We start from the raw sequence: 72089 nt of genomic DNA on the forward strand, positions 1-72089 counted from the left end.
AAGTTAGTAGATTTAATTTTCATTTGATATACAATCAACAGAAGAATAGATATTTAAATCAGGTGGAATATATGCTTCTGATAATTACCTTCAACATTCCGGCCCCAAAATCATTTAATGAATTCTGGTATTTTTGACTTTCCACAAGTTTACTCCAGCATACATGGCATAAAAATCTTCCTTTTCTTATTTACCCACTGGGATCATCACTTGAATACCCGATACTTGCGTTAGCATTTCCCGTGCACATAATTTCGTGTTTGGAAATTTGTTTTCCAAAGAATATTTAAAATAACCTTTGTCATTATTTTTTTTTTCTAAATGGTTCATTGCAATTTGCGCAGCTTGACTCCATTTTAATTTGATTTACCCGGATGTAGACTTGCAGTCCTTGCAACCAGCACGTGATTTTTACCAAACATGGACGCCTTGAGAAGTAAGTTCGAAGAAATCAAGTCTAATTTTGACATTAATTTTGAAGCAAAAGAAGAACAGTTGCAATGTGTGTCATCAGTATTGGAAGGTCTCAATGTTCTTTGTTTCCTGTCGACGGGATTCGGAAAGACTTTATGTATGGCCATGCCAACGTTGTTAAAACAAAGCTCAGATGAGAAGTCGGTTTCTTTAATTATATCGCCGCTTAAAGCGCTGATGGATGATCAAATTAAGAATTTCAGCAAGTGGAATTTGTCTGCTGTCCGATTAGAGTTCGATATGAGTACTCAAGTCGTACAAGGTTAATAATAATTTTAATAATGAAAATAAAACCGAACTAATTTTCAATGTTAATTTTATAAATTCACGTAAATAAAAATAATAGATAATTTTATTTTAGATGTGAAAAGTGGGAAATACTATTTAGTCCTGTCTTCTCCTGAGATGGCATTAAAACCTTTTTGGAAAGACATTTTTTAAGCGACGTGTGGCAGAAAAATCTTATATTGCTGTGTATAGACGAAGCCCATTGCATTTCCGAGTGGGGAGAAGAATTTAGGAAAGAATACAGAGAAATTCACGAGTTGCGCAGTATTTTTCCAAACACACCATTACTGGCACTCACTGCCACATCAACCTCGACAGTGAAAAACGATATTGTAAAATATTTACAACTTGATGAGGACACTGTCACGATATTCAGACCACCTGACAGACCAAACATTTTTATTGATTTTGTTAAGTCAAAAACAAATGATTTGGGGGAAAAGTTAAACTGGCTTGTAGAACACATTAAAAAGAATGGGGTAAATTCAAAGAAAACAATTATTTATTGCAGGTCTATCGATATCGATAAGGTATCTGACACATTTCGCATGCTGAAAGAAAAATTAGGTGAGAATTGTTATGATAGGGGTATTAAGGACTCGGAGCATCTACTGGTAGAGATGTTTCATAAATGCACTCATGATGAAACAGAGTCGCATAATCAAAAATTTTACAGAACAAGCCGAAACCATAAGATGCTTAGTGGCCACAGTAGTCCTCGGAATGGGTGTTCAGATCAACGATGTTGATTTGATTATACACATTGGGTGCCCCAAATCTGTTGTCTCATAGTGGCAGGAAGCAGGTAAGTGTGCCCGTGACGGAAGATCTGGGCATTCCATTGTCATCTATGACAATTTTACTCTATCTCAAAAAAAAAAAAAATACTTCTAAAGAAATTGCAGATATTGTTAAAAATGAGGAAAAAATGTGTTTGAGGAATCAAATTCTAAACTGTTTTAACTGTTTAACTCTGAGAAAAAAAAACAACGAAATAGTCAATGTTTTCTGTGAAAGATGCAGTCATCAGATTTGTCTATGTGCTGCATGCCGCTGCTGCTCCATATGTGTTCTAAAATGTCCTTGCTACAGCAGAACTAAATACGATGTTACTTTGTTCTTAACTTTTCTCTCCCCCCCCCCCCTGTTGACATTTAAATGTTTTAAAAACTTGTTAATAAAGGTAGAGTTGTGTTATTTATTTTTTATTATTATTATTTTTAAATTTATATCTTCCCATCAAATCAATATGCATGGTAGAGCATATTTTTTATAGCGAAAACTTGTATGTCAACTTATGCTTAATTTCGTTTTGTCGAAATTTCTACATTCCATTCCTATTATTAAATATATGACCTTCACCTCAGTGTTTTGATTTCTGCTTCGATTTTAAAATTTGTGGATTTATCGTTAATATGAGATATTTACATTATGCAAATGTCAAGTTTTATTGTATTTAATGTAAAAACAACACTCGTAAGTGACAAAGCCTGGGTTTATCATCAAACAACGAATTCCCAGTTTCGCTGTTTCAGCGGCAAGTTTTTACAATGGATGCTAGAGGTTACGCGGCTCCAAGTCAAAAGTATCTCGCCGTGAACCTCTAACATGGAGTAGTTGCTCACAAGCTGTAGGTACATTGCATCACTCAGCATGCTCAGTCAGTGTTTGTATCACATCATGGGAAACAGAAATAAATCTCTGAGTACCTTCCTAATCTTTAATTTTGCTTTAAAAGGATAAACTTATCAAAAGTTTACTCAAAAATATACATGGAAAAAAAAACATATTCAACATACCACTATCTGTTTTTGTCCGACTACTCCAAGTTGGAAGTTTTCCTTTTTCTCCCGCAATTCCTCTATTTTTGTCTGTTTCAATCTTTCTGACCTCTTTTGCTAGAGAGCTCTTGCAAGGGAGGTAATCCAATCGTTTTTCAACAGTGTTTTACAACATTTCATTCAGATATTTTTCTTATAGTCTTTAGTGTCTACCCAATTTTATTTATTTAATTTTTGCACAGAGTATTCTCCTTCTACAGATAAATGTAGAATTTTCTAAAGTTGTCTGGATTTTGCAAAAAACATAGCCAGGGTTTTGAACTAACTTGTAATCCTTGATAGACATGTGGGCTACTAAACCTTGCAATTCTGGAGCCCACATCAAAATTTATTCGCCCACAGATTATCACACCTTCTTTTGAGTATAAAAACAACCCGATTTTCGGGGTTTTTTTTATCATGTGCTTCGTGTTTCTTTTCTATCCGTTGTAACATTATGCACGACTTAGCTAAATTTGAAGTGGAACTCTTCTGTATATGAAGATTGATGTGATCATTTAATATCATATATAGAGCACATGGCACGTTTTCATTCACAAATAACAACAGTACTTTTTAGCTCACCTGAGCTGAAAGCTCAAGTGAGCTTTTCTGATCACCCGTTGTCCGTCGTCCGTCTGTCCGTCCTCCGTAAATTTTTCACATTTTCAACTTTCAACAAGAACCACTGGGCCAATTTTAACCAAACTTGGTACAAAGTATCCTTGGGTAAAGGAGAGTTTAAATTGTTAAAATAAAGTGCCAAATACCCTTACAAGGGGAGATAATCAAGAAAAGACAAAAATAGGATGGGGTCGTTAAAAAATCTTCTTCTCAAGAACCACTGGGACAAAGAAGCTGAAACTTATGTGGAAGCATCCTGGGATAGGGTAGATTCTTAATTGTTAAAATCATGACCCCCTGGGGTAGGGCGGGGCCACAATAGGGAATCCAAATATTATATTGATATATATAGGAAAAATCTTGAAAAATCTTCTCAAGAACCACGGGGCCAGAAAAGCTGAAACTTATGTGGAAGCATCCTGGGGTAGTGTAGATTCTAAATTGTTCAAATCATGATCCCTGGGGGTAGGGCGGGGCCACAATAGAGAATCCAATCTTTACATTGAAATATTTAAGAAAAATCTTTAAAAATTTTCTTCGCAAGAACCACTGAGCCAGGAAAGCTGAAACTTATGTGGAAGCATCCTGGGGTAGTGAAGATTCTAAATTATTCAAATCATGACCCCCGGGGGTAGGGCGGGGCCACATTAGGGAATTCAAGTTTTACATTGAAATATGTAAGAAAAATCTTTAAAAATCTTCTTCTCAAGAAGAACTGGGCCAGAAAAACTGAAACTTATGTGGAATCATCCTCAAGTAGTGTAGAATCTAAATCAAATCATGACCCCCGGGGTAGGGCGGAGCCACAATAGAGAATCCAATCTTTACATTGAAATATATAGGAAACATCTTTAAAAATCTTCTTCTTAAAAACCACTGGGTCAGAAAAGCTGAAACTTATGTGTGGAAGCATCCTGGGGTAGTGTAGATTTTAAATTGTTCAAATCATGACCCTCGGGGTAGGGCGGGGCCACAATAGGTATTACAAGGGGAAAATCTGGTAAAGAACAGCATGGCCAAAGTTGCTCAGGTGAGCGATGTGGCCGATGGGCCTCTGTTGGTTTCTTGGGCACATTGACCCGTCGATGCCACATTGTGCCCGACACAAACACTTAGACGCTTTATGTATAAGTACTTCTTACGGGTAATTATAAAGCACTTTACTGATTACGAAATTTTTCAAGAGAAAAATACAAAGCATTCGGACAAAATTGAAAAACAAATATTTATTATCGTAAATTTTCTAATCGCATGTGGGCAACTTGAACGTAATTTTAAGTCGCCCACATGGAACATTAGTCGCAAATTGCGAGTGGGCGACTGTTAATTTGAAACCCTGATAGCTCTTCATGCAATATAATTCTATAGGAAAATTTAATAAAAATCAATTACAAAATATTTTTTTCTTATAAAACAGCAAAATGTATTTCAAAGCACTTTCTGACCCACATTATAAAATTACACATGGAGTGTGGATGTAAAATACATGAATTATAACAGGATAAGGCAGTCCAAGTATTTCTGTAATAAAATATAGCAAATGCCCTGGTTGCCATGGAAACAAGAAGTCATATGCCTGGGTAGGTATATTTTTTGAAAGACTATTCATATGCATCATGTTCACAAAATCTGAGCTAGAAATAATTTTTTTCCCACATTCCATGTTTATATAGCATGAAGCTCAATGCTTATTGACATGCTCTCTTAAATACCCTTGAACAAAGCACACAGAAATAAGTGCGCAAAAACATTACGCTTAACATTTTTAAATATTGTGAAAACGAAAAGAAATTTAATTCTTTGTAAAAAACTTTTAAGGATTGCTCCTTCCATCAGGTCAAACTAATTAAAAAATATTAATCTACAAGTCAGAAGCTGTATATACCCAATAGGTAAGTAATGCATAAGTCCAAGCACGTTACATGAACGTTACTCATACGCGGTCCACTGGATTATGTGTATGGAATGAATAACTTTAAACTAAATAATGGAAACGTACATGTACTCCTAAAAAGTAACGCTTACTTAATATGCTTGGAACTTATTCAAAGTTTGCCCCACGATCTTAGAACTTGCATGTTTAATCCTATGAAGAATACACTGAAAATATTCAAAACTTACAGATAGAGTATCCCGAGGTACGACGTTATACATACAAATTTATGCTAATACGTTATCAGGAGTTCTTGTTTTGGTTATGTGAGTTAGTTAAACACCAAAAGTCGTGAAAGTATCTCCATATTGATATTTCAATTAAATGTTCCAGTGTGGTTGATATGTTTTTCACACATCGGTACATGTTGTCTAAAACGTGAAAGGACACTGGAATCTATCGATTTTATTATACGAGTACTTGTATACATATACTGTTTAATTAGTTGATCTTCCACCAAGAGAAAATATTCTCCTTGGGCGATAGTCATAGGAGCATAAGACAAAAGAGACACGGACGTCGATGAATTAATACAGGTAAGAATAACTATTGCGTCTGAGATAATCCAAATAAATATTGTGTATATTTTTTTTTTTGAAACAAGGCTATATCAACAGCAATTTCATATATATATATATATATATATATATATATATATATATATATATAATTAGAGAAAAGAACTTGCAGATTTAAACATCATGATGGATTTTTATAATAAGCATAGATTTCACTCCGGATCGACGTATTTTTTATGAGTGTTATGGCAGCGCACTTTGAAAAAATACGCACTTTGGAAACATTTTTTTTTTCAAAGTGCGTTTATATTGGAACAAAATCAACGCACTTTGAAAAAAAAATTCAGATTGCGTTAAATTTTGGACAAAATGAACGCACTTATTTTCTTTCAATATGTTTTAACATTTTTGTGTACAACATTTTTTAACCTGAATAAAAATAATGAACTTTGAAAAAAAATATGTATAGAACAAAAAATCTGGACTCAGATTTTAGCAATAAACAGCATTATTTTGTTATATTTCTTCCTAAAATCCGATGAATTGTTCTACCCTCATCAAGAATGAGGAAAACACAGGTAAAAAGCCCGTCAGCACAATTCTTTATTTTTTCTACACAAATATATGTATTTACATACAAACTGGTATAACATTGATCAATTTTCAACAAATTTGAGTTAAAGTAAAATAGACGTAAACACTGAGCTTTTCTGAAAGAGAAAATAATGCACCCTATTATATTACAAAAGAGGCCGGGGGCCAAGTCGCTGATCTAAGCAACAATAGCCAACTTACTAATACCTTGGCAAATGTTGAACCTTCATGGGATTTTGAGAAACTACTGATCATGTTACATGTAACTAGATGGCACGTTGGTTGTCCGTTTTATATTCCACCGAGCTGCATAACCTTTATTCAAAATACATCTACAATGGTTCTTCAGAAAAAAAGCATTTACAAGGTAATTAAGACAAGCTATTTGACATGTTTAGCCTTTTGATAAAAATTACAGATTTAGAAGTAATCTGACTGCATAACCATTCTTTGTAATATTTTTTTGAGAAAAAGTTATTAGTGAAAGACGTAAAAATTTCAGTTTAGTGAGTAATGGGGCCTTGTAACGGTAATATTGTCGTTTTGTACATATTGTCGTCGGCGACAATATGTACCTACCCTCACTGCACGTATTGTCGTCCATCGGTACATATTGTCGCCGGCGACAATATGTACCGAGACGAGCCTTATTTTCCTCCTGCATAATGGACGACAAAATGTACAGTCAAGCACAAGCACATATTGTCGTCGGCGACAATAAGTACAGTCAAGGTCGGCATATATTGTCGTCGATATATTGTTTTGCTGAATATTTACTTGAGAAAAGAAGGAGAGATTGACAAACACACATACGCACGGAGGGAGACAGACAGCATTACTCACAATACTGTAGGGAGAAAACTTTTTGGTCAGATAATTGTGTCCAGGAATTATGTACATCACTATGACATAAAGATACCGTAATTCTTGACTTATGTGATAAATCAGCGGGTTTTTTTTTCTTGTAACATATACTTGGAGATTGAATACAGGTATATTTTTTTTGGTTCAGTATGGTAATGCTTATTTGGAAATTGTTTTTTTGCGTTATTCTTATATACGATCATGTGCCGATATAACATCATAAATATAATTTATTGTTAATAATAATATAAGAATAACGCACAAAAAATAACATTTTTAGATCGCCTGAACTGGAAGTTCAAGTGAGCTTTACTGATTATATTTTGCCTGATCGTCCGTCTGTCTGTAAACTATTCATAATTTTAGCTTCTTCTCAAGATGTACTGGGTTAATTTCAACCAAACTTGCCACACTTGCATCCGTGGATAAAGGGGATCCAAGTTTGTTCAAATGAAGAGCCATGCCCTCTTTCAAGGGAAGTAGTGAAGAATAAGTGAAAAGTTAGTGACTTCTAAAAATCTTCTCAACATCCACTGTGTCAGAAAAGTTTAAAATTGTGTGAAAGCTTCTTTAAAAATGTAGATTCGGTTTTATTCAGATTATGTCCCTTGCGGGATAAGTGTGGCTACAATAGATGGTCTAAGTTTTTCGTAGAAAATTAGTAAAAAAATCTTTCAAAATCTTCTTTTCAAGAACTACCGGGTTAGAAGAGATGATACTTATGTGAAAGCTTCATAGCGTACGTTCAATTTTGAGGTGCTGGCACAAAAAAGATCCCTCACTGCTCAATGATCCTGAGTGCCAAGTATAGGTCTAAATTTACAGTCCTCCACCGGAAAGTGGTGACCTCTCAATATGAATGAAAAATTCTCGAGAGGGACATTTCAACAACAAACAAACGAACAAAAACAAAATCAATTCTGTTCAAGTCAAGACCCCAGGGGTAATGTGGGGCCATAATGGGTGATCAAAGTTCTACATTGGAATATATACAGAAAATCTTTAAAAATCTTCTCAAAAACCAAAGACAGATGTAGCCCCCCCCCCCCACCCCACTGATGGACAACAATTTGAGGGAAGGTACACATTGTCGTCGGCGAACAGGACGACAAAATGCACCGTCACAATCATGCTGCCTAAAATAGCATACGAGACACGTCAGTGTGATTCTCACACCTATTACATTCACAAAACTACCAAAAAACAACAAAAGACATCTTTAAACAGCAATATCTGTGGGGCGACAATATGTACAGTGAGGGTGAGGCACATAATGTCGCCAGCGACAATATGTACATATGTAACTTTTCAGTCGGCGATAATATGTACCGATGGACGACAATATGTGCAGTGATGGTAGGTACATATTGTCGCCGACGACAATATGTACGAAACGACAAAATGTACCGTCACAGGCCTTCTTTTACTATCAAGTAAATGGGTCGACTATTTTTTCATATTTGTTTACAACAGAGAGTTAAATGAATATGATAGAAAGATAGATTAGATATACAGATGAATATGAAAGATAGATTGATGGATATATATATATATAGAGAGAGAGAGAGTTTTCATGTTTTGTTACTTGATTTTACGGTTTTTCTTGTATATTTAATTTGAATTATTTAACCCAACTCTTATATTTCTCTACAGAGCTTCCCTGGGGACGCCATTGTGAAGAGGCATCGAATACAAAGCAACTGTTTATAGAACATTCTTCCAAAGCGGTATGGATAAAATAAAACCCAGAAACTGTTCATCAAATGAACACTTGAACTGTTCTTTTCATATTAATTACGATTATAATGCAATATTTATCCCAGCGATGATCGTTGGTATACTGGTTTTGCTGGTCAACGGGGGAGTATTAGTTATTTTAATCAAAGACAAAAATATTCGAAAAAATCCCTATCTGTTTTTAGTTCTCATATTATGTGTGAGTGATTTTACGGTCGGGCTTGGAATCATGTGCATTATCCCCAGTTTTTTCCAACCTTCTTTAATAAGGAGCAAGATCTTAACTGTTTTGCAACTGGTTTTGATGCTCAATGGCCTGTGTTTATCACTCTTACAGACCTTTTTAATAAGTTTACAAAGATATCTGGTTCTGTGTCAAGAAAAATGGAACTTGTACATTTTTCAAAACAACCGGAAGTATTATGTTTGTTTCGGTAGTTCAGTTGCTGTGGCAATTATAAACGTTGGCTTTGTTTCGCCTCCTCACAGGAATTTTGATATATTCAATGAAGGAACTCTATCCTATGTCTATCATGGACATTACCTGGCACACTCGATATACATAAGGTTTCTTTCTCTATCCCTTTTATCATTGACGCTCATCCTTTACTCTGTAACAGTTCGCTATGTTCTGAAAACTTACAACAAAGTCAATCCTATTGGTAATTACACGTCCACACATATGCATGTAAAGACCATTCAAGTTCAAATGAAGCAGTTTCCCACCACTTCCGGTGCAACGAACGACTGGAGGACAAACTATCAGGAAAAATCACAGTCCAGGAGTCCTCGCCATTTGCTCTCATTGAGACAAAGAAAAGTTGTCAGTACTTTGAAATTAGTTGGGTTATTAATTACACTTCTCGTAATTTTTAGAGGACCTTTAATTTTTGTAATATGGACCGAAAGCACGTCCCCATATGCCAATCGTGTAGTGATTTGTCTATGTATTTTAAGTTCTCTTGCAGGTCCATTTATATATTTGTGGAAACTGTATGATGTCAAGGGAATTATTAAATCAAGAATTTGTTTTGTTAGACGTTAAACACAATCATGAATGCTACTTGATTTTTTTACATACGATAATGTGCCTATACGTAGTGTCAATTAGTAAATCTGGTAGAAATTCCTTTAAATTGTAACAAAATTTGTTGATATAAACGATCTATTTTAATCACATTTTTGACATTTAGTTAGAATTTTTTGTATATATCGGTTATTGTTTGGACATTAAAACTGTTTGTTTGTTTGTATGTTGTTTAACGTCCCTCTCGAGAATTTTTCACTCATATGGAGACGCCACCACTTGCCGGTGGAAAGCTGCAAACTTTGACCTATGCTCGGCACTAAGGGCCATTGAGCAGTGAAGGATCTTTTTCGTGCCAGCACCTACTGCGTCACAGGACCTCGGTTTATACGGTCTCATCCGAAGGACCAGTCTCCACGTTCCACAGTGGGACTGGAACCCGCAACGTAAGGATCAACTCCTTACTCCGCGACTCTAGAGCAGACGCTCTTACCACTGCGCCACACGGGCGACGACAGTAAAAATGAGTTTTTCTCTCAATATTTACTTCAGAAGGAATTATTCAAACAAATAATCGATGCTTGGGTTGAAATATAATTTTGGACATATTTTGGTTGTAAATGATCAAAATATCAATTTCTGGTACATCAAGAAATTGAAAACTTCCTATGGTGCTCAAAATTTTTACCTTTTTTTGTATCACTTATGAATTTATTAGGGATTGCAGTCGAATAAGAATTGCTAATCGGTTGACCGCAAGACGTTCCGACCGATTAAAAGGTTAATCGTATCAAAAATTCTCGACTTATTTCATCATTGTAAGCTCTAATAAACAACACTATAAAGATGTTCTGTACAGTAATATTTTGCTTATATTTGATCATTATATTTTATTTCAAGTACCAGATGCATAAGAAAAATCAGTAGAAATATCCCGCACGATTATTCTACATTTTAAATTATTATACCTCTACTGATTTTATCCCTATATAAAATTAGATCGTTAGATATGACTAACTCCCTAGAAATCGATATGTATGGACTAATCCCCGTGCGTTATGGAGGGTAATCGTGTTCAAAAATCCAGACTTGTAAGTTTGTAAATCCAAACTTGTAAGTTTGTAAATCCAAACTTGTAAGTTTGTAAATCCAAACTTGTAATCATAGTCTACATATGTAAGTAGGTAATTCCGACATTCTAGCATGTAGTTCCGAACATACAACTGTATTGACTTTGAGTTTATACTATGAATGTGTGTATTTTTGATGTTGTAAACTTTGTTTTCCAGAATTTATATTTCCGTGCCCTGAATAAAACACACAGACAATTGACAATTCTACAAATGTAAAGTCTACATGATTTTGAGAAACTATGGAGGGGCATCAGTACCATATTTTTTCCCTTTTTTAATTCTAACTTCTTTTTCCAACTGAAATAAATTATTAAGATTGTTTTTCTTTTTTATTCAAACTTCCAATTTTATATTAATATTTTCATTTGAATTTGTTATTTAATTTTGATTCTAACTTTTTGTTTATATGTTCCAATAATTATATTTAACTTTTTAATTTTATTTCATTTGACGATGTGACATGAATCATTTCCCGCTTATCCACGGCTTGCGCGGATCTAGAGGGTTTCGGTCTCAACCGAAAAATTATTCAATTTGAATTTCAATGCCGAAGGAATAGTCACTACCAACACGTATGTTAAACGTCTTACATTTGCCGGCCGGCACTAGGAACTTAGGACAAGCGAACTCTTACCCTCCAACGGCCTACGAAGCTAGCGCCCAACCACTAGGCTACTGTGATCAGTGCCCCAGTTTATTAAGAACCAATGTAACTGTAATGATTTCATATTTAAAAAAAAAAACCCAACAGCCACTCAGTAGATGCAGATCCGTATCAATGTTTATCGAAGGGGGGGGGGGCTCCGAAAAATTGACGATGAAAAAAAAAATAAACTGTCCAAACTCCTCCTTCGCGATGTTTAGGATATCTTTAACTTTTTTAGTAACTTTTTTTTCAAAGAAAGAATTTGCCAGAGTTTAATGATACTGCAAAATAAGGGGGATGGGGGTGGGGGTGGTTGGGCATACAGCCTATAAATGAATTTTCTTATTAAAACAGCTGCAAAAGATTATTCTCTACACAAAAAAGTTGGGAGCCCAACCTTTCGATCCCTCCTACTTCGGACCAGAGATTTGTAAGTGAAAAATAAATTTCTCTGTCCTACTTTAAAAAAATAATGTGATGACAATATCAATTAATAGATACCTGATATTTGTGTACCATAAGCGGGCAATCAAAAATGGCGGTCATATTTATCATATTTGAAACATCTTGCACCAGGGCCATAAAACTTAGACGGGCTCATTTTTGATCACAGTCTCACATTTACCAAAGGAATTAATAGTATGTAGAAAAGAGAGACTGGGATCAAAAGTGAACTCATCTAAGTTTTATGGCCCCGAGCCAGGTCCGTCGGTAGCGAGTGGGGTGAGGGTGCCAGTATATATATACCAGTAAAAAAAAAGCAATTTCTGATTTTGCCCCCTCAATAATTTTGTCGGTAAACACATAAGAAAAGAAATAATGCTAATTCATCGTTGTGCCCCCTCAACAGGAAATTTTCCTTGGGGGGGGAGGGGGGGGCTTATCAACAAATTTTTGTTTTGTGCCCACTGCTATTCCCCCACCCAATGAAAATGCTTCCTACGGGCCTGAAAACGAGAGAAAACACACAAGAATGATATCATGTCGTTTTTAAAATGAAAAAAAAATATGTTCTAGGGAAATATTTCTACGTTTCGTACGTTTCGTAGCTAGACTGTTTGCCAAGATCTCTGTGTACCTGTACATAAAAGGCCGTAGCGCCCCTTCTCGTTTAAATTTTAAACGTTTATTCGGATTTCTTAGTTTTACTCTGTACGTTCAACTTTCTTAAACAAACTTTCGATTTTGCTTATAGTTACCAAAAAACCTATTTCGCGCACGCGCGTTTGTGTGTGTTGGGGGGGGGGGGGAGGGAGTCGTCAACTTAGCACAGATGAGCGTTTTCGAGGGGGGTCCAAGGTCACTTTTCGTTTAGTATAAACATTTAATAAGTCTGCAAATTTCAGGGAGAGGGGTGGGGGGACCGGATCCCCTTCTAGATCAAGAAGTAAGAATTAAAAGAAGAAATAAAAAATGAAGAATTTAATTTGAAAAACAAAAAGTTAAAATAAAAAAGAAAACAAGACCATTCAAAATAATTGTGGCACTGATGACCCTCCATTGGTTCTCATTATCAAAATTCGACAAACGTGTGGACTTTAAATTTGTAGAATTGTCAATTGTCTTTGTGTTTTATTCAGAGTGCGGAAATATAAATTCCGGAAAACAAAGTTTACAACATCAAAAATACACACATTCATAGTATAAACTCAAAGTCAACACAGTTGTATGTTCGGAACTACATGCTAGGATGTCGAAATTACCTACTTACATATGTAGACTATGAAACTGATACGATTACAAGTTTGGATTTACAAACTTACAAGTTTGGATTTACAAACTTACAAGTCTGGATTTTTGAACACGATTATCCTCCATAGTGCGTTAGTCAAGTTAGCCAATCCCTCCTTCGAAAGCTAATTCCCGGTTATCCGTGATCCACAAGATTTAACTTTTACATTGGTATGATATACCAGTGGACTAATCCCCGTGTGTTAGTTCATTGAGCTAGTCCTTGCTTTGAAATCACGCTATATGAATCCTCTAAATTTTACGTTTGTATCCGTAAAATAAAAGAGTTAAAGTATATCATTGCGGGAGTTAGCAAGATTCCAGTTCCCCTCAACCAGGACTATTTCCCTCGCCTTCGCCTCGGGAAATAGTCCTGGCCTTGGGGAACTGGAATCTTACTCCCTCGATGATATACTGTAACTGTAGACTATAATCGTAAGTAAGCCTGAACTTTCGCTTAATTTACAATGGTTATTTTATAGTACTATTAGAAAGATAATTGCAAAGGGTAGAAGAAGTAAGGTACCCATTATAATGATTCTACGGGGAATCTACGATCATTTGATTTAAACTATTAAAGAAACACGAGACGGACTGTGTAACAACGTGGTGTTTAAACAGCAATTAGGATCTCGAAAACTGACCAATTACACCCTCACTGTCAATCTGGAGAGCCTTAATTATTTATGAATCCGCTTCGATAGTTGAAAATGCAAATATTTCAGATATTTTCGTTTTAATATTTTTTTTCATCGAATTTTCAGGGAATTGTGTTCAAATTTACATTTGTATTATTTTTTCCGACTAACCGATTACAAATTTTTTAACCGACTACCATCGTTCCGACCGAGTAACCGGTTAAACCTGCCATACCTAGAATTTATACATTTTTTTTTTCACTTCAAGGAATTTATTATGAAGATTTGGACAAAGATTTTAAAATTTCTTCGACTAGACATGCTTTTTTCTTATGAAGGTTTTTCGTCACGACTGAAAACATTCTACTGATTCTCTTGGTAGAGTTTAATATTCTTTTTTTTTTCCTTTTGAGGCTTCATATCTTGCTTATTGCTTAGATGTCACACACAGAATTGGGGCCGATTGTGTAACGTCAAAATAGCGTTATGAAAACGCTCGAAGTTGACGTACAAGTGTTGGAATATACATTACATCTTTCATATTGCGAATAATTGGTTCTTTTAACGCGCCTCCAATGTTTTTAAACTCTCATCTTACACCCCTTAATTTTTTTTTCTTCTTTTTCGTCATAATTATTTTTTTGGTGGCAAATGTGCAGGAAATTCATTTATAACGTTATTTCATACATTATCTAAGCCCCAAAACGTTAAAAATTGATTGCTTAACAAATTAGACTAGACATCCAATTTTTGGCTCTGTTTTCTATTTAAAAAAAAAGTTTAACTCTCATATATTTTCTTAATATAAATTTTATTTATTTGCACACTTCAAAAATAAGATTTTATAAATAACAAGTCTTCCATTCAAAATGTTAAAGAACTCACATTTACGTTATACATGTACTTGTTGTAAAATACTTGATAAGCTTATTTTTGGCATTGATAAAAAACAGACAAAACATCAATCACTATACCAATCCCTCCACATACTTGCTTATAACTTTCAAAAGAAGCATGTGACTAGTTCTTGATTTGCACATTTCATTTATCCCTTTAAAAGAACTTGTTATTTAGTAAACATCTTTACCAAACATGTCTCTCTTTGTTACTTGTCAAAATCACAGCATATTACAGAATGCTTACTATTTTTACGAACAGTCGAAATCGGCGAGTATTGGAAATTTATTGATGAGTTTTGTACGACATCTTCACAGGACGTAAGAGAAGTTATGTCCAATTTGGCTGAAAAATCCATGCAGCCAAAACGAAAAAAAAATGACTAAAAACTACCAGCGCCCACATTGTGTTTCACGTTACGCAAATAAAACTAAAAGCCCAATACTGTGCGTGACGTCTTAACGGATTTTGCTCAAATTTCAGAGTTTGTAGACAGCTACGGATTGTGAGCACGTGATATTACATGTGAATTCTAAATTAAGAATTTTTTGGTTCGATTATTCTGGAAATGCGCCTATTGTAATATGGCGGACTGCACTTGTAAACAACGTACTCCGAAAAAAATCCTTGAAAAGTATAGTAACAGGAAAGCCCAGCAGTAAAGGTATATCGTGTAAACTAGAGCAAATGGAGAATATAACATGTCAACAAACAGGACAATAGCTACATATTAAGAAATTAAGAAACCTTGTAATTTTATTGCCATTTTAACCCTCCCCCCTTCCTCTTCTTTTTCCACGGGAAACATTGTTTTGTCAAGATTGGAGAGAAAATTATTTCATAATGTAAGAAGCATTTAATTTTGAGAAATATATAAAATACAACAATCATTTCTTGATATTATGTAAACCAGCCGCTACTTTTAAAGCATATAATGCAAGGTATATTTGAAGTCCTATTTTTGTGTTTTGATATGCCTCCTTTTCACTACAATAAAGGACATCCCCCCATTTTTTAAATTTTTTTTTAAAATGAGGGATGGATATTGCATAATATATGTCAAAAGAAAAATATTTCACCATTAAGTTTTTTTCATCAAATTCATTGTTTTTATGTATTTTTAGCGTGTGTAAAATCATGATAAATTGTCCATATTATGAAATTGCACTCACTCACTCCACTACAATCATTGCAAGGTAAAAAAAAATCAATCTAATATTTTTTAGCATGGTACATACAAATATATATCAAAAATTCAAAAATATTTGCCAGTCCATTTTTGTAATTTTCAACTAGATTGGGCCTCGGTTAAGGCCAGCGCGAAAACCGAAAGATGTCGACATTCTCAAAGACAGTATAGGACGTACAGTATATACAATAAATCATACAATCAGTGGGTGAGCTCTATGAAAAAAAAACGACTTTGGAGGATAAGACGCCTTGAATCGAACTATGAACGGCAATAAACCGATATGTCTACTTTTTTTACCACTTTTTCATGGTCTGAATATGTGGATGCTCTGGGATTCTTAATACAAGGTCGTATTTTTATTCCATGAGGGGGGTTTACATATTTCTAAGTGAGCATCAAAACGAAAATCGGTTTCAATGTTTAGAATATAATAAAACAAAAATTGCAACTCAAAGACAAATAGTGTGTTTATAGGGTCACATTAGTGCCCAATGTTCCACAGGAAAAAAAATCTATCTATGATACTTACACTACAACTTAACATTACTTTTTATAAGACAGACAAAAGGAAACGCCTCTTTCAGCTGACAGGACAATCATTGTGCTGTACTCTAACTATAGCCCCAACAAACAAAGTTTGGGGATCACACCATGTCCGTCCGTCTGTGCAATTGTGCCCGTGTCATAACTTTAAAAAGGAAATAATGGAAGCTCATCTTCACAGAAAGATTACTTCTGACCAGAGAGTAAGCTACGACCTTGACGTAACGTCATTTGGACAAGTTCAAATTCACTGGCAGAGAAAGTGTAAAAACGTTTACAGTTTATTTCTTTATAATCGCAAAACATTGGGAATTAATACTTCAATCAAAGATTGCATAGATTGCATATTCTTGAAGGATGTGTAATGATCTTGACCCAAGGTCCCTTTGTCAAGTTCAAGTTTACATTAGAAAATACAAATCTTGTCCTCGTCATATCTTGTAATGGAGAAACATTTAGATTCATACTTCAAACAAATACTGTAAACGTGGTTATTTTGACGAGTTGAAAAATTGACGATTTTTTGTTTACGGAAATTGACGAGTGTTAATTTTGACGAAATATTGAATCAAGAGTTATGTACATGTATATCTTTGATTTCACAAGATTAAAACAAAAATGAATACAAAGAACTCATAAAAAAAGGAGTTTCAAAACTAGTACTCAGAGTAATTTCGCCAGAAGCTAAGAGGACCAAAAACTTGATGGAAACATTGGCTTAGTTGACTTGAGAACGTCTACGATTAAGCCGCTCTGTGCGAGTTCACGATGTTATAAGCAAGGACCGCGACTTCCTCGGGAACTCATTTACAAGCGTTCTCATCAATAAAATTTATTTTTGCTTGTAAAGCAATCTACAGTGTAAAAGATTTGATTGTATTAATTGCTCTTTTGTATTTTGTTTTCAGTATACGAGACCGATTGCCTGAAGTGACAAAGTAGGTCAAACATGGCGTGATAATTACGCAAAGTTAGAATGTTGTGACCATGGGTAATAATAGTATATGACATACTCAATAGTTTTTAAAACTGTGATTACATGTTTTCATAACTATATACAAAAAACTTAAAAAGTAACTTTGATCTAGTTTTTATGGGGGAAGCCGAGAAAATTAAGCAGTAAAATATTGTCAAAATTAGTACGTCGTCAAAATTTCCATGTTTACAGTATTTCATGTTCTTTGAGGCTGTGTTAGCACCTTGATCCAAAGTCATTTGGACAAGTTTAAAGCTGAACACGATTCGTAAAAGTAATTTGTCCGCCGTATTCGATTGGTCTCTCGCTATCTCCGAGGATCCCTATATAAAGCCGCCGACTTAGTCACTGTTCAGTGTAATCAATCGTCATCGGTGTAGACGGACGTATGCTATACAGCAAAATAACCGTGTACTTTTTCTAATGCAGGAGTGTAAAATACCAAAGAAACTTACAACAGTTTCACAGGTCAGTGCAGTATACAAACAAACAGAAATATACGTACCTGCAATAAAATATAAGCAAAGGTAATGCAAGATAACCAGTACGAACACGGGTCACCATTCCACGCCGATACCCGTGACAATAAAGCAGTCAGGTGTAACAAATGCGAAAAGTATACCCCGGTACTGATATCGTAGATAGTAATATCGAAAATGGTGTATGCCTATTTACGAGTCGTGTTCAGATTTAAGGTTTCCTATATATCACGCAGCTCCGACGGAAGACCTCTCGTTGCTTTACAACGAGCTTTGCTCTAGTTTAAACATAATTTTAGTTGTTATTTTCATGATTTTTTGAAAGAAGTTTCTAAATGTGGAAGGGGTGGTGCCGACGGAAGAGGACCTGACACTGAAAGAGTGTTTCGGACACATTTGGGAAATGCCACTTGTCTGAGGTCCATCCCGGATTGTTCTAATTATAGCTATATCAATATCTGGACATGGTGTTTCATGCATTCTTAGATAATAAGTAAACATGTTTGCTTATTAAAAAACCAGTATTGACAATTTTCAGAAGTGTGTGCATTTGTTGGCTGGAGTTAGGGTGGACATTGTTTCTCTTCTTTTTTTTAAACAATATTTCATTATGCATAATCATAATAGGATTTGACAGCAGGCACTGCGTATATAAGTCTCTCCATAGTTTCTCTTCGACTGATGAAGCTTTGAAAATCCAAAGTTTTATGATTTTTTGGATATAATCAATGCTTAAGACAATGTTTTTTGTCAAGAAGAATTAGACTAAGTATTCTCTATATTGCAAACTCAAAAAACATGCATTAGCTCGTTTTATTGTGTCACTTTTTGCTCTATACAGCTCATAGATAGAACTGCAATTGCTATTCGTTAGAAGCAGGCGGGGCGTTCCGTCACGTCATTGCGCTGGAGGAGCTAATGCACGTGGCATGAGAAAAAAATGTTTTCAATAAGTGGAACAGAAACAATGCATGTCACATGGTCACTGTGTAAATGTCTTAGATTTGACAAAATTTAGGAATATACATTTATTTTTTATATCATCTTATATAAAAAAATTTCACGTAAGACTTGGAGAAACAATAACAAGTTGAATATTAAAAATGTTTTGATTTACTATAATGATAAACACATTCTTACTATAGTAAAATATTAGCATATACAGTTTCATAAATAATTTTTTTGGCTCTGTTTTGGAAGTAATGCAGTTATGCGAAACTAAATTAATCCATGAAAATTTGAAAATATCAATATTGTTAATTATTTTGAACAGTATTTATTTTCTGCTCTAAAATTGGACTTTTAGCATGATTACTTGTCGTTATCTCCACATTTCCTTGGCTGAGTACAGGCTTTTAACGCATTTGGATGACTTCGTATTTACATGCAAGAACAAAATGTACGTTTTATTTCCTTGGAAAAAAAAAGATACACGATACAACCAATTATGTCTAACCTATCGAGTTTCACCAAACTTATTCGGTCTGACCACTCAAATATCAGTTAACATCCACTCACGTCATTGCATCCCTGTACTTCCTTATTAAAACGTCGGAGATAAACATCTCTCCTTCTCTCTCTCTCTCTCTCTCAAAGTATTAAATATCTATAAAGAACACCTACATACGTATGGTGGCATTGAACTCCAGTTATATTTTACCAGTTAATATTTACTCTTCCAAATATTGTTTATTTAAGATTCTTTGCAAACTAGAAAAAGTTCATGTTCTTACGAACTACCACGGAATGAGTAAGAATATTTCCATTGTGATGAGATTGAATTAAAAAAAAGTGCAAACTTTTTTTTTCAAATATGATCGTTGAATGACAGAAATATGTGGCAAAATAAGGTAAATATAAGATATGAATTTAATTTTTGAGAATTCATGAGGTACCGGTACACGAACTACAAAACTTCACGCCTGCGTATTTATCATGAGGCGCTAACGCGTTTCATGAAATACGCAGACTTGAAGCTTCAAAGTTCTTGTCCTCATAAATTCTCAAAAATTAAATTCATCGCTTAAAAGTACGTTACATTTATCTGAATTAAAAAAAACAAAACAACCATATATGCACAAAATAATAAGTCAGTGCATTTAATCACACGTGATTATATATATATTTTTTTTTTATTTTAAGATAATCTTATCAATCAAAATCTATAAAAATAAATAAAAAAAAAAGAATTACATGTACACATTGTGAAATAGAAGTAACAAGCATTCTGAGAGTATTGCATTAGCAATACTAGTCCCCTTCCGGCAAGTGTAATCCGGTTCCTGTTAAAAAATTGAAAATGCTATAATTCCGTCAAAAATCAATGAAGCAGGACGAAATGCAAACTTGATCTATAACTAATCAAGGTAAAGTCACATACCAAAAATCAGCTCAATATCTAAAAGCGTTTAGAAGAAAATTGCGGAAAACCCCTAAAAATTGAAAAGGCCGTAATTCCGTCAAAAATCAATGAAGCGGAACGAATTGCAAACTTGATCTGTAATTCATCAAGATACACTCGCATACCAAAAATCAGCTCAATATCTGCAAGCGTTCAGGAAAAAAGTGCGGAAAACCAAGTGGGACAGACAGACAGAGGGACAGACAGACAGACGGACGGACAGACTCAGAGGAAACCTATAGTCCCCTCCGGTTTCACCGGTAGGGGACTAAAAAACAAACAGGTACTTCTTCTAATACTTCAATAAAGTAATGATATACCTAAAAAAAACAAACATGTAGTAAATGATATGAGAATTGATGAAAGTATAAATACAGGTATACATATAAACTGCAGGAGAAAACCGAAAGGTTTAAGATGTCACCTAATTTTCTTGTCACAACGTCGTGGGTACTTTAGCTAACATTTGATTCATGTGGAGATTTTCACTGCATATTAAGTAGAGGTGTAGTGAAATTCAGTCAATAAACAAGATGTGTTTGTGAAACACTGATGCCCCCGTATGGCAGCTTATGGCGAAGGTTAAAGTTTCTCAAATGCAAGTCAAAATCCAGGCAAAAGATAAGAAATGTTAAATTTGAAAGCCCTAGCTGCAACTGTTCAAAAGTTATGGCGAAAGTTAAAGTTTTTTAAAAGTAAGTAAAACATCAAGGTCAAGGTCAAAGTTGTTGGTATCCAAAGGAAGGTCTTGTCACAAGGATTACATATGTAAAGTATGAAAGCCCTAGCACCAACCATTCAAAAGATATGACCAAGGTTAAAGTTTTTTCGAAAGTAGGTCAAACTCCTATGTCAAGGTCAAAGTGTCAAAGCGGTTGGTATCCAAAGGAAGGTCTTGTCACAAGGATTACATATGTGAAGTTTGAAAGCCCTATCACCAACCATTCAAAAATTATGGCCAAGGTTAAAGTTTTTCAAAAGTAGGTCAAGTTAAGGTCAAAGGGTCAAAGTGGTTGGTATCCAAAGGAAGGTGATGTCACAAGGATTACATATGTGAAGTATGAAAGCCCTAGCATCAACCATTCAAAGGTTATGGCCAAGGTTAAAGTTTTTCAAATGTAGGTCAAACTCCAAGGTCAAAAGGTCAAAGTTGTTGGTATCCAAAGGAATGCCTTGTCACAAAGAATACACATTATATTTTACATATACACATTATATTTTATTTATATATTAACAGTGTAAATGAATTTAGTGTTGCATATGTCCAACGAATACAGTATGAAAATATTTTTATTATGCCCCCGGGTCAAAAGGTCAAAAAATGTCGATGCAGTTAAATAGCTTACATCGGTATGTATCAACGTAAGAAGTTTAATAACACTTTCTTGAATGGTATCTTTAAAACTGAGCTAAACACTAATTTAAGAAAGTGAGGTCAAGGTCAAAGGAAAGGTTAAGGTCAAAAAATGTTGATGCAGTTGAATAGCTTACATCAGTACGTATCAACGTAAGAAGTTTAATTACACTATCTTGAATGGTATCTTTAAAACTGAGCTAAACACTAAGAAAAGTGAGGTCAAGTTCAAAGGAAAGGTCAAGGTCAAAAAATGTTGATGCAGTTGAATAGCTTACATCAGTACGTATCAACGTAAGAAGTTTAATTACACTATCTTGAATGGTATCTTTAAAACTGAGCTAAACACTAAGAAAAGTGAGGTCAAGTTCAAAGGAAAGGTCAAGGTCAAAAAATGTTGATGCAGTTATATAACTCTCATCAATATGTATCAACGTAAGAAGTTTAATTACACTATCTTGAATGGTATCTTTAAAACTGAGCTAAACACTAATTTAAGAAAAGTGAGGTCAAGGTCAAAAAATGTTGATGCAGTTACATAGCTCTCATCAATATCTATCAGCATATGAAGATTGATAAAAATATATTTGATAGTTTCTTTGAAACTGAGCTTTGAACAGAGCTAAACGCAAAGCGTGATGGAAAGACAGAAGGAAGGATAAAAGGACGGAAGACGGACATGACAAACACTATATGCACTGGCCATATTCATGGTGGGGCATAAGAACAAGGTAAAAAATTTTGTTTGCATGCACCCTTTCTCCATACCACCTCTTCATGTTCCAAGATTGAAGTTTTAATGTCAAAAGGTTCTTAAGTTATGGTTTGGGGTTTTTTTTCAATTTGACCTTGAATGAAGAAAGGAGTCAAGTTCAACATTTTAGTGCAGTGCATCTTTTTGTCTATGTCTTTTTTCTATGTTACAAATTTGAAATTCTAATGTTAAAGGGTTCTCAGGTTATAGCCTGGACTATATTTTTATGTAAAGATTGACCTTGACCTTATCAAAAGGTCAAGGTAAAAAGAGTTTGGTGGCCTCAACCCCAATTCCATACCACCTCTCCATGTTTCAAGTTTGAAGTCTTAATGTCAAAGGGTTGTCTAGTTAAGGCTCGGACAAAATTTGATTGAAGAAGAAAACTGACAAAAACAATATGTAGTTTAGTAAAGTTTACTTGTTGCATCAAACCTGTAGGAGAAGTAGTTTTGAAAGAAAAAATTTGTTTCTACATTATGTAATGAAGCTTTCACATAAGATTCAACTTTTCTTGCCCAGTGGTTCTTGAGAGCGAATTTTTTTTCTTATACAGTAAAGCATCCTTATAGCGAAACATGCCTATAATGAATTGACACTTACAGCAAAGCGATTTTCATTCCCCGTGACTCTAAAATATATTGTAAACTTAATGGATATAAGCAATTACACTTATAACAAAGCAAAATCGTCCATCCCGGGCACTTTGTTATAAGCGTGTTTTACTGTACATTTCCATGTTTACAAAACTTTGATCCCCTATTGTGGCCGCACCCTACCCCTGAAGGTCATGATTTGGACAAAGTTGAATCTACACTAAGTAATGAAGTTTCACATAATTTTAAACTTTTCTGGCCCAGTGGTTCTTCATCAGAAGATTTTTGAAATAACATTAAATTTTCACTCATTCTTATCTCCCCTTAAAAGAAGGTTTGGCCCTTCATTTGAACAATTGTTTTACACAAGAAAGAATATTTTGCATGAGAAATAAAACTCTTTGTGTTTCTAAATATTTCATCACTCCTCTAGTGTGTTTCTTCTTATTTTAACTAAGATAATGATGATTTAATTATGACTTCAATTTTATTCAGGCCTTTGTATGATAATTATACCCTGAGGGGAATGTTTACCCCCCCTAACAAAATACTATAATTAACTACAGTTTACTATAGTTAACTAAAGTATCAAGGTTTTTTCACTGTAGTAAATCGCAGTATTTTTACTATGGATTTCAGATCGTTAATTTTTTTGTTCTTCAATTCATACATGCACATTCTTATATTACATTGAAATGTTATTTGTATATTCACACATTATTTCCAAATTTTACAGGACTGTTATCGAATTTTAGAGATTTTAAGCTTTGAAATCTCAAAAACAGTTCCAGAGTAAAGTTTCATAGTAAATCAAAGTATCAAAGTGTTCACTATAGTTAACTATAGTAAATATTTGTTAGGGCTGTCTTCAACAAATCAGGTGATTGTTCACAGTGAGCACTTTTCAAGCATAATTGATCAAGTTCATTTCTGCCTACTGACAATACTGATCTTGAGCAGTTCCAAGTGAAATTTGTAACAACCCACGTTAAAAGACTTCTCGCTGTGTCCTTTTGTAATTATAGATATAGATCAAAGACAAGATAGTGAGTAAACTTATTTTTTTCTGCGAGGGATAAAATTCTTGCTGCAGTATGAATTAGTGTAAAATTATAAAAAGTCATCAATTAAAAAAAAATTGTCGTATAACTCCACTTAATTTTGACTCAAGTAGATGTTAGAGAGAGAGAGAGAGAGAGCGATTACTCCAGGCATATAGCCCCATGCAAAATGCATATGTATGATAGCAAATTCTCAGGAGACAATTTTTGAAATGCAGTTTTCCTCCATGTATTGTTTTCAGAAAACTCAAAGCTGAAAATTTAAAATTTATACCCATTTCAACATAGTGCAACTTTTATCTATATTGATAAAAATGCACATTAAAGAAAAGTATGATTAAATAGCTAAATCAAAGTGTTTTGAATAGCAAAACCAGGCTATACCAGTATAGCTAATTCAACTACAGAGCTTAATCAATTTTAAGAGATTGTTCAAGACCTGTTTTAATTCTTAATCATTCTTAAAATATTTATATCACCATTCCTGATTCAAGGGAGAGCTAGGCATATATATATATATTGACCAAAAAATTCCATGATCTATTGATTTAATAAAGACACATGTATGTTGTGAGAAGATCAGTAAATAATGATGACAAGTGGGAAACGGCCGGGTTAATATTCACAAATTTTAGGAGTTTTCAACATTTAAGACCATTCAGACATAACTCCTTCCCCTTCCCCCCCCCCCCTTCCCAGCCCCAGGCTCATTTATTTATACAAATTATTTATAACTTGTTTTGGTATAAAATAAATTGTGAATAATACAAAAATGTATATGTTCACAAAGTATAATGGCGGGTCTCTGAATGATTTTCATTTTCTAATTCTAGGAGGGTGGACTGACCCTAGGGGGTCCTGAATAAAATGTCAAGCAGATTATCACTAACACACTTTTGACACAGGTCATATTGTGATCATTTCCAGTTTCAGGATGAGGATGACTTCAAGGGGTCATAACCTTTATACCATTTAATGCATAATGACTCGAGGGACAATATTATATATAGTTAAGGGGAGAGTTTTCAACCATTTTCAAGATACAATGTATATGATCATTTGTTTCAAGTTTTAGGGGTTGGGAATGACCTCTGGGGGGTCATGACCCAATATATATCTTATTTAGTGTGTTATAATACAAAGATGACTTAGGGGCTTTTGCTTGAATGAAAGCTATTTTATTGTTTCCGGTTCCAAAGATCGAGTGGAATGACCCCAGGGACTTGCCTCATTGTATAATTTGTTAATAATTGTGCCATTCCAATGATCTTTGACCCTTTTCCAATTATAGATCCCTAACCATTTTCATTTCCGATTATTTTACCCCGTTCTAGTCGCCCGTGTGGCGCAGTGGTTAGAAAGTCTGCTCTAGAGTCGTGGAGTAAGGAGTTGATCCTTAAGTCGCGGGTTCGAATCCACTGACGTGGAGACCAGTGTCGACCATAGGTTAAAATTTGCAGCCCTCCACCGGCAAGTGGTGGCGTCTCCATATGAGTGAAAAATTCTCGAGAAGGACGTTAAACAACAAACAAACCCCGTTCTATACTAAACGTTTAAAATAATATATTCATAATACAGTACTTACCGCCTGTTATAGGTACTGTTAACTTGATAGAATAATAAATCCATTTAAAACAGACACTAAATATTAATAATCCCAGTGGTAATAATGATGTACATACACCATGTGCAAAACAATAATGATAACGGTAAAAGTAGTGCTCGCAGTGTGACGTAATTCCACGCACGAGTCTAGAAATTTTCCAAAAAGGTGTAGCCTACATTTGTAAAATTTATATTATAATTACATACATTTTTTTTCATAAGTTTGTGTTATCTATTCTAAATATGACAGGAAAACGGGTGAATTGTGGGTGGGGTTGATTTTTGACAAAGTTGATTGGGTCAAAATTTGGAAAGGGGTTCTCCCAGTCCTACCCAAATACTGATAAAAATTTGCACAAGTTGGCATCTATTTTTTTTAAGTTCATCAAAAAAACTATGCACTAAAATAATTATATTTGTTGTTTTGACAATAAATTCAACAAGTTCCATTTATGGGTAGAAAATTAACCATCCGTCTTTTTTTTTTACACAAATCTTTCAAAAATTCTCTCTTTATCAGAATTTACATTATTAGGTAATATCAGACTGGTAATGAAATATTTACATGCGCGGATCTAGAGGGGGGAGGGGGGTCCGGAACCTATACACGAAATCTATATACGAAAGCAACTAAAAGTGACCTTGGAACCCCCCCCCCCCCTAGAAAACAGACCCCTGTTAAGTTGAAAAGTTATACTTATGAAGCTTAAAAAGTGAGCGGCCAACCCCCCCCCCCCCTCCCCTCATCACCAGCACCATGAAATAGAATTTTTTTTTTTGCTTGTCAAGAAATTTCTGGGTTGGATCCCCCTGGAAAAAATTCCTAAATCCACACCTGATTTACATAAGAGGCCCATATGGGCTGCATGTTCATCTGAGCATTTTATGCTTGATTTAAATGTGCTTCTTCCCTGGTTACCAGAATTTGAAGGAGAGCAGTCAGAGCACATTTCAGGGTCGTAGAAACATTTTTAAGTGGGGGGGGGGGGGAGACAGAGAGAAATTTCAACTTACCTGAAAAAATTTGACAAGCCAAACAAAATTCTTTTTTCAAAACTCAAAAATCCTATTTCGTGGGGTGGGTGGAGGTGGAGATGGATTCCAACTTCTTTCAGTACTCCAATTTTAATATATACACCACTACATTACCTTTAATTGACTATAATGCAAAAAAAGGGGGGGGGGGCAACCACCCGTTCATGAATATTTTCAATAGTAAAAAGTTGTTTCGAAAAAAAGTGGGGGGCAGGCCCCCTCTGCCCCCCCCCCCCGCCCCCCCCCCTCTGCTACGTGCCTGCATTTAGAGGCAAACACATTAGTGCGGTTATTACTGTCTCATGACAGCATCAAGTTCATTATATAGTAAAATTGCATTAATTCTTTGAAAACCTTCTCCTCTGCTCCTGGATATTAAAAAAACTAAGAACATATTTATGATGAGCAAGGTTGCCTCTTTCAAAATTGTGAATTTCATGGCCCCTGGGTCAAGGGTTTTGGTGTAAGGGCGGGGCTTTATTGATTATTTAGGGAAAATGCATAAATTCTTTCAAAATCTTGTCTGCTTGTGGGTATTATTTAAACAAAGGAAGTGCATGGTTATGATAAGGAAGAATGCCTCTTCCAAAATTGTGAAATTCATGACCCTTGGGTCAGGGGTTCTGGTGAAGAGGGGGGGGGGGCTCTTTTGATTATATAGCGAAAATGCATAATTTCTTTCAAAATATTTTTTTCTCTTACTGGTTATAAAGCAAAGAAACAAGTGTATAGTTATGATGAGCAAGGGTGCTTCTTCCAAAATTGTGAGTTCATGGTCCCTGGGTCAGATGTTCTGGGGTAAGGGTGGAGCTTCATTTATTTAATAATATAGTGAAAATGCATGATAATTAATCACTGTAAACAATGTATTTGAAAGGTTAATAAAATATGAGAATTATGCAAGAATATTTTTGTATAATACAAAAATTACTTTCATAGTTTTAATGATCAGGTACACTTGGAAATAATAGATGAATAAAAGTGAGACAAAAATGATTTATCTTTTTAAATGTTCTTCAAAGGCAAAGAGAGGCCAATGTGAGGGAGTAATAATAAGGGGTTAAGAATAGACATTTTGTTAATTGTCTGCATGGTAATAGTGATAAATGGGGGACAGATAGATACTAGACCAGTTATTTTGTTGATGCTAATCATACTATTCTTCTTGCTTTTGGGCAACAAAGCTTCATTTATCAGTTAATGGATCTTCTAAATTGTTGTATTGTACTCTGGTGACCGTTAAGGCCCTTGGGCCTCTTGTTTTGTTTGAACAGCATTACATGTTTATACGGTTTTATTATAAATTATTTATTTCCCATTGGTAGGTATTGTATTCTTGCTGCTGATCGTCTTTCTTATGACGTAGAACTTCCACAAGTTATTCTAACTTTCCACTGTCCTCATACTGCGAGTAATAGATAATGGTTTACTCTATCTAATGTCAGACACCCTAATGGAAAATTTAAACACTTAAATGTTATCTAACAAACATCATGAAACATTTCCCATTATTTTTTCGTATGCTGCAGTTTCTCTCTCACTTCTATATAGGATTCTACGGTAGTATTTACAACCATTTTGCTTCCTTTATTGCTATCATTATACAATATGTTATGTTTACTGAATACCCAATCCAGATTTGGAACCGTTGTTTTATCAGAGAAAGGAGAAGGGAAAATGATAGCTAAGCTTGGCAGTTGCTGTCGTTAACATCCACACTTGTATGCATACTTGGCCATCGTCTGGAATTGGAAGAAATGATACATTCCGTTATGTGCATATTGATAAAATATAGTCATAAAGACATATTTGTTTATCCATGTCTTATCTTGCGTCTAACTTTTGTTTATCTTGTGTACTTTACTGTCGAGATTTATTTGTTTGTTAAATATTCTTAAATACTGAGAAGGGGACATTTTTTGTACTAATTACTTTGTGATGGTTCGTGCTTTACACAAATTTGATCAATTTCATTGCTTATACTAGTATATGTTTTGTATATATCCTGATTTTTTCTGTATGTAGCTGTCATCATAAGATGACTGCTTTCTGTAACAAAATATCAGCAATCTTTGCCATAGAAATCTAAACATCTCTTCTATATATTCTTCAATATTTACTAGAAACTGATTTTTACAACAAGATTTAAATGTGTACATCTTCATTAGCATTTTTCGTAATTATCAAATTAAATATTTCAATATTATTTTTAAATTTCAAGTCAGTCGGATGGGACTTTAAATGGTACCCCGAGTCCAGGATTACAACCCCCCTTGCACACTTTGTTCGATTACAAAACTGAAGATCGTTTCTTTGGTTTCCGAAAAAGAGTAGGCTTGTTGGGGACCGCCTATAGCATTTAATTACTTAAAGAATAGATGCGCTTATTTTATTAGGAAAACGTTGTTTCTGCTATTTGAGTTGGGTTATCCAGAAAATATTTTAGATCGGGATTGGAATATCCCAAATTCCTCCTCTTTGCCCTGGATCCACTTATTCTAAGAAAATATTTATTTGATATGCCATCTTTAAGATTTTTTTGTAAAAAAAAAAAAATTGAGTAAAAAAATTAATGTGTCATTCAGGACTTTTTGAAAAGGATTTTAAGTTCCAATAGTTCACTGCTTATTTACCTTACAGGAGCGCTTCCCATAATGAAATCACAAAATCTTCAACAGGATAAACAAACATTGCAGAATACATTTAATGAGAAATCGAATGTAGCATTAGAAGTTCAAAAATACGTGAATGTTTCTGATGATTTTTTGGCTTTATATTCATTTCCTTTAACAGATTAAACAATTATTTTCACTGAAGCTCATATTTTGGCCATTAATAAAACAGATAAGTTAAAAATATGCAGTGGACATTAGAAAAATTTCTCAAATCAGCGTAATCAGTTTTAACTTAGATCCACCACTTCAATCCGCACGAGAGAGACTTTGACTTCAACTGAGGTTGCATGTTAGTTGCATTATCAAAAAGTCTGGAAAGGGAAAATATTAACAAAAAACGCTTAATCTACTATTTATCTGGTCGCCCGCGTGGCACTGTGGTTAGAGCGTCTGCTCTAGAGTCGCGGAGTAAGGGGTTGATCCTTACGTCGCAGGTTCGAATCCCACTGTGGGACGTGGAGACCAGTCCTTCGGATGAGACCGTATAAACCGAGGTCCCGTGTCGCAGTAGGTACTGGCACGAAAAAGATCCCTTACTGCTAAATGGCCGTAAGTGCCGAGCATAGGACAAAATTTGCAGCTCTCCACCGGCAAGTGGTGGCGTCTCCATATGAGTGAAAAATTCTCGAGACGGACGTTAAACAACATACAAACAAACAAACTATTTATCTGCACTATCCAGTAGATATAGATGAGTTTATAATATTTTGGTGAACTTTCGTTTTTACCGCGAGAACAAAGTTATAACAGCGAGGTGCATTTGCGAGAGGGTTTTGTTTGTTTGTTTACTGATTAACTTCACTCTCGAGAATATTTCACTCATATGGAGACGCCACCACTTGCCGGTGGAGAGCTACAAATTTTGACCTATATTCGGCACGCAGGGCCATTGAGCAGTGAGGGATCTTTTTCGTACCATCACCTACTGCGACACGGGACCTCGGTTTATACGGTCTCATCCGAAGAACCGGTCTCCACGTCCCAAAGTGGGATTCGAACCCGTGACGTAAGGATCAATTCCTTATGCCGCGACTCTAGAGCGAACGCTCTACCACTGCGCCACGCGGGCGACTAGATCGAGAGGTAAATACGGGGAAAAATCATATGGATCGATGTGCAATTTTCTCTTCGTCAAGTCGTTGCTTTAAGAACTCAGGTGTGTCGAGCTGCGCTTGTCTCGCTATAATTTTTGGAAGATGGTACGGAATGAAAGCAGATCGGACGGTGTTCAAGGATAAGGTTTTGGAGATTCGTTCCAAAACAGGGGTTATAGTTCCAAGTAAGTTAAACTATTTTTGTTTAAAATTAAATCCTATGTTAAACTAATTTTGTTTTAAATTGAATGCTATGCTATACATTCACATATTTTGGTTCTAAATTAAACATTGCATTGAATCTCTCAAGATGCTTAATGTAAAAGACACACTTTAAAAGTCACACATGTATCGGACAAATAAATAATCCAGCAAACATTATTATATATAACATATTTAAGGCACACCTTGATTGTTCCTTGAGACGTTTGTTCTGCTTTATGAACACAATCTGCGTATCATTTCATTATGTTTTCCATCAGGCCAAAATAAAAAATACCTTTGTTTCCCCTAACGCGACCGACCCAATTAAAACGCGCCGACTGAAAAGTTTTTCTCATAAGGTTATTCAAATATTCTTTTTTATGTTTATCAACTTTTATAAAATAGAATTCCATCAAAATCAGTTTTAATCGGAAAGACTGATTTTGTTCTGTGATTTTCAAGTGTTTGTTGGGAACAAAATGGCGCACAGAACATGTCTCGGTCACGGAGGGTTAATTCATGTTTTAAAAGAAAGAGGACGTATCAACCTTATGCCTTTAGTATATAAGAATCCTACACTCTTGAAACACTTTGTAAATAAAATACAATACGACCTATTAAGCGTGTTTCGGTTGTATTTACCATCTGTCTTAAAATTAAGTACGTAGAGAGCATGATTAGGCCCGTAGGCCTTCCTCTTTATACCCCTCATTAGCAGACAAGGGGCCCTTCTTGTGAACAAACCAATCAATTTCACTGCATTTTATTTTATTTGAGTTCTTATCATATAAACAGTTCATCAATATTTCTGTTTAATATATGTATATGGGACCATAAGAATTGCATATTTCATCCTAATGAATAGAATTCAAGCGTCCTTTCTTCATGCCTTTTATTCATGGGTTAAACTTCATGACTTTGACATTGTGTATGACATTTTATCATTTTTAGATATTGGTTATCTCAATTAGATACAGTCAACATACTTTTTCCAAATAAATTTTTAATTATGAAACAAGCTTCCTGAGACGTCCGTGTATTTTTCTTTAATAAGGCCCTTGAATTCAAGATTGGTTGTTTCTTTAATTTAAATACTTTTGATAATTATTGGGACAACAACATTTATTTAAACATTTGTCTGATGAAGGCCTCCAAATTTAGACTTGTACGCGGCATTTTAGGTCATTGAGCATTGAAGGATCTTTTTTGTGCTAGTACCTACTGCGACACTGAACCTATTTTTTTTTTTTATGGTCTCTTTCGAAGAACCAGCCTCAACGTCCCGCATTGGAATTTGAACCTGCAACTTAGAAATAGCTCCTTACTTCGAGACTCCAAAACGAAATGCTCTAGAACCACTGAACAATTCGAAGCCCTTTAAAAAGTACATGTACATTGCATGTGTAATCGCTGGAAGCTGAAAGTATGAAAAAATACCCTTTGCATATCCGAGAATCTTTTAAACAGATGTATTCAATTTCAACAAATTTACTCTGGTATGAGATATTTCACAAGTTCGATTATATAATAGTTGTGAATTATTATACCTTAAATGTTAGTCTAAACGGCATTTATATGGTATTCTAGCTGTTTACAAATGGCTTTCTTTTGTATTTAACTTATTTATAAGGGTATCATTCCATTTAATTTTAAGAATGTATTTTCAAAGCTGCTGACAAAAAAAATTATTTACCTACCTACATACCCAACGTGAGATTTTTGGGTCGGGTTAGGGGAAACAAAGATGTTTTTAATGATGGCCTCAAACACTTACTCAATATTACACATCTGACAATTCTGTTACATAATCGAATGGTAGATTTATTAGTAAATCATTTCAACGTTGTTGATTTTTATGAGAGCAAAGACTAACACAATACATTTAAGGTCTGATGATACGTCGCCCGAATATTTCTTTTATATCTCTTTGTAAAATACAACAAATAGATCATAATTGTCATTATCTTGATTTCTAAACTGTTTTCAAAAGTCATATAAATTAAAAACATTAAAAAGAACTCGACCCACAATATGCCTTATATGGCCTAGCAAATATGAAAAAATTAAAGAGGGCTTTAGAGTAAATGTTTTTGGCAATTCGCACCCTAGAACACTGAGACATTTCACACGTGTAACAATTCCGTCGAAACCGGATGTTAATGATGTCAAACTAAATTCTAAACCTCACCATGGTTCGAGGTTTTCCGGGAAAATGCCGAAAATTGCACAGTTAATCGTGATTTACACATAGGGCACATTCGTTACGGCAAAATATTAAAACAGAAAAGTAACAATCACTATTCCAGAAATGTTTTCCAATAAAAATATTTACCCGTAACGAGTGCGCTCGTGTTGAGCGTTTTGAAAAAAGAAAAAAAATCATTGCATGTGAAAGAACTATCATGGCCACAAACTATCATATACATGTATTTCCTCGTATACATGTATTTCCTCGCATCGATTCAAGAGGAGTATTATATTTATTGGGTAAGTGGACAACACACTTCTATCCCACATATTTCCCAAATTTCCCAAAAAATTGTCATATGATGCGCCGATAGGCACATCTTACGATTAGAACATGTGATGGTTTCTAAAATGCGATAAAAAATGTCAATTTTTCGACAGATTTTTTTTTAAAGACGAGGCCACAGGCAAGAACAATTGTCATACTTACCATCTGTATAAATACCACAAATACAAATGTACATGCCCATTATTATCGTTGGTCCTGCTTGTGGCAAATACGAAATATGACTTTATATCAGTTTATTTTGATGCCTTCAAGAATCAATAATTGTTGATAATCAATCCTTAATGGGTGCTTCATATTACACTTAAGATCCATAGATAACACACAAGGTGATAGAGAAGCACTCGATTGTTTGTTTCATGTGCAGACGATAAAGTGGAAAAGAATCTATAAATTACATTTTCTGAAATCGAAATTGGAAAAAAAAACTTATATTATGATCATGTATGTTTTACGTGACGTACTCATTATATACGTCATTTGTGACGTCATAAAAGATGTAGTCATTGTGGTTTTGCTTAATTAAGAAAAAGTTTTCTAATTCTTTTATGGACCTAACTTGCTGTTGTTTTGTTAAATATATTAATTAGACAGAGGAAAAAAAAATATCTTTAAAATAAATCATTACAAATTTTAACATTGAGATTTTCTGTAAACTGGATCCAAAATAGAACTCATATGCGGGTGCGTAAAACGCACATGTTTTTGACGAATCCCCATGTGGAAACAAACATACAAAATTTGTATAAACATGTAGTCGCAATCAATCTTTATTTTTATACCTATATACCAATCAAATAATTCTTATGCACATGCATATAAAAGAGTGAAAAGTAATTTTCATCTTTTTTCAAAGGAAGGATATTTGTCTGGTTTCTGACTAAATAAAATATTCAAAGCATATTTCAGGCGCGTAGCTGCATGAGATCTACAAGAGAGAGAGAGAGAGCGACAGAGAGAGATATCGCAATATCATCCAGCAAAATTTTCGTTTTATTTACTTTTTAAATTTTTTTTTGATTTTATATATATATTTTTGGTCATATTATTTCGAATAAAATTTTGCGATAGCATGTCTATACAATCAAATGTGAAATCTATTATCAAATTATTACCAAATTCAAATAAATTATCTATTAGTTTGTAAATCTACAACATATTGACATTTTCGAAAGGTATTTGAGAAATTAAATTTAAAATCATATCGTTGAATTAATCAAATACATGTAGTATATAATTTAAAATTCAATAGTTTTTTAAACTAACATTTATTTTACTTGTTGCTGAACATTATACAATAAAAAGCGCAGACGATTCCAATAAATCGGTAAAATATCCAGCCTCAAATACTCGTATAATAAATTTCCGTGGAAGATAAGCTTTGTGTTAAAACAGTATAAATAAGGTTTTTATTTCTAAAGAAAAGCGATACAGCATATTTCCCGCAAGAAAATGATTGAAATATTTGGAAAAACCATGGAGCTAGCTTACGGGGGCTTTGCCCCCTGGGCCCCCATCAGGGTTTCACCCTGGATCTCCTGGGACACTCAGGGCGGCCCCCAGTCCCCCTGCCGTTCCCTGCGTACACATCCACTCTGGCTACGCGCCTGTATTTGCTCCTATATCTTTTAATTACGTCGACAATATTTGTTTTGATACACGTATTTTCGTTTATGCGACATACCTCATATGTGTTTCCAGAAGCAAAATGCATATTTTAAATATATGTCCCTATGGAAATTACTAAAAATATTCAGGTATACGGGGCATCGTTTTTTTTAAAGAGGTGGGGGTGGGTGTCATCAAGAAAAATGAATGACAAGACGAGCAAAAAAAAATGTCATACACTTTGACAAGAAAGAAGAAAAGGGAATTGATACATGTATGTTTCAAAAAATTCATAATTATTCAATCGTGAGTACATTAATGTCAATAACGAGTAAAATCTGTAGATCTATGGTAATTAGGCCTTCCGCAGTCTTCTGTATTAATTGTTTAATTACCACAGTCTTATGTATAAAAAGTTCTTGTCAAGTTTTATTGACCAGTACAGCCCTCGTTACAAATGACTGTACACTGATTAACATTTAAACACAATATACATGGCCGTAGGAAGTTAGGAACCGGGGGAGCATCCCCCCCCCAATATATAGATTACTATAGAAAACCTAGCTACTATATGTTTCTGCCCCCTTAATAAAAACGTCTGATGACTTTTTTTTTGCTCTTCAAGGAATGTTTGGTAGTTGATAGCCCCCCCCCCCCCCTCCCCCCAACTGTAGTAACTCTTGGACTTCTGGTCCAAGGACTGTCATTCTCGCGAATGATACGTAAGAGCCTCTTGAGGCGTGATGTATTACATATTTGCACCTGCAACTCTCCATCACCTTTATTTTGAGATTTTCCAGCTAGAGCAATAGAAATGTGTACTTAAGTCATTTTCAGGAAGCCTTGGCATAGCTTACCGAAAAGAAAGGATAATTTATTTTTCGGAATATTGCTGCATTACTTATGATGAACAGATACAAACCATTAAAACCCCATATTATTGCCAAATGTTTTGTAAAACATGCAATTTTTGATTTCTGTTAAGCGGACTCAAGCTTAAATTCCGGTAATGGTATGAAAATCATTCAACCGTTAAATTACAGATATTTACAAAGTTGAAGATATCCTTACTTTTTAGGTTCAAAATTATATCTTATAGATAATATTCCCCCTAAAATAGGAGGTTGCGTTTCTTTTGCGTTTCAGTATATATTTATAGATCTATCGATAATGATATGTTTTGAGAAAAAAGGAAACATCACTTATCTCTACAACCCGGCACGAATCACTAATTTTTTTTTTAAATAAATACACTATCCGTTGAGTTGCGGCCGAATCTCCCGTACGCGTATGAAAGTTTGGTTAGCAATATAGATAAGAATTTATCTAAATGTCACATGTACTCTTTGTATAGAAACATTCAAAATGAGCCCGGTATAAACACAAATTTCTATCTTTATTAATTTCTTGCAGTAAAGATATATTTTGAACAACATATCAGGTAATACTTATATATTCTGTTTATTCTTAGATGGGGAATCGACCGGTATATGCACATATGTATATAAAATGAACATTTTTATCTGCTTTTTAATATAGTCATAAATTGATTATGATGTTGATAAGATAAATGTCTATTCCCAATTATTTAATTTCAAGTCCTGTGTTCATATATCGGTACATTATAATCCGATAGTCACTTCTATCGCCTTTTGACGTGACGTTACATTACAAAAAATGACGTTCCTATTGCATTTTTCCATCAAAACACTGCCAATCTGCAAGATCTCCTTTTAAAAAAGTATAAAAGATATCGAAAAAAGACAAAAGGTTATGAAAAGCTAACAGTCTACACTATCTATAATAAAAACCACGTTAATTTTTGGAATGAGGCCATTTTTGATGGTTCGTGGATTTTGCTCTTTGTCATATTAACAATGCTATTGATTTCCAATAGGATTATATAGTAACATCATCCTCTGGTATCTTGCACAAATGCCCGGTATGAGGTATATTTATATTTTGAGAGGATTCTTGTTATGGTACTTCAATGATAAGTTCTTTGGAAAAAATTATCTTTATTGAGGAACGTGTCATCTGACCTTTATAACAAATTCTAAGGAAGATGTTAAATCATTTTTTTATTATTGATCTTAATAGTATTATCAGAGAATGATTGTTCAGTAAAATAATTCCCTCAAGAGAAAATAACAATGCTGCATGTATAAAGTTAGACACCTAACATTTATTGTAATGTCTTCCGGTTTTTTGTATATTAGACAATTCGTACATAGATCATTGGTAATATGTGACATCCCCCTTTTTATAATGAAGAAAATGACAGTAAAAATATCATTAAAATGAACAGCAATTACAACATGCCTTACTCTTAACTGTTTTTGATATATGGACAATAGATATTGAAATAAAATGTCAATTTCTTGAATCTAAAAAAAATAGTACATTCATTGTGAATTAGATACACATCTTATGCAACATTAACATGAATGTGCCATAATGAAACATTAATTAGAGATAGACAGACATATGCTACTTGCATAATACACGATGAAAATTTTAAACATCATACATGTTCATCAGTTGCAATCACATCACAAAACACAGGCACTAATATTTCACAAAATCCTTGAATCTCTGAGGACACACTACCTCATCCCAGATCGAGTGCAGATTTTGTTTGGATCCGATACAGGTTGTTCATGAGGTTCGATTTCCGGCATTGGCTTTTCAAGTGAAGCATTACAAGGAGTGTTCGGTTTGCATGGTGTATCCATACTCTCTGGAGCTACATCAGGAGGATCTTCAGTTTTGGGTTCACCTGAGATTGTTGCGGAAGTCGGACGGATGTGGCGTCTGTTGCGGCGGTAGCGTTTACCGGACTGTGTTTCAAGAATGTAAGATCTTTTGAGAACTGTGTTGTTGCACAACTACTGCAGGAGTCCATTTGTTTTCATGGCGCATGACAGTGGTCTCCCCAGAATAAAGATCACGCAACTCTTTTCCAGCATGTGCATCAAAGTTCAGCTTTTGTTGGTATTTGCGGGTTTTTAGGCGTTCTTGAATATCCTGCATGCCAATGATTGTAGATTCCAGGAGTGGTGATGCTACAGGTAAGTCAGTCTTGAGACGTCTACCAAAGAAGAGTTGTGCTGGGGACATTCCTAGCATGTCAATTGTAGTGTTTCTGTAAGCAAGTACGGCTTTGTATGGATCAGAACACTTGCGTTGAAGTTGTTTAACTGTTTGTACAGTACGTTCAATCTGTCCATTTGCCTGCGGAAAGTGTTGGCTTGTAGTTACGTGAATGAAACTATAATCCCTTGAAAATTGCCTGAAGGATTCGCTAGAAAATTGGGGACCATTGTCCGATATGAATTTGTCGGGTATCCCATAACGTGAAAAGATGCTTTTCAAATGTAAGATGGTGTTGCCACTAGTTTGGTTTTCAAGTTTAGCAAATTCAGGCCACTTTTAGAAGTGACCAGCGCAAAGTAAGTACGAGTGTCCCTGAAACTCAAAAAGGTCAGCTGATATAATGGACCACGGACGTGATGGGGTTTCAGTTTCCACAAGAGGTTCCTTAGGATTCATTTTGCTATTTACTGCACAGATGGGCAGCTTTCTACCACTTCTTGAATAGAAGTAATCATCCCCGGCCAGAATAAAGTTTCACGAGCTCGGCTCTTGCATTTGACAGTTCCAAGATGAGAGCTGTGGATGCGATCTAGCATTTCCTTTCGCAGTATGGTCGGTACTATGATTTTATGTCCTTTGAACATTAAACCATCAATGCATGTAATCTCGTCCCAGAAAGGCCAAAATGGGTAAGTGGATCTTGGTAAGTTGTCTTTGGTATCCGGCCAACCGGATTTGACGACTGCCTGCAATGTTTGAAGTTCCAGGTCTTCCTGTGTTGCTTTCTGAAATCGCTCGTACTGTTCTGGTGTCATGGGTAAGTATGCAATAGAGTTGACTTCAATATCAGGCATGAGCTGTTCTTTTGTTTCCTTAAGGAATGCACGGCTAAGGGTATCCGGCAAAAACATGGATTTTCCAGGTTTATATACAACTTCGAGGTCGTAACGCTGCAAGGTTAGCAGAAGGGACTGTAGTCTGGCAGGCGCTTGATAAAGCGGCTTACGACAAATTGCCTGGAGTGGCTTGTGGTCGTTCTCCACCAATACGTGGCGGCCAAATACATACTGATGAAATTTGGTACATCCAAACGATATGGCTAAGGCCTCTTTTTCGATTTTGGCGTAGTTTTGCTGACTCCTTGTTAAAGCCCGCGACCCGAATGCAATTGGCTGACCATCCTGAACAAGAGCAGCACCAAGGCCCTTCGAGCTGGCATCTACAGTCAAGGTTAGTGGCTTTCTCGGGTCATAGTAACGCAATACAGGTGTGTTGCTGACGAGATGCTTTAAAGTTTGAAAGCTTTCTTCCTGTGGTTTGTCCCAGTGGAAGCAGACGTCCTTCTCCAGCAGTGTTCTGAGTGATGAACTCACTTCGGATAAGTTTGGTAAAAACTTTCCTAGGTATTGTATGAAACCGAGAAATGTTTGTAGTTCTGAAACATTCTGTGGAGCAGGCATATCTTTAACAGCGCGACTTTTCTCAGGATCGGGCTGAATCCCTTCAGAGGTAAGTACATGCCCTACATACCCAACCTGGCTCTTCCGGAACCCGCACTTCTCAGCACTCAGTTTCAGATTGCGATCACGGATGCGATTCATGACAGCTCTTAGTCTATTATCATGTTCCTTCCTGTCTTTTCCCCATATCAGTATATCGTCTATTATTGCCTCACATCCTTCCAGGTCCCTAACCATATCTGAAATTGTGCGTTGGTAAATTTCAGAAGCAGAGTTTATGCCAAATGGTAGCCTGGTGAACCTATAGCGCCCATATGGAGTATTAAAAGTGCAGAGTTTCGAACTTTCTTCTGTGAGACCAATTTGCCAAAATCCAGATGTGGCGTATTTAGAAAACACCTTGGCTTCAGTGATCTGCTGTATGGCGTCATCAATGGTCTTGAGTGGGTAATGCTCTCTGCGAATGGCTTTGTTAAGATCCTTGGGATCTATGCAAATACGTAACTTTCCATTAGGTTTCAGCACGGTCACCATCGAATTAACCCATGCTGTGGTTCTTTCTGTTGAACGATAACACCAGCTTATTCCATGCAGTTGAGTTCATCCTTGATTTTGTCACGGAGTGCTAATGGCACACGACGAGGTGGATGTATCACTGGAGGCACCAATGGATCAATCTTGATTTCCTGTTTCACAGGTAAGAGTCCTAAGCCTTTGAAAACGTCGCCATATTCGGACTGAATATCCTTGGGAATATTTGTTGTTTCTGAACAGTCAAGCTTGTAGGCTCGCTTTACAAGTCCCATGGCTGAGCAAGAAACAGATCCTAGGATGGGTTCTGAAGGTAGGTCAACAACTTCAAAAGTGTTTTCACTTACATGGTCTCGATATATACACTGGAGTTTAATGTTGCCAACAGGTTTCACTTTATGTCCACTATAAGATTTCAAATTTGCCTTGGATAAAGCAAGCTGGTCAAGTTTTAAGCCTAGTTCATTGAAAATTTTCATTGATAACACATTACACTTAGCACCAGTGTCCAACTGGAAGCATACTGGCCTGTCATTAATCCTGATGAACTCGGTCCACTCTGTGTCCACCCTACCGATGTCTACATCCACACAACCCAGAAATAGTTCTTCAGCATCTGTAACAGGGACATGTACCGTATTAACATGCTTTGAGCCTGAGTGACATTTTTTTGCAAAATGGTCAAGACGGCCACATTTGTGACACCGATTTCCCTTGGCTGGACATGCTAAAGGGGACGCACTGTGTGAGAATCCACAACGTGAACAATCATCTATTTGCTGTTGTTTTGTGTGGTGCGAATTAGATTTCTGTCGTTGATGTTGTTTACCATTTTTTACAGGAACAGCTTTGTTTGGTTTGGTGGATTTCCAAGACTTAGGTTGTTTGGACGGTAGTTTGCTGCGAATGGCATGAATTGAAGTGTCTTCACCAGATATTTGTCTTGCCTGAGTTGTAGATTGTTCATGAAGTCGTGCAATGTCAAGTGATTTCTGCAGAGTCAAATCAGACCCAACGTTTACGAGTTTTTCACGTATTTTATGCGATTTTACACCAATGACAATTCGATCTCTGACCATTTCATCACTTTTCTCATAGTTGCAATCACGAACAAGTAATTTTAACTCTGTAACGAACTGATCAAATGTTTCTGTATCAGACTGAAGTCTAGTTTGAAATCTGTACCTGTTATAGATCACATTAGTTTGCGGCTTGACATACTCCTCAAACTTCTTGTAGTGTACACTTAGCTTTTTCCGATCATCCTCTGATAGGTTCCATGTAGCGAAGATATTACGACCTTTATCTCATACCCAAATCATCAGGTATGCACATCTTTCTGGTTCGGCTTTCAATTCAAGCGGCCCGGTAAACACAAATTCCACGTGTCGTTTGAAAGACTTCCAAGCACCCTCCAAGTCATAACTGTCCAAATTCATGGATGGACTTGATCCAATAAGGCTCTCCATCGTCCTTTTTAGAGATGATGGCTGTCGATGGCTTGGATTCGGCACACTTTTGACACCATATAAAGTTAGACACCCGTGCAACAGAACATAACATTTATTGTAATGTCTTCCGGTTTTTTGTATATTAGACAATTCGTACATAGATCATTGGTAATATGTGACAGCATGTGCATATGCAAAACCACACCATAGTAATTATGCAGATATTTAATAATTTTTCCTGGTTTCTTTTTGTGAAAAGCTTGAGTCTTAAACGCAATAATCTTTGTTTTTAAAAGCAATAATCTTTGCGTTTAACAAATATCAATAAGCCAAAGCTTTTAATTTTTTTTTACCATGCAGTGAGTATATTTTTTGATCGGTGGTGGACAAATATTCTTTTATTTTTTTCTTGTCAATTAAAAATATCATTTTGAATCACATAACTTCACATAAGCATGATATTGATGCCAAACAAGTTTATCTTTTAAAATAGATATTTGTGTGATTAATGGATATCCATATATTTGAATGTCTTTGATTTTAATACTGAGGCAAAATATTCCTTCTTAACGTTATCCGATCCTCAGCGAGGCGCGATAACTCTTATAAATTCCGGGAATAGTTTATTCGTATCATGGATTTTGGCTTTTACAATTATTTTGGAACTCTTATGCGAAATGAGGAGAAAATGTAATAGGTAAACAAAAGTATGGAGGGAAACCTATCAAAGGCAAGAGACAAGAAGGGTCGATTTAGAAAGCAGACCTCTGTATCTAAGAATGTTGACTGTAACAACAACGAAGTCAAGGAAGGAAACAATCTGAGAGAGTACAATAGCAATCCGATCGTGCCTGAGGCAGATCATGAAACACACGGTGATCAAGAACAAGACAGTTGTATATTTAGCAATTAATCCGTTTGAGGGTAGGCGTATTGTAGAGCTGGCAATTTTTGATGAACATCTGCGAAGGGGTTGTCATGTTTGTCACACACCTTTACATTTGAAGACTGTGTTGGAGAAAGACGGTACGGCCTTGCTAGTTTGTTGTATATAAAATGTAAGAATTGTTCTGAAACAACGATTGTTCCAACTGGGAAGCGGCATAATATTGGAGTGAATGGCCAAGGCCCCTTTGATGTGAACACAAAACTTGCAATTGGTATGTATTTCATTCTCAATATAATATTTTTATTACATTTGCATTAACACTTTGACAGAAAAAAGATAAAATTATAGTTGAAATGCTTATATAATTCTCACAGCCTAAAGTAAAATGTTGTCCCAGTGAACATAGCCACTTGTTTTCAAATTCAATCAAATGCAGTGTGATGTCTATAGAAAAAATAATTGTTGTCCTTTGATTTTTTTTAGCATTAGTACATGCTGGAATTGGAGAGGCTGTGATAAGCAAGATGTTTTCTTCACTGAACATTCCATGCATTACCCAGAAAAATTTGAAGAAAAGAGAGAGAAAAAGTTTCTCCTCATTAGAATCACTGGCAAGGAAAGCATGTGATGCTGCATTAGAAAAGGAAGTGAATGAATCAGGGTGAGAATTCTGTAATAATGATAGAAAATGACACAATTTTTGCCCTTTTTTCCTCATTTTTGGCTTTGAATTTGTAAATGAAAAACCTTGGTAGCATTATCAATACAAGGACACTTATTTATTTTTTAGTGAGAATGCCTTGGTGTTATCATATGATGCTGGTTGGCAAAAACGAGGAAGTGGTAGAAACTATAATAGTATATATATATATATATATATATATATATATATATATATATATATATATATATATATATATATTATAAATATCATGTGAAGCTTGGTATGTAGGTACATGTATCATATTAGTAAAATTATGAGTATTGATAAAAAGCTGTTCTTGTGGGAGATTCTGCTTTACCATAATAGTATACTCCCAGAATAGTTATTATAAAAAATATCTTTCCACACTACTTTTTATTCAATGTCTTTATTGATTTTTATCAGGTCATAGTTCATTGATTGGATGCCAGACTGGCTCTATTGTCAGCTATGATGTGATGTCCACTTCCTGCAGAATATGCGAACACAGTGAACGCAAAGGCTGTGAACCAAAAGAACACACCTGTAGGAAGAATTGAAGTGGAAGTGCCAAAGCCATGGAGCCAGCAATGGCAGTCAAGATGATAAAAAACATAAAAAGTAAAGGACACACTCTAAAGACACTAGTTATGGATGATGACACTAGCACAATTTGCAAAGTTCGTGAAGAAGTTGATCCAGACATTGAAAAATGCAGTGATAAAAATCATACTTTCAAAAACCTCACCAACCACCTGTTTACTCTTCAAAAAGAAAAGTACAAGAGGATCCTCAGCACAAAGACAATTACTCACATCAAAAAGTGTTTTGCCTATGCTGTGTCATCAAACAGGGGAAATCCATCAGCGCTGAAAGCAAATCTTATTGCCATACCACATCATCTCTTTGGAAATCACTCCACCTGTGATTCAAAGTGGTGTCGGTACCTTCAAAATAAAGAATCATACATCCCAAGGAATCTTCCCTATGGACGATATCTGTCAGATACCAATTTGCATGAAGATCTACTCCATCTGTCTTCATCATTTGCAGGGCAAGTTGATAAGCTTTCATCTCTAGAAAGCACCCAGGGCAATGGAAACTTCAACTATATGGTGTCAATGAAAAATCCTAAGAATAACTTCTATTCTGGATCTGAGAGCACCTCTGGAAGAGTTGCAGCTGCTGTATGTGAGACAAAATTTGGGGCCACAATATGTTACAAAGGTTAGCTTGTACTAAAGACATTAGTTAGTTTTAGTAAAAATTGTGAATCGTGTAATTTTAGGCGTGAAATTATAAAACGATGATTCTATATGTCTTTTCAGGTAAATGAAGAATTGAGTTTGTCCCCGGGATCATTTACGCTAAAGGATGCAGAAAGAAAAATGAAGAAAAGATGAATGCAGAAAAATCATCAACCAAAGAATGCAAGATTAGAAGAGTACAGCTGAAGAAAAAGTCTTCGGTCTCTACCACAACAGTGGAAACAAGAGAGGGAATAACCTATGAAAGTGGTGTCCTTTCCCAGACAGCAAATATTCCTGTTCATCAATTGGAGACAATTCCACCACCACCCCCACCACAACACATTCAAGTTCCATTGCCACCAGATGATTACAACAGAGAGTACTTTGACCTTGAGACAACTGGCCTTGGTATGCATATAAATTTGGAAATTTTATAAAGGAGGTGATTTCTTTTTCAAATTATTTTTACAAACTTTTTGAGATAGCAAACATACATTGATCTTTATGTTTCAGGACTATCATGTGAAATTATACAGTTGGCAGCAGCATGTGGAAATGAATGTTTCAGCTGTTATGTTATGCCAAAATCACCTGTTCAAGAACAAGCTACGCGGGTAACAGGGATGACATTTGATGGCACCACTCTGTACAAACGTGGCCTACCACATGAAGCAGTGTCTCTGGATGAATGTTTGTCATCATTTCACCGTTGGCTCACAGGAATACCTAAACCAGTTTTATTTGCACACAACTGTAGACAATTTGACAGCATAATTTTATGTCGTGCCATTTCAAATTGTAATTTTCATGTACTGTCTGAATGTATATATGGATTTTGTGATACTTTATCTATGCTAAAAGAGCACAGTTCTACTGCAACTACCAGTTACTCTTTAGAGACATTAGTGAAGAATGTACTAGGATGTTCATATGATGCACATGATGCAGTAGAAGATTGTAAATATTTGCAAAAGCTTACTGAGCATAGAAGTGTTGATGCATTTTATCTGAATTACACATTTTCTGCTTCCTATATCATGGATACTATAAAACAGATGGAAAGTACAAAATCAAATTTAGACTCCTTGATGCCTTTGATTAGAGGTAAAGTTGTATCAGATAGTATGGGGAAGAAGATTGCTTCCTCGGGCCTTTCTTTACATCATTTATGTTTAGCATATGAAAGAAAGGGATTTGATGGAGTCTTTAGCATATTTACAGAATGTTTTCATGGTAAAGTAAGGGTGACAAAACATAAAAAAATCATAACTGCTGTTGCAAACTTCTTGAAAGAGAGGTAACTCTGTCAAATTATTTACTGCATTGTATTTCAACCTATTGTATAATGAGTATTTCACTGGATACAACACATGTTTTAGTGATTATTTCATATTTCTGGTTCTATTGAACATTTCTGTGCTCCATAGCATGGATGGAAGATAGTATACAGAAAACCAACATTGTCTTTATTTTTCTTATATAACACTACAAAGATGATGATGAACTATTTTGGATACAAGCCTGGATACCATAGCAAATATTGATGAATTATGATTCAATGAGAAATAAACAAATCATTGACGTATCTATTTGAAGAAAATTTACTCGTAAGATTTTTTGGACCTGAGGAGCGGATAACCTTAATATCATTCTTCATCTTGTAGAAGAGTATTTCCTGAAAATCCATAACCAACAAATTCACCATGCCCGTATATAAGAAGTCCAAAAGGTGTATGATTTGTTGTGTGTATTGTAAGTTCACCGGGTATTACTCTCAATGTCAAAACCGTGAAGTTCCCTCTTCCTGAAGTTACCGAACTTTCATAAACTTTGTTCGATTGCAGAACTGATGTTCCGTTTGTTAAGATGTCAGACACGGCGCTGGAATCAATTGTGACGGACACGTAGTTGGTTTTGTAGTTGTATGGGATTGGCACCTTATAGTAATCAATGAACTGATGAATGCCTGGCACTATTGTCATATAAGGATCTCCATTTGTAGTGGTTGTCGATGCAACACTTACACTTGTAACAAGAATAGGACCCTCGGATTGTATTAAACATATTTGGTTGCTATAAATTGATATTTCGTGGGAATTTCCCGTCAGCAAAGTTAAGTCTGTCGCGATAGAATTTACGATGTATGTTAAGTTAGTGTCCTTCCCCGCTGTAACGTATATATGGTTGTCTGTCCGTATGATGTACTTGTATTTACTGCATTGTATTTCAACCTATTGTATAATGAGTATTTCACTGGATACAACACATGTTTTAGTGATTATTTCATATTTCTGGTTCGATAACCGTAGTAGAACACGTTTTAAACGTCATTAAAGTCATGAAATTATGAGAAAATAAATAACTTAGTGAAAATCGAACCAATTTTTTGATATATAGATGTGCGAAAATATTATTACATGTACTTCTTATTAAAAATGATTAATTAGACTTCACATGACTATAACATATTTTGCTGGAAATTCATTACCGTACAAGCTTTAGATTTAAGGTTGCCCATCTCTTTGATCTGTAAGAGATGTGAAGTAACAGATTGAATTTATCCTTATTATTTCTTAACTCTTATTATTCATTGAAAAAAAGTTAATTTGGAGTATTTTCGTCAAATCACAAATTCACAAATGTTTTAAACAAATATCAAAAGCACAAAAAATATCAACAAATTAATTATGTAAGGTAAATATATTTTCATTTTGTTGAGATTCATTCATGTAAAATAAATTCTAAAACTTTCCTTTCTTACCTTAACTTACCTTTAGATTCTTTTAAGAAAGCTGAAATCATTTTTCTTTATATACTTATCAACACGGAAGAAACGAATGTACTTGAAGGCCTTGAGTGTGTCAATAGTCTTTTTCGATTCACCTTAAAAGATTTTATGAGGTCCATTTTTAAAATAGTATTTCGCACTTTACCCGGTGACATTTAGACCATTCATCATTTAGGTCAATTTCAATTGTCATTTCACATAAATATATCTTTAAAAAATGAAGTTTTTTTTTTTTCATTCATTACCATTCAATTTTCGATAAATAGAACTGAATATAAGAAAAAAAATTGCAAAAGAATGTACATGATTTAAAAAAAAAGTTTAATTTCTTTCTTTCTTTTGAAAAAAAAATTCTTTGAACATTAATTTCGTATGGATGTACAGTACTCTACAAGAATACAGGATTCCGCATACCTCCCTAACGACCTTAATGTTACATGTTACCAATTCACTTAAAGCCTCATTATAGTAAGCAAGAAATCTAAACGCTTGTCTTATGTTTAAGAATAAAGAATTTCAATAAAACATTAAAAAAATCATATATATGCACGGTCACTACATGAATATTTAAAAAAAAAAATGGACGTGAATGGGCATGGAAATAATGGTAAAGCAATTGATAAAACTATGAGTTATCAATTTATCTATATATCGAAAGACTCTTGGTACGTTTTGCCAATAATTTTTTAAAAATGTGCACATTTGCAACTGAGAGCATCATGGCAATGAACCCGAATTACAATTTTTATACAGTAAAAAAAAATTGCTAAGAGAAAATGTCAATTAATGAAAATGGTATTGTTCAAATATATGAAGTAAAAGTGGAGCATTTTAAGTTATCAAAGAACAAGGAACAGTTTTAATAAAAATCTGGCGCTGTATTTTTCTAAAATATGGAATGATGTACGAAAATAAAACTCTTCATTTCTAAATCACTGAAATTCCCTGCAGTAAGTTTTTCTCATATGACCTCCTAAATGCTTATTGTGACGTCATGAACTTGGGCATTTTCTTAGAATGTTGCAGAAGACATCAATTTTTAGTGGAATTTTCTCTCAGATAAAATAGAGCACATGCATCGCCCAAAAAGATTTCGAAAAATGTGATTGTTCAAAGAATTTTAAACAACCTATCTGAAAACTGAAGTGGGCGACGGCTCTCGTTCACCGCGCCGCGATAAACCTAAGACGTAAACATAGGTAATGACTGTTCCTTCTCCAAACGCCCAACATAAGAAGTGAAAGCCACTGGTCTTTGGGATGGAGATCTTAAAAAACCGAGGTCAGGGGTAGGCGTTGGCACGATAAAGAACCCTCACTGCTCTGAGTATAGGTCTAACTTTGAAGCCCTTCACTGGTACATGTACAGTACCAACCAGACACCTAAGCAGTCCCAGAAAGCAGTCCCCGGGACTGCTTTGGGACCACTTTGGGACTGCTGTGGGACTGCTCTGGGACCGCTATGGGACTGCTGTGGGACTGCTCTAGAAAGCAGACCCAGCAGTTCCTGGGATTGCTTTCTGAGACTGCTTTGTTCACTCATGCGTGAAAAAGCTTCTGAGTGACAAGATAGCTCCGCCCCTTGTGTATTCTGAATTTCCAGGCTCCCTTTTGTTGTTTTGTTTACTTTCTGCGGAGAGGTGTTTAAGATAAAAAATTAAAAAAATGAAAGTAGTTAAAAAGGGACGTCAGGTGAAGACTTTTATCCCTTGAATTAAACTTCAATACAGGTATTTTGAGAAAAAATATCTAGGCCTATTTAATAAATTAATGCTATTAAATTATGTACTCAAAGCTTTTATTAGCACTATTAAAAAAAAAAACAAACAAAAACCAAACTTGTCATTTCAGTAAGATATTCAGAGGGACGTACCGTACTGGATTTTTTTTTAATTGAAAAAGCTAATACCATGCTTAAAAAGAGCACTCCATGCTATTTTTACCGCCCTCAAATAAAACCTAATACTTTATTAAATGATCATGAAAAAAATATTCTACCATTCTTCTGTCACATAAACAATGTGAATAATTATTGGGGGATTTATTTATGAATTAGTTTTTAATTTTTAAACAAGTTATTAAAAGAGTACATTTATTTAAAAAATAAACATTTGAAAATATCGGGAATTGTGAATTATTTCTTATTTGTTTTGTTTGTGTTTACCTGGCCGATTAATAAAAAGCAATACAATATGGTATAAAATGGTGTCAACACCTGAGGTTTCAATCATCTTTGGGCATGAGTAGCAGAAAGTCGATGCATGTTACTTGGGTATCAGTGTTGCACATCACTGAACACGCTGGTCAACAATGACAATAATTTCAATATATGTACTGCAAAAAATCTTTGTTTCAATAATTGTGTATGAATTTATTTCGGGATTAATTAATTTTGAATATATATCTGAGGGTTCCATTAGCGTGATTTACAGATGTACACTTGAACATTTATATAGTAAAACACTTAAAACTGAGAATCTGACGACAATTAAATTGGCAAGTCATTGAAAATAATCATGACTGAAAGATAATACTCGGCAAAATTTATCAAAGAATTTTTCAAAAGCTCCAATACTTAGGAAAATACATTCAGAGTAACGTATGGGAACTGGCCTTGCTCTATAATTATAAGATCTATTTAAAGCTTATTGTGGTAGAAAATAAACAATTCAAATTTAATTTTCTATATATATAAAAAAAAAATAAATAAATACAAAAACCAATATCAATCACAGAAAATAAAGACATTGATTTATTTTGGTGAAAAATTAATATACCAAATAATTGTGTTTAAATATTCATGTAATTAATGGGTGTGAATGTCTTCTTCGTTCAATAATTATTATTTATTTCTATACGCGTACTGTAAATTTCTTAAGAGTTCAGAAATGACTGTCGTGTAAGAATTGTAAATATTTGTTGATACTACTCAGAAAGAAATGATCACCAAGTTCAACTGCCTTTTATAGTTACATTGTTTATTGGTAAACTCATTTCTGAGTAAGCTCCACCCATTAAATTAATTAACCCCGCACACTGGGACTGCTGGGACCGCTGTGGGACTTCTCTGGGACCGCTGTGGGACTGCTTTAGCAGTCCCAGAAAGCAGTCCCCGGGACTGCTCTGGGGCTGTTTTGTGTCAGGTTGGGTCTGGTTGGTACTGTATATGGTGATCTCTATATGAGTGAAAAATTTCGAATAGGACGCAGGCCCGAAGCAACGGTTTCAAAAGTGAGGAGGGGGGCAACTTCCAAAAAAAAAATATCTGACAAGCCCCCCCCCCCCTAAAAAAAATTAAAATAAAATCATAAACTGACAAAAAGTGTGTGTGGGGGGGGGGGGGGGGGAGGGGAGGGGGGTACTTCCCAAAATTATCTGACAAGCAAAATATTAAAAAAAAGGTAATTTACTGTCCGAATCCTGAAATTTACACTGCAGTGCTCGACCTTAAAGCATCAAAAGGGGGGGGGGGGGCAACCTGCACCTAATGGAAAAATTACTATAGCAAAATAGTATACTCCGAAAAAGGCGGGTGCCCCCTGGTCCCCCATGTTTTACGTGCCTGGGACGTAAAACAACATACAATCAATCAAATTTTACTACCGCTGATAAAGTTTGTGCTTTAATCAATACATTTTGGTGGGTTTTTCCACATACATGTACAGTCTTTTGTATTAAATACTAGGCCTATATACATATTGGGTGAAGAGCTCATTTTTATCCAAAAATATGAGGACAATTTCACTTAAATATGCACATTCGCTTCTTCCATCTTGATAGAAATGGAAACAGATTACCTGAAGTATAATATGTATTAACATAAAACAACAAATCTTAAAATAGTTTCTTTATTTCACCAGTGGGACAGGATGTTTTGATATTATCATGAGTGCGTAACACAAGTGAAAATGTTTTTAAAAAATCCTGTCTCACGATTGAAATTAATCCCATATCCATCTACAAAACATTGAATATTCTGTTTATTACATTTTCGTTGATTTTCCCTTTGCCTCTGTCTTTTCTTAACACAGTGTCATTGGCGGTTAAGTCATAGTTGAGAGGTCATAGCTTAGCAGTTGTGAGATTGAAAACATTGTAACATGGATTTTAGCATTTTAGGATATTTGGGAAGAAATTGGTAGTTTTAGTATTTATCAAGACGGTTTAGTTACCATCTCTATCTAATGACAGACCAGAATTTTTTTTGGGATTACTTTCATATTCTTTCACACGGTGAGAGAATATTACTTTGATATCCTTTCACACTGTGAGAGAATATCACTTTTATTCAATAAATAAATCAGAGTATTTCACTGTTGAAAATATAATAAAACAATTTAACAATTATCACAATGAAGTTCTAACTCAAAAAGAGAAAACACCAATCCATGAAATTGATATTGTTTAAGTTAAAAAAAGAAAGGGGTGTGTATCTACTTCTGCTCCTGAGCTAATTGCGGGATTTTGAACAAAGTGTTTCTTTCTGCCATACATGTAAGCCTGTAATTAACTGACAGTAGAACTATAAAAGCCTGTAATTAACTGACAGTAGAACTATAAAAGCCTGTAATTAACTGACAGTAGAACTGTAAGATACATTTTTGGTATTGTTCCGTCAGCAGTGGTAAAAATTCATTTCCTCCGCGCTTGTGCGGGATTTCATTTAGTCTCTAATACACTTTATATATACAATATGTAATGATATTGCACAAGCATGGTAGCATTAAACTTAAGTTATAGCTTACCATGCAAAGTACGTTACATTCATTTGAAAAAAAAACAACCTTATGCCACAAAATGATAAGTAATATATTTTTGATTATAAAATTATTTTTTTTTTATTTAAAATTAATTTAATTTGTAAACTAGAGGTACAGAGAGCACTGAGCTCATAAATGCCCCCCCCCCCCCCGCTCCCATAAGAGTATTACGGCAAAGTTATGCCATGAGATAGCCGAAATATCTGTTGGATCAAAACATATGGTAGGAGGTGCACAGTGGCAATACGTAATAAAGATTGTGTGAAAGTATCATTAAATTTTATTCAATGGTATAGACGGAGTTGCTGATAAGAGATGGGTACCCCTGTTATAATAGAAAATTGGGAGTGTCCATGTTTTGCCATGGGAAACCTGAATTGTGTATGAAATCAAAAAGTAAAATAGGAGGTGCACAATGGCATTGTATAAAGAATCTGTGAAAATATCATTAAATTGTATTCATTTGGTATTGGAGGAGTTGCAGATAAGAGATTGTTACCCCCGATTTTATAAAAAGTATGGCAGTGTCATTGTTTTGCTATATGTGAAACCCGAAACAAGTGTCCGATCAAAAAGTAAAATAGGAGGTGCACAATGGCTTTATGTATTAAAGATTTTGTGAAAGTATCATTAAATTTTATACAGTGGTATGGGTGGAGTTGCAGATAAGAGATGGGTACCCCCGATTTTATAAAATTTCGGTATCTACATTTTGCTAAGGGAAATCCGAAATATATGTCCGATCAAAAAGCAAAATGGGAGGTATATAATGCCACTAAAACACAAACCTGAAGTGAATGATATGATCATTAATGAAAGTGTTCGCATAATGCAGGTATACCTATAAACTATGGGAGAAAACAGAAAGGTTTAAAATGTCACCATATTTCGTCACTATGGAGTGGGTACTTCAGGTGACATTTGATTGACGTGGACATTTACAATGCATTAAGTGGAGATTAAGTGAAAGTTGGTCAATAACAAAATCACACAAATCATTGATATGAATGAAATGATAAGGTTAAAGATAGATACGTTTGACAAATAGAATGTTGTAGCTGTAACCAGGAAAACTTCTGGTTTTACATACACCTGTAATATTGATTATATACAAGTAATATTATGTAAAACCAAGTGTATGTAAAATATTTTATATAAATACATTCCTTTTTTTTATATATCCTTTATTTTGTAAATGCCTTATGATTATATAATCTGATAAGCCATATGGCTTAAGGAATAGATAAATAATTACTCATGTTAAAATTCATTGTTGATTATCATATCAATTTTTTTTCATTGACGATTTATCCACATAATCAAGTTGCAGCTGCACCCTGTTAGCAGCTGCGAGAGTCAAGATGACTTTTGTTAAACTAAAGCCCTCCAGCTGGCAATTGGCACTGTCATTTACAGAAGCAATCATAATATTCAGTTCGATCAATCAATATTAAGTTCAATCAATCAATTTTCAATACTCACTCAATTCAATGAATTGTAGTAAGTTTATTTTTAAATGCGTGTATACAAGGAAATCATGCAGAGTGTTATGAAAGCAAGTTTTTCAAAAAATTCCTGAAACTCTGCATACGAAGTAAGCTGCGTAAGTTTGGTGACGTCATTTGCTTCGTACATCTGACCATATGTATATAGGGAATAGGGAGATTAAGTTTATCACGGGACAATTTCTACACCCATCACGGAAAAAAAACCCTTTTGTACATAATTTATTTTTGTCTGAAAATTCTCCTTCATATCTTCATTTTTAAGGGATTTAAGGAACGCAGCACTGTTAAGGCGTACTTCGAAGAAATCAACAGAATATTAACATGCATAAATACATACCCTTTTCAACTGAATTTATTTTTGTAAAGGTACTATATTATCTTATGACTTTAACATTCTTTGAAATAACACTGTATACCCCGCTCTGTACTGAATTTGGTTTGGTCACGTTATTTGATAGTCACGTGATAAATGCATGTAATGTGTACTGTATGTAGGTCACAAACAAATTTCAATATCGCAAGGGCATACCCTAGTTAAAATTAAAAATTAAAGTAATAGATTGTTTCTACATAACTTGTAGTTTATGGAAAGTGCTGCTGCTTTAAATAGAATTCGCATTCTATTAGTTTAAATTGCAAGTTTTCTAACTAATGTCGAAATATGTGTGACCTTTACCAATTATTTTATGTATTTATTAAGTCATGCTATCCATTTCGGGAAGGCAGCAGCACTTTTCAAGTTAAGGAATATGTCCGTTATGTGTATTCAAAAAATGGTCAAGATCTATTAAGTGTATGCCCTTGCGAAAAGGCGATTTAATGTGGCACCTCAGCGTGAAACATGCACACCCTGTAGACAAAAACACTGTAGAATTAATTCAATACATTCTCTCGATATTTTTTAAATAATGGCACTAAACAAAGGTTTCAGATTTGTATTAATGGTCTACCTCAGATTTGCAAATAATATTTTGTTTAATAATAAAATGCATTTTTCACTGTGAAAAAATTACTTGATCCGCCTCTCACTGCACATAAAATGCGTCAAACTTTACAATGATGACGTCATGTCGACAAGTGCATTGCGATCAGTGACTTGTTTATATCTTACTGTTTGGGATTTAACTAGCGACAAAAATAAATGCAGTGGTAAGTTTTGATGTAGCAGCCATTCTCCAGAAATGGTTCCATTAATAGGATAGCAAAAGTTGAAAAATAAACTTTTGATTGTTGTGTTCAAATTGTTAAAATATTTTACTACAACCATTCACCGACATAAATATGAAATTTGACTCACGGATGTTTCTTCGTTTTCGAAAAATTTGACTTTTAAGACAGTACTTAAAATCATGTTACGGAAGTCAGAAGTATATACACGCCACTAATCATAGGTCGAAACACAAAAAATAAACATCACAGAGCACTTTATTTGTTATTTTACTAAAGGCTAATTTTAATTCTGTCAAAATCTTTAAGAATTAAACTTCAAGACGTATATTTTGGAAAAATACCCATGTCTCAACAAAATCCCTATTTTCACACCCAAAAAAGACAACAATGTATTAACTTTCATTCAAATTTGAAAGCAAACTAGGAACAATATCTTATATTCAGGTATTTTAAATAAAACACCAAATCCATGAAACACTTATGCAGAGAAGTTAAGAAAATTTATTTCACAAATTTAAGTTGGGAGATCTTCACAAATAATGACCATAAAAGTTACGCATGTCAGCATGTGAACATTTTCTAGGAGTATAAGCTTCAAATACATTTTTCAACTGAATAGTAGAGAATAAAAATCAAATACAGATTATTCATCATAGAAATTATTGATTATTTAATGTAATTTGAACTTGAAAATAAGCGCATTTTTGTCAGTAAACAGCATTTATAAAAATTTAAAAAATGTAAAATTCTGGTTTGTTTGTGAAAAAATAGTAAAAAAATTACATGCCCTGATAGATCTACCGCCTACAATTTTGTAAGTTCAAAAAATAATTATAATATATAGCTATATTTTTGAAAATAGAAAGCTTCTATATGTCTCACAACTCTGTTACGGATGTCCGAAAGTCTCCTCTTGCAAATAATTACTCTGAAGCTATCTTACAAAAGTCTTGAAATTTATTGTTGATAGTTTCCTCAACTAAGTCAACTTCCTTTTCAAGGTTAAAAAAAACTGGATATTTTCCCTAGAGGAATTGGGGAGGGGGGGGGGGCTTATCACCATTAAAATATGAACTGATTGAATCCATATTTCTTTCTTTTTTTTTCAAATGGCTACTTATATATTTTTCGATATTTGCACGCTTTGGTCATGGAGTTCACCCGAACCTCCTACTCTTCATAATCTCTCTCTGTAACTTTTCCAATATACCACTAGTGAGAATAAACTGTAGCTCATTTAAGGTATGTCACTCGTGAAATTTGTTATATCAAGGATTTTTTGAGAAGTATATTTTGGATAAGTACTCATATAGTATGACTCAAAATCGCAGAGAAAATGGGGGGTCAGTGTGCATCTAACTGAGCTACGGTACAATTAAGTTGACCTTTTTGCACTTAAATTGTAACTCTTTGGTTAATCACTTTAACCGTTATCATATTTTATAAGATGTAACCATGGCAATAAACATAATCTTATTTTACGTAAAACAGATTGAATAATATTTATCATTGAACAAATCATGCAAATTAATGCGCGTAAATTACTGTGGTTTCATCAATTTTCGTTGGCATCAATTTTCGTGTATTTTGTAAAACAGACGTTTTCGAGGATACGTAATTTCGTGGACAAAAGCATTGCCTATACAAAGGAATAGCATATTTCGTAAATCAATGAACATTTAATTTCGTGGATCTGCCCAACAGCGAAATCCTCGAAAATTGGTGCTCAACGAATATTGATGAAACCACAGTATTGTGTGACCTTTTTGCACTAAAAAAGTCTCATATTTAGGGTATTAAAAATCTAAATAGGCAATAGAATATTTTCATGTATCAAACTTTTTACGACTTAAGTGCTAATCGGTCAAAAGTATCGAGTAGTTTAAAATAATGAAAGAAAAAGTTGAGGTCAGTGATGTAAATTTTGAAATATTGGTCAAAATATGCGATTTTCAGGCAAAAAACTGTGTAAATTTTATCTCGACTTCCTTAATATATCTTTATTTCTTGGCAATGTTTGTTGAGCGAAGGTGTAAATTTTGTTATAAAAATATAAATTGAGACCTATATTTAATATTTCAGGCATATCATAACGGAAAATATTCTCTGAGTAAAAGTATGTAAGGCTAAAGTTCCAAGATATTAAATTTAATAAATGTGTAGATTTGCAGAATTTTCTGCTAAATATCCTTCCGCCACAAGAGATAGTCCCTTGTAAATCTTGCTTCTTTGTGAATTTTTGAGCAGTTTTTTAATTGAATGTTGAACATTTTACATTGTTTAATTTAAATATGTTATAAAGATTGAATTGTAATAAATAGTTTTTAAGTAAGAGGTTCTGACTGAAATTTTCTAAAAGGCTCACGAGTGACATACCTTAACACTAGTTCCTAACTCATCACGTTCCCCTGCCGTGGCTTTTTCCTAGATAGTTTCACTGTGCCTTCATTCCAACTTCTAGAACTCCCTACCACCTCATCTGCTTTTCTTTGCTTGCATCCATAATAGGACTTTCACTCATACTCTTTACCTGACTTTTTTTCTTTTCTTTAATTCCCTTTGATTTAACTCTAAAACACTTATGTAAGCCTTCCGTTTTCTCTCTCACTCATTTACTAAATACACTTCCATATTTTCACTCTTTTTTTCTCTCCATCTTTTCTGTCTTTCTGCATTTGTTAATATTAGCATTCTGTAAATAATGCATATAATTATGCATTGGTATAAGCTAAATTAAATATTTGTTTTTCCTTAAGAGAAGTCATTTATTCCAAGTAAGATTGGTTATGGGTGTCAGGTCTCATAAAACGTGATATCCGTCACCAATACTATTTAGAATAAATTTGCTACCAGAGAGTATATACATGATATATTAAACAAATAATTTAATCTGTAAACGTACAATTTTCATTGTGCGTATAGATACAATATTTCAAAGTGCCAAATAAATTTTGTTCATATGGTAATTTTTTTCAAATATGTCTGATACACAAATATCTGATCACAATAAGTTTGGTGCTCGAATATATCAATGGAATGAACATCCAAAGCATATTACGCATTAATTAATAATTATCACTTTTTAGATTTTAGAACATAAGCATGAATAATAAAATTTAAAAAAAAAACACTTAATAAGCACTAGAAAGTATAGGTACGAAATGTGATTTTTTTTCCCCTGACATACGTAACGCTACACAAAATTTCTAAAAATAATGTCAAATGATTAATTGACTTAGGTGAAACGGCTTTAGTCTACAGCAGATATACTTTTTGCAAATGAGTATACACTAAATCAGACAATTCCAGACATATCCATTCGTATTTATTCAACAGTTTAACATATCCTTGTCATATTTTTCTCAAAAATACGCTTTTCTTCATACATTAATCGCTTAAGTTCGGTAATTTCAAAGTTTCGTTACATGCTAACTCGTGTTCTACTTCGCTGAACAATCTTTATGTCAATAATGGAAAGCCGAACCCGATAATTTTTGTTTGAAAATACTGTTACGGATGTCATACGTTACGCCGGTCAGGATTTTTAGGCATTTTCCCTCTCTATTTACCACATTATCATCGTCATTTTCTGTAGATTAGTGTAAATAGCATTGGATCATTGTATTGTTAAAAAATATAACGAATAAGTTTGCCAAATGTCATTAATTTAGTTGAAAATGGCGCTACGGAAGTCAGGCTTTAAAATGCGTCAAACTCAATTTTCATTTTTTAACCAAAAATTAAAAAAAACCCATACATTTTCGACTTTCAAAGGTATATATTTTTCTTCTTGTGTGCCTTTTACTTATAATTAAGATACTATCCATAGATATTCGTTTGAATACAATCACCTCCTTTCAAATCAATCACGCGTTACGGAAATCAGGCCTGTTTCAGCGACAATATATAAATCGGGGTAAATAAAGGAAGAATGTTTTATTTCCGATTGTGTCTTACTGAGAAAATAGGCTTTGTGATGCTAAGACAAAGACTAAGTTTTAATTGTCTATTTCTTCGAGTATTTGCCACTCAGTAGAGTATTAAAATTGGAATATGCACTTACGACATGCTGAGAAACGAACAAAACCATTTTTCATAGGAATATTTGGACATAATTGAACACTTCAAATGCATAATAATTGGTACCTAAATTTTTAATTTTTGTTGTAGATATATTTTGAGTAAAGTTTCAGTAATATACATTAAGTAGAAAAAAATAATTTTCTATTAAATGCAAGCGACACCATTTTTACATATTTGGAACCATTTCTGGAGAATGGCTGGTAGTTCATTACTCTTATGCAGTTTAGATTTGCAAATTATTTCATTTTCTGTTATTGTGAGGAATTACTATATTTGTGTGATGTCACAGTAAACTTTTCCCGTATAAATTAGGCCCCGCCTCCTTTATGCAGCCTTAACAGAGCTGCGAATTAAAACCTTTGGAAAAAAAGATTTTTACCGCATTAATTCCATATACAATTGTACCTGTTTGAGTGTGAAGACCTAGCGTGCAAAAAAACATGTAAATTGTAAGGAAGAACGATATTTTAATATGTATAAAATTCCAAGAAACGCTTCAAATACTTAAATCTTTTCAAGAAGTAATTGTTTTTGATTTTGTATTCAGTATTTATTACATCCTCTCAACGTCAGGAAGATTGAGTGATCTTGTGGTCGAGGGACCTTTGGAAAACTTTATTCAGTATTTTGAACAGGCTGATGACAGGGACGTCTTTAGGGGCAATTATAATTTAAATCCTAATTTTTTTGTTATAAATCTCAACCAGACATATTAGGCATTTGGGTGATGAATAACTCATAACACCTACATTGAGGTGTCACCTGCTTTTTTGTGTCAACTTTTGAAAGCCCAAATTTTTTGGTGCTTCTCAATGAGAGAAGATGGTCTCAAAAGACAGTAAATTTTTTCAGGGATCCGACTTCCACGAATGGACTCAGGACCCCTGACGTTCTGAGAATGTCTTAATTTACCTAGATGATTTTTATCTATAATTATGTTCTATGTATTAATTGTCTTGCGCTTTTTTCTGAATATTGTGTGTCCAACTTTTGAAGGATTTTCTGCCCTTTGAGTAATTATAGATTTCCTGTAATATACATGTACTTTTATTTTGATAAGACATGGAAAATTGCTGTTAAAACGCTATTTATATATATTACATGTAATATCTTTCAAGAGCAATTTGCAGTTTTTCAGTAATAAAAAAATATATTTATGATGCTTTTAAAGTGTTTCCCTTTTAAGATTTACTTATAAAGTGCTGCAAAATGCTTACATTTTCTTTAGATTTGTACTGTGGCTATTGATATTTTAGTTGTTGCTGATAATTAGTATCGATTTTCTGTTCGTCCTGATAATTGCCGATAATCCTTTTGAGGCTGAGAATATCTGATATTTGCTGAGGCTTTGACAGACCTTTTAAATAAGCATATAATTTCTTAAACTTTTCTGTACAAAACGTGCATGCATTGCCTAATAAGGACCAGGGGTGTGCAATTACAGAAATTAAGCACTAGCCCACGGGCTAGTGGCAGCAATAAAGTTACTAGCCCCAAGTCAAAAGTTACTAGCCCAAATGTAGAGGGAATAACAACTAATATTGAAAAGTTTATTGTTGTAAAAGTCAGGGCTTTAATGTCATTCTTTTTAAAATCAAAGTTTAATTCTCACAAATATATTATGTGTAAAGCACATAACATTTATCTTTCATTTGATTGAGTGATCGTAAATAATTTAATCGATATCTGTATGTATTTACTACTAAGCAGAGGAATGGAGGAAATTCGGATTAGAAAAAAACGATCGTTTTTGGAAGTATATAAGTCAGGTAGTACTGCAAAATGGATAAGATTATGGAGATTTATGAACTAGAGGGGCATGCTGCCTGGAAATTTTACATTGGTTGGGAATTTAATAGCAAAACAGAGAGCCGGACTCATATACAGAAAAGTGAACAAATCCGTTTTACATGAAACATACATTGTGATAACAGATGAATAACAACAAGACACTGGAAGAATATGTAACACTAAAATATATTTATGGCATATAGTATAAATAAGAAAAATGTTTAAAAAATTAAATAAAATGCATTTTAATTTAACAGCGTAAACAATTTATCACATGTATCGTTTCGGGGTCTAACATCACTTACAGAAGTAAACATTGATGCAGCAAGGTCAAACGTATATACACAGACGGGTCCTCAGCGGGGAGTTTTGCATAAAGGTGCGCATCGGGTCACGTGCTCCCCGCATTAGTGTTAGCCTGATAACACAAGGTTCTTTATTTATAGAATGTGACGTTGACAGAGATGTGATGAAAACCTTTCGCATATTTTGAACAAATACTTAATTGAAGAAGAGGAGAGAAAGTATATTTATTTACCATTAATGTTTTTGGGTTTAGAGAATTTTGTAGTTAACTTAAATGTGTTTATTTTATTGTTTGTATTGCTTCAAAGGTGGTTGAGCATACGTACTATATTCCTACTCGTATTTGATTTGGCGGTGAGGAAGCAGCATTTCCGGTTGAACACCGTAACAAAAGCCGGCTATTGCTCTTCGAGCAATGAGCCCGGCTGAAAATGAGTGAAAATACCGATAGTGTTTTTTATGTTTTACATTGGTAGTTTTAATTTTTACTAGCCCAAAGGGCTACCTCCGTTCAGAAAACTATTAGCCCGACCCCCAAAAATGGTAGCCCCGGGCGTCGGGCGATGCTAATTGCACATCCCTGAGGACCGTTCAAAAACTGAGCATTGAATATCTTGCATGTTTTCAGGACAAATATAAAATCAACAATTGTTAAATAAACCAATCCTTACCTTATATAAATGAATTATTATTAGGAATGGAAAAAGTCTGCTCGTCCTTAATATAGTCAATACTACGAATCATGATTTTATAAAACTCAGTGTCTTCAACGTCAATCATTTGATATTTACTAGACTGATTTGAAACTGGCCTTTCTGACTGGTTGAAAAAATTGCATCAATAAAATTTCCACAAATTAGCCAGACCTATATTTTAAATACTACCAAAGCGGGGAAGTGTCTCCAATTCTCTGGAAATACAGGCATGAGAAAAAAAAATCCACTAGATCTACGCTTTGAGAGAATGTATAAGTTAAACTTTATGCATGGACATGTTTATATACTAGGTTTGATCCACAAGTACCATCGCAACTGCTATAAAATCTTTAATAATGGAATGTTATCAAGAAAATTTTACATAGTAATACACCTTTCCCTTCAAATTTCATACAGTTACATAGATTACTTTTTAATATAACAACGTTAGGTTTAGTCTTGCTCCGCACAGCAAGAATGTTACTGACGTCATTATGACGTTACTTTTCGGCACTCATTTTCACTTCATCCGCAAATCTTTTTATCCTCTCATATGCTTCCTTGTAATATTGTTTAGTCCCATTTTGCTATAAAGCGTCTTGTTTTGAGTTGAAGTATTACATGTACAATTATTTGAATTTTGTCGAAAGTTATTTTTTCCAGATTCATTCTTATTGCATAGTTCTTATGTATCGTCAGGTTAGGTCATTATTTACACACTGAATTGTTTACGACTTTTTCCGTTTGCCCGATCATGATATGGAGCACATGGCAGGTGTGACCGGTTGACAGGAGGTGCTTACTCCTCCATGGCACCTGATCCCATCTCAGATGTTTTAAGAGGTCCGTGTTTGCTCTGCTCCCGATTTGAATTGTGAGCTTGATTACCGGTACTGTTTTATTGGCTATTTAGATTTTTTAATACCTAAAAATGATACCTTTTAAGTGAAAAAAGGTCGCACAATAATTTATGCGCATTAATTTGTACGATTTGTTCAATGATAAATATCATTCAAACTATTTTAAGTAAGATATGTTTATATTTTGTACTGATTACATCTGGTAAAACATGATAAAGGTTAAAGCGATTATCCTAAGAGTTACAATTTAAGTACAACAAGGTCAAGTTAATTTTACCGTTGCTCAGTAAGATGCGCACTGACCCCCCAATTCTCTTTGTGATTTTGAGTCAAGGTATACGAGTACTTATATAAAATATACTTATCATAAATCCTTGATATAACTAATGTCGCCATTGTCAAACCTTGTTACTAACGAGAGAAATATTTAACATTAATTCAAGGATACAATTATTGCACTCAAAAGATGGACAGATTTCAGGAAGTAGAAATTGCGTGAAGGATGAGTCTCTCATATCACTTCCCCTTAAATCCGACGTTACACTTGACCTACATGTAGGCACAGTGACCTGAATATGCAAAGGAGATGGGCGAACATAGTGTGCAGAAAGCCTATAGCTTCATATATATAAAAATCATGTTCAGTTTGTGAATTCAGTATTTAGAGTAAAGTTCTCATTATTGAAATGTATGAAATTATGATAAACAAAACTTTTCTGAGGAAAATTTTCTCGGAAAATTTATTCTTTTATTAAAAAAAATAATGTGATATTCATGGGAGTGCGAATCCTAGCAATAAAAATCCTGAGTATCATTTTCTTCGAGACTAGCACGCTAACCACTAGACTACACAAGATCTGATGAATAGTGGCATTTAAATCATGTTTGTGATATGACCCTTGACTTAATGGACTTCAAGTATTTCTCGGAAAGATGCGAATTTCGTGTCAAAAAAGTGTATTTTAAAGATATAGTGGGTCTTTGCTCCATATTTTAGGAAACCAAAAAATGTATATTTTTATGCAAACTTCGAGGATTAACTTGCAAAAAAATGGAGCGAAGACCCACTCACATCGAAAAATAGTGTTATAGTATGAGAAAATGACTCTTTTTGCCCTCTTTAGTGTGTGTACAATATTTCATAAGCAAATAATTTCAATCTTTGTGAGATTTTTGCAAATTGTAGAGATTTTACATAAAGTATATTTTAATGTTAGATGAAATATCATGGAAAATTTTTATATAATTGAGATTTAATTTTTCACCTTCATGTTTGTCACACTATAGGCTTTTCGCTCGTCATGTTCACCCATCTTCTTTATGCAATATTTAAAGTTAGAAAATGGTTTAATGAAATACCTCTACACTGGACGCTCAAGCACAATTAGCTGGGGGTTTACATGAAATAAAATGTTTATGTCAGAGATTTAATATATTTATGATTGAACTGAAAATGAGTACCGAAGAGAAATGTCATATCGACGTTGGTGCATGAGTAGAAGAGCCAAGTTGTGTTCATTTAGATATTTTAAAAAGGATTGCATATATCTGAACGATTTGAAGGTACAAGTAAAATGAGATTGTGGTATTAGCATATAAAATTATGTTGATAAATTTCGAATATTAAAGATTTCACAGCAGTTCTTGAAGTTTGATAACGTGAGCAAATGGAGTCCTCAATTTTGGTTACATATAGAATTTTGGAGTAGGCAATAGGTAAGGAATGCATAAGTTCAAGCACGTTAAATGAACGTTACTCATACGCAGTCCGTATGGCATGAATATAAATGGAGTCCTAAATTTTGGTTACATATAGAATTTTGGAGTAGGCAATAGGTAAGGAATGCATAAGTTCAAGCACGTTAAATGAACGTTATTCATACGCAGTCCGTATGGCATGAATATAAATGGAGTCCTAAATTTTGGTTACATATAGAATTTTGGAGTAGGCAATAGGTAAGGAATGCATAAGTTCAAGCACGTTAAATGAACGTTATTCATACGCAGTCCGCTGGGAAATTGTGTATGGCATGAATATCTTAAAACTAAATAATGGGAACGTACTTCTATAAAGTAACGCATATACTTAATGTGGTTGGAACTTTTTCAACGTCTGCCCTACGATCTTAGAACTTACATGTTTAATCCTATGAAGATTGCACTAAAAGTATTAAGAACTTACAGGTAGAGAATTCAGAGTTACGATTTGTTCAAGCTGTCATAAGCTGGAGGACCTTATGTATACATATATGTATGCTAAAGGAAAGAAATACATACGTTGACAGGAGGTTTTGTTTTGGTTATGCGAGTTAGTTTAACGCTGTCAATAGTCTTGAAAGTGTCTTCCTACTGACATTTTATTGATATTTTAATTAAATATTCGGCTTATGCCAGCGTGCTTGATGTTTTTCACACATCGGTACAAGCTGTCTAAAACGTGACAGGGCCCTTTGGAATCTATCGATTTTATTATACTTGTATACATATCCTGTTCAATTAGTTTGATCTTCTATTAAGAGACACTGTTTTCCTTTGGCGAGAGTCATAGGAGTATAAGAAAAAAAAAAGACACGGACGTTGATGAATAAATACAGGTAAGAATAACCATAACTTCTGAGATTAACCAAATACATATTTTGTATAGTTTTTAAATAGTCTTTATCAACAGCAATATCATATATATATATATATATATATATATATATATATATATATATATATATATATATATATATATATATATAACTGAAAAAGGTACTAGAGAAAAGGGCATGCAGATTTAAACATGAATTTTAAAAATAAGCAACGATTTCGCTCCAATTTGACGTATTTTATATTAGGATTGTGGCAACGCAGTTCGAAAAAATACACACTTTGAAATTTGTTTTCAAAATGCGTTTAAATTGGGACAAAATCGACGGTTTTTGAAAAAAAAAAATTCAAAGTGTGTTAAATTTGGGACAAAATCAAGGCACTTTGATTTTTTTTTTCAAAGTGTTTAGAGTGTACATCAACATTTTCTTTACCATAGGGACACTTAACGCACTTTGAAAAAATATGTATTAAACAAAAATTCTGGACTTACATTTTAGTAATGGAGAGCATTATTTTGTTATTTTTCTTTCGAAAATCTTATGAACTGATCTACCCTCATCGAGAACGAGGACAGGACAGGTAGAGGGTCCCTCAGCCCAACTCTTTATCTTTCCTACACAAACATATGTATATACATAACTGGTATGACATTGATCTACTTTCAACAAATTCGAGTTAACGTAAAATAAACGAAAACATTGAGATAGGTTATCCTGAGAAAAAAAATAATAAACCCTATTATATTAAAGAGAGGCTCAGGCGCAATAGCCCTGATCTAAGCAACAATAGCCAACTGAATATATACTTTGGCCAATATCGAACTACATGTGATTTTGAGAAACTACTGATCATGTTAGCTATACGACCCGTTGGTTGTCTGTGTGATATTCCGCCGAGCTGCATAACCTTTATTCAAAATACATCTACAATGATTCAGAAAAAAAACATTTACAGGGTAAATAAAACATGCTATTTGACATGTCTAGTCTTTTTATATCAAATTACAGACTTGGAAGTAATCTGACTGCATAACTTTTGTTTATGCCGCAAGGTCACGGTCCTGTTTTTGTGTAATTAAAAACAAAACTGGTTCAATCTCATAAAATATAATGTAATGGATATAGAAGAAAACCTAAAAAATAGAAAAACACAATCAAAACACTCATACAAAACAATAGACACAGACAAACACGAAACATAAAGAAAAGTAATGGTAATAAAGATATTAATACGACTGTCAGTAGATCGTTACATATATTTAACAAGTAAATGAATTACAAGATCAATTTACATCTTACCAGGCATTCAGTATTAAAATCAGAAATAAATTATATATATCTATTGAATCGATCCAAGTTGAACAAATATATGGTCTGTTACGGTAAAGATTCAAATGCTTGGGGTGGGGAATTTGGCGGGTTTCTTACTTTATATAGTACGCGAGTTAGTAAAAACATGCATAAACATTAGTATAGTGAAATCCATTGGTCCATGGTAGGTCACTGGTCAGTCATACGTATAGAAATACTAAAAATAGAAAATCACCTGTACAAAACAAAACACTCGCACATGCCTCTCACATACCTGCAAAACCGGTTGTATTCGATTGGCTATGCGCGCCAATCGGAATACGGTACTTAATATTGCGCAAAGCAAATATTTAATAATAATTATGGTTTAAATACAAATGTGACATTCTCCCCTGCTTGGGAAAATGTCTCCTGACATTTTAAAATTACAAAAATTAAATTAAAATGTCCATGTGACACTATTCAAAGTATTAGAACACAAACATATTTACAAACGAAATGAACATCACTATGTGACATTCTCCCCTGTGTACTATACGTAATAGACTGGAGTAACCTGATGCACCCACTCACCGTATTTGTCGGGTGGTCTTACCTGTCTAGTAGAACGTCTAGGGAGGGGTGTTGGTGTACCAAGTACAGTATACATATTGCGATTCAAAATAGAATCAGTAGTATCATGATACGAACTAACAGTGGAATCCTGATACCTACTTGGACTATGATGAGAAATTGAACTAGGAAGTCTATTTACTCTACAATGTGGATTGACATAATCCTGTCTACCATCAGAATCTGAATCAGAAGATTCAGAGCTTAACATAGGAGTGTCACTTACCTTACACTCACTATTAAGTGAAGGACTAGGAGTAGTAATTGTAACTGGGGTGGGTGTCTGATCAGTAGTTTTGATAGGGAGTGTCTCAGAACCTTTACAGATCTGCTCTATCTGAAAACCTGGGTTAAGAGATTGGTAACAACATGTTCCTGTATAAGGTCTTAGATTTATCTTTACCATTCTCTTTTTTCACCATAAATACAGGAATATCAGGACTGGGCTGCTTAATAACAATGTAGGGGTCTCAAGCCCACTTATCAGCCAGCTTTTTCTTGCCCTTAATACCCACATTTCTAATCAATACACGATTACCGACCTGTATTTTAGATTCTCAGACTTTTGCATCATAGACTCTCTTTTGACGAGTTGCGTTATTTTCTATATGAAAACTCGAGTTTTTTCTGTAGTTTCTTTGAAAGCTATCACGACTACGTATTTTCTCTGACGTATCGGAGTTTAAACCGAGAAAAGCATCAATTGCTAATCATGGGTATCTCCCAAACATATGGAATAAAGGGAATAAAAAATGAGTAATCTCATGTCTTGTTGCATTGTATCCGTAAACAAGCGTTCTTAAAAAGATTTCGAGTCATTTTTCTGTTTGTTGTCTAGAGTACCACTTGTTAGCCAGCTTTTTCACTGTTCTTCAAACCTCTACTAGCATAAGCTATCACTCGCTTCTCACCATTCTGCTGCTGATAAAGTACTGTTCCCAAACCATTCCAACACGCATCTGTATGGAGGATGAAGGGCTTGTCAAACAGAGCTCCAGATAATTTTTTACCCCAAAGTGTATTTACTCCCTGATTTTTAAATCAATGCAGATTTCGCTTTTCAGCAAAATAATCAAAGAGTATTTTGTTAATCTATTGCTCTTTTGACATCTAATGTGATTTTGAGCTTGTTATCAAAATAAGTGTTTTTGAAAGAGGAATGTCAAAAAGGGACAGTTTCTGCATTTATCAATTACATTAATGAAATAAAAAAAAAAAAGTCAGTTTTTAGCTATAGCTGAGAAACATTTCTTTTCTTTCACCAGAAAGACCCTACGGTTGGCAAAGTTACCACGGGCACACATAACTCCATTTATTGATCGTAGCAAGAGTTACCGAGAAAAAAGCTTCCTTTGGCCAGATAAAATTAATCTTCAGATCATCCCCGCCTGCCCCTCTTAAAGTGTCCCGCCGGTTGTTTTTTTTTTTTTTTTTTTTTTTTAGTTTTTGAGTTACTCCCCGTTTGCATTATAAATCACGTGGCGCTATTTTTAGCACAGGAGCATGTGGAAAGCAAAAAAGCAATTTTCATACAATTAATAAAGGTTGTCGGTGGACTTTAGATGATATTATGGCAACAGAAAATGGTAAATATATAATAACTGTTAATAAACAGTGATAAAGGATAAACTAGACACCATGCGTGCTATGCGCAATTTTGACAATATCGACGTGTAACGTTACGCGTCAAGACCAAAAATTTGGATGTTATATGAAAAGCGGAAATCTGTGATATTTTCAGACAAATTACGAGTATTTAATATTCAAATCTTTCTCCCTAACTGGAAATCGGCCTAGGTCATTCCGAATAGTATACGCTTACAAATCAAAATTTCGTTTTAACACTGAGCTGACCTCCAGCTCCATTCACATAATTAGTTGCATCGCACTTGTATCATTCAATCCATCGTACGCAGTACTTTCGTAGTGTAATGCGTATTTATGATTGCTAATGCGTAATTGTACGCCCTGTTTTAATTTTTAATGCTTATTTTGAAAAATTCAATGCATATTTCTGCAAATACGCACCTTATCTGGAGCTCTGGTCAAAGGCAGCATAGACAGGATTGGTGATGATGTAAGTTTACTCTTGATTTCCTCAAAAGCTTAAGACTCCTAATCTCCCCGTCTCCATGGTGGTGATTTGATTTTGGTCTTACCTTTTTCCTCCGAATTTGTAGGATTACCTACAAATTACTACATGTCCTAAGTAGGTAACACTCTCTTTGACAAAAACCCACACTTTTGGCCTTAAGCTTAAGATTATGTTTCTCAAGTCTCTGAAACACAGCTGTTAGTCGGTCCAAGTGTTCGTCAAATGTCTGCGAAAATATGAGTATGTGATCGAGAAAAACAAGACAATCTCTCACGTTCAACTCACCCATACATCGTTCCATGATTCTCTGAAAAGTCGCAGGTGCGTTCGTCAATCCGAACCCCATTGCACTCGTACTGACCAACATTGCAGACCGAAAAGGCTGTCCTCTCTTTGTCAATCTCTTCTATCTCAACTTGAACCGTCACAGTAGCTCATTCGGTAGAGCGCTTGCTCAGTGATCTGAAGGTTGTGGGTTCGAGCCCCAGCCGCGACTGTCCTAAGTCGATAAAAATAGGTAGAACTGTTCCTTCGCCAAGCCCTCGGCACTATGAAGTGAAAGTTGCGGGTCCTTCGGATGAGACCTTAAAAAACGAGGCCCCGTTTCACGACAGGTTTTGGCACGATAAAGATCCGTCACTGCTCAATGGCCCCTAGTGCCGAGTAAAGGTCTAAATTTGAAGCCCTTCACCGGTATATAGTGACGTCTCTGTATCAGTGAAAAATTCTCGAACAGGACGTCAAACAACATAGAATCAATCAATCTATCTCAACTTGCCAGTAAGAACTGGTTAAATCTAGTTTGGTGAAGAAGTTTGACCCAACCAATCTGTCGATAATGTCGTCAATGCGAGGAAGGTTGTAAGCGTCCTTGATGGTTCTGGAGTTGAGTTTCCTGTAGTCTATGCAGAAACGTTAACTAACATCTCTCTTTCTGACCAATACTATGTTGGAGGAGTATGGGCTCTGTGATAGTCTAAAAGCTCCAACATCCAGCATCTCCTTGATGTGTTCTCGTACTTTTGCATACATTCCTGATGGAATCCGTTTGTATATTTTTTTGAATGGTGTGTGGTTGGTAAGCTTACTTTCATGTTTTGAAATATCAGTCTTACCTGTATCAGTTGGTCCATCTGAAATTAAATGAGTCCAATTAGAGAGAAACTACTTAGCCTCACTTTCTTGTTCATAAAGTTACGTTCTCCTCTGATATCTTGATATCCAATTCCTGCAGAGACTTTCCGGACTTCTTAATACCTTGTTCCGATGATTCAGGATTCAAAGAGTCCACCATCTTTACACCAATGACTGAAGATAAAAGTGATTTCTGTGGTATATGTACGATAGAGGCTGAAATACTGCAAACCCTGACAGGAATAGTGGTAGTATGTTTATCCTGGGGAAGGGGAATAACTCTAGGACAAACAATGAGACCTTCTAATAATGAAGTATTTGTTTGTTCAGTCAAAGCTGATACAATACAATGGCTATTACTTACCAGACCTCTGATTACTTTTGTTTAATTTGGTAACACTTGAATGGTATACTTGTTAGTTGTCTTTACTTATGTAGCATCATTCATACTGTCTAATGCTAACTTCCATTCTTTGGAATCATTTGAATCAGTGGAATTTTGGTAATAAGCATTTCTGTAAAAATGAATGAAATTAGTTCCAATGATCATAGGAACTTGTCTCGAGTAATTTGTCTGAGGAGCTACTAGAACAGGAAAAGTATATGTAAAATTACCAAAGCAAAGTACACGAATGTTAATTTCGGTATAGCCACTATATAGCAACGCACTGCCATTAGCACTCTGAACATTAAGTTCAAATTCTGAAAGGTCAAAGAACGCTGGCCTAGTGTTAAAATTTTTTAAAAATTATTCCGAAATACAGGTAGTCATTGATCCTGAGTCAATGAGTGCTTTGGTCTTTATGCCATTGACAATAACATCAGATTTATTGAATTATCCAACTAACCTGTACAAAAGACTGGATGAATTTTTAGTAGAATCAGGGCTTTTTGAAATGCATCTCCAGTCAGCCCCGCAACAGGAGATGAAACTAGTTTAAAGTACTACCTGTATCAAACCCATTAATGTTACCTGACTGCTGAGTTCTGCCAGTAAGCTGCTTCTGTTGCCATAGTTGCTGAGTCTGTTGCTGAATCTGGAGCTGCTGTTGATTTTGCTGTAGAGATGGTGACCCTGCTGCCCTTTCTGTTGCTGGTGCTGCTGATTGGAGGTTGCTGAAGCAGATTCTGATTGGAAATACCTTCCTCTTCCCCTGTTGACATATCTCTCTCTGCCCTGGAAAAAACTTTTCAAAAAGCGTAATTTTTTCAAAGCGTGTTGCCACACGGGTTTCTTACTTTTTATAGTGCACAAGTTAGCAGAAACATGCATAAAAATTAGTATAGTGAAATCCATTGATCCTTGGTAGGTCACTGGTCAGTCATACGTATAGGAATGCTAAAAACAGAAATTCACCTATACAAAACATGTCTCTCACATACCTGCAAAACCGGTTGTATTTGATTGGCTATGAGCGCCAATCGGAATACGGTACTTAATATTGCGCAAAGCCTATATCTTATAATAATTATAATTTAAATGCAACTGTGACATTTATAATATTTGAGAAAAAGTTCTTAGTGAACGAGATAAAAGTTTCAGTTGAGTGAGTAATGTGGCTAAGGTTTATTTTTCTTACTATCAAATAAATGAGTCAACCATTATTTCATATATGTTCACAATAGATAGATAGGTAGATAAATAAGATAGATTGATTGAGAGATAGAGAGAAAGTTTTAATGTTTTCTCCCCCTTGATTTTAAGGTTTTTCCTGTAGTTTTCATTTGAATCATTTTACCTAACTCTCATCTTTCTCTACAGAGCTTCTCTTGGGACGCCATATTGTGAAGAGGCATCGAATACAAAGCAACTGGTTTATAGAACATTCTACCAGAAACGGCATGGATAAAATAAAATCCAGAAACTGTTCATCAAATGAACACTTGAACTGTTCTTTTCAATTTAATTACGATTATTATGCAATGTTTATCCCAGCGATGATCATTGGTATTCTGGTTTTGCTGGTCAACGGGGGAGTGTTAGTTATTT

The 72089-nt window shown here is 34.5% G+C and overlaps 2 protein-coding genes across 2 annotated transcripts; both read left to right on the top strand.

The window, feature by feature from the left end:
* The first annotated feature begins 43721 nt into the window (after window positions 1-43721).
* On the top strand, window positions 43722-44375 carry LOC133180314 (uncharacterized). Its single transcript, XM_061314860.1, has one exon. The coding sequence runs from the start codon at window positions 43722-43724 to the stop codon at window positions 44373-44375; it is 654 nt and encodes a 217-aa protein (XP_061170844.1).
* Window positions 44376-44542: 167 nt separating this feature from the next.
* LOC133180315 (uncharacterized) lies at window positions 44543-45495 on the top strand. The gene is made up of 3 exons (XM_061314861.1): window positions 44543-44801; window positions 44907-45083; window positions 45449-45495. Exons 1-3 carry the CDS (start codon window positions 44543-44545, stop codon window positions 45493-45495), a joined length of 483 nt encoding a protein of 160 aa, XP_061170845.1.
* Window positions 45496-72089: the final 26594 nt, after the last annotated feature.

This window comes from Saccostrea echinata, unplaced genomic scaffold (genome assembly GCF_033153115.1).
Source record: "Saccostrea echinata isolate AGI-Se365-2 ecotype Australia unplaced genomic scaffold, CSIRO_AGI_Sech_v1 ptg000006l, whole genome shotgun sequence".
Lineage (NCBI taxonomy): Eukaryota > Metazoa > Mollusca > Bivalvia > Ostreida > Ostreidae > Saccostrea > Saccostrea echinata.

Excerpts from the sequence above, each read along its gene's own strand:
- LOC133180315 (XM_061314861.1), top strand. The coding sequence starts at position 44,543 with ATGAATGCAGAAAAATCATCAACCAAAGAATGCAAGATTAGAAGAGTA. Across the intron at positions 44,802-44,906 it reads CCTTGAGACAACTGGCCTTG|GACTATCATGTGAAATTATA; the intron begins GTATGCATATAA and ends TTTATGTTTCAG. Across the intron at positions 45,084-45,448 it reads AGCAGTGTCTCTGGATGAAT|ATGGAAAGTACAAAATCAAA; the intron begins GTTTGTCATCAT and ends ACTATAAAACAG.
- LOC133180314 (XM_061314860.1), top strand. The coding sequence starts at position 43,722 with ATGGAGCCAGCAATGGCAGTCAAGATGATAAAAAACATAAAAAGTAAA.